Genomic DNA, 67,066 nt, shown 5'->3' with positions numbered 1-67,066 from the left:
ATACCTTTGATCCTTCCATCATGACCGTTATCAAAACAGTAATTTCCTCGAGCCGGCCGCGCCAGCCTCGTTGTTATTCCTCTCACAGGCCGAACCGAAACTGGAGCTCTAATATGACACACACACACTCTGACACACACACACACACACGCACCTGCCACCTTGGAGTTGTAGGCAACTCCCACACCGCAAATGTTGTTGTTGGCGGCCGCAGACACCTCTCCGGCGCAGCGGGTTCCGTGACTGGTGACAGGAAAGAAAGAGGCAGAGGATGTGTTTCTTTATCATTATTATTATTATTATTATTATTATTATTATTATTATTATTATTATTGTTATTGTTATTATTATTATTCTTAAGGTGTGGTGTGGTGAAGGGAAGGATTTGCATGAATTTGCATCAATCTGCAGAAACGTGGGAGTTGAGTTTGAAGATGCTAATCGCATTTCTGACGACTTTGTGCGACACCGCGATGAGGGAATCCACCACTGTAAAAGGCGTGGGATTCACTGCACCAATCCGCATTAACGTTATAATTTCTGTGACCTTAAGAAAGATGAGCAGGTTTTCTTTTTTTTCTTTTCTTTTTAAATCGAGACATTAATCCATCCTCGGTCTGATTGTGCGTTTGCACGTCGGCGTTTTTATTTTTTTCGTTGCGCGCCGCCGTGCGATGTGTATCTACTCCCCCGTCCCCTCCCCCCCCACTCTCCCGCAGGGACACTGCAGAGAGAGAGAGAGTCAACCCCTCTCTCCCAGCATGCTTTGCTACAGCCAGCCGCGGCTATTTATAACATCCAGCTGATTAGCCGTCGAGTTTGTGCCCGACAGTCAGCAACTGCTACACTGGCAAACCCAAACACTCCCTCATCACTCCCACACACACGCACGCACATGCACGCACACGCACACGCACACACACACACACACACGCACGTATGCAGCTGAGGCAGATGGAGACACAGAGCCGGAATAGGAGGGCGGAGGAGGTGCGGACAAAGGATGTGTTCCCTTTTTTTCTGTCTGTCTCTTGGACACGTGTTGCCGTGACAGTGGATCACCCGCTGCGAATCGGTGATGGGGCTCAGATAAGACGCTATCAGACAGAAAGACGCCGCCGCCACTGGCGACAGCCACGAGAGCGGTCCAGCCAGACCTCCCATTGGCTACGAGGCCCCTAAAGTGCGCACGTAATAACAGGCATCATGTTTCCCATCATGTTGTGCAGGACAATAGCCGGGTTGGCGCGGGCGGCCACCGTGCCTGATGTGCATAGAAAATCAATAGTGGCTCCAGGATGTGTAAACAGGCTTGTCGCTGGGTGGGTGAGCTTTTACCTGTTGAACCAGTCGTCTGTGTAGCGCGGAAATGGGTAGGGGTCGTTGCTGCTGAAGTCGTAGCTGGCGTCGGCGTTCTGAAAAGGAGCAAAACAGACGCGTTTCACGAACACAATAACGTCCCCGAAAACAACGGCGACTGGAAGGGTTCGGTTATTGTCACTGGGGGCCACGTCGTTCTTTACGTGGAGATAGGCCGGCTGCAAGGTGAACAGCACGCTGTTGTCTCTGCTTGGTGAAAGCAATTTCATCAATGGCAACAATAACAACAATAGCGAAGACAATTAGCAATTAGCATGCCAATGCAGCTAGTATAAGGCATTGTCAAATAGGAAGCCAACATAATGAGTTGTTACTTCTATGTAATAAGGTTTGACTACGACTAGCATTACTATTAATATTATATTTAAATGATCATAAAATAGTTTGCATGCTAACATGCTAGGCTATGCTGAAACACAGGTGGGTTTGAAACAGAACTAAGAGCTGTATACTGTGTAAAAGCGATACAAATACTCATTGAGTTTGCAATAAACAAGAGAAGAACAACAAGAAGAAGAGGAGGCGTTATCATTTAGTCTTCATTACAAAACCTACATTTGAAACACGGTTCTATCTTCCTTTGTCAGATGTTACACAATTAGCCTGCCTCATCAAATTATCTCTTAAAAAATAACCTCTTCTCATTCCTTTATTACTTTTATAGCAGTGACTAATCTGACTATCAGTGGGTTGCTGACATGAAACCAGGCCAGTTTCGTCCTTGCTTGAATCCACACGGTTGAAACAAACCAACCAGCCGCTGGCTGCGCCGCATCTCTGTCTCTTCCGACGAGAGCTCCAAAACAGGAACGGCTCTCAACCGAAAACATCCGCGAAGGAGAAAAAAAACAAATAAAACAAAACAGTTGTAAATCTGTTTTTGTAGAAGAAAAGAACAGAAGAAAAAAAACAAAAACCGGCTGAACATAAATGTAACTTGCAAATCTCTTTGCCCCGTGGCCTGTGCTAATGTGCAGTACCGGCGGGGGGGTTCGGCGCCGAGAACGTAACGGCCCCCGTCGCCGCCGTCAGAATCTAATTCCACACGGCCGGTAAAGTAAAAGGAGCAGAACAAACAGCAGCGGAAGGAGGAGACGCTGGAGACGCGTCTGCTGGGAGATGGCAGCGCTGTCAACATAATTATCAGAATGGCCGTGTCTGATGGAAACACACACACACACACACGCACGCGCACACGCAGAGGCAGGCAGGCAGCACGATGAACAGACACCCTTGAGATTGTCTGATGTGTTTTCTTTCCGTGCAGCAACACTGTGGAAGGTTATTCACACCATCTGCTCTGACCTCTCTTTCGCCTCTCCGACTTCTTTTCTTTCTTTTCTCCTCTGCTGTCTGCGCTCGATATTGACCGCCGACAGCGCCGGCAGGGGACACGTCTACTGGCCACTGACGACCGGAAAGATCATTGAACTGGATTTCAAGCAATTAATCCCTCAGTTTATCTTTTTTTTTTACGGTTAGGTCATACTGCGAACGCGTCATCTTAACCGTCAAACTTCCCACTTGTTGCACTGAAGGGTTTTCTGATGCTCTCTCGTTTGCTCGCACGTTTTTTGGGTTTTTTTGTTTTTCCCATTCTACATAGAAACCGGAGACAGGAAATCACTTTCCTGTTCCTCCAGCTCATATCTCGATCCATCAATCACACTCTGCGTCGGGTGTCTGCCGGCCAGTAATGGATTGGACCAGTCTGGGCCACCTCAACCTCTCCCCAGCGAACCTCCGTCGGGCTCATCACGATCTGAGTGAACCCTTGAGAGCCGCCACCGCCGCCGCCGCTGCCGCGGTCGAGGCCGAAGCCTCGTTGTCACAGTTAAATATTAAAGGTCTGACATGAATGCAGTGAATTGCCTCAACGAAGAGACCGTGGCAAAGACAGAAATTGCATTTGGTTCTTAAGGGAGCACACGCTACCGATTCTGAAATCACAACATCTTCTGGAATAGGTTTTTTGGAAACTGCAATCTGAATTCAAATTCAAATTCAAAAAAACTTTATTTGTCCCCAGAGGGCAATTAAAAGGCACATAGAGTGGCAGTGTTACACAGGGCAGGATTAGTGCAAAATTTGCAATTTGAATTTCGGTTCCCTTTGTGACATCAAATCGGGTTGATTTTCAGAATTTTTTTCAGTGCGACAGCCTCAAAATATTCGGCACTGCTTGCATTGTGTAACACGTTGAGCAACTTCCGCCTCCTCTCCCAAATTTCATGCTGTGTATGGATTTCTACAGAGAGTGGGACAAAATGCAAAATAACAAATACTTGGTCTTGGTCTGCACATAAACTGTCTGAGACAACAACAACCCATCGGCTGACGTCGCAGCTGCTGAAGCTAAGCAAAGACAATTTGAGCGTTGCGACTGTCGCGTGGAAGTAAATGGACTAATTATGTCACTTTGCAAAATGGTCGTGCAGCTGTAGAAAACGCGTCAACGGGTTGAGAGCGACAGTTCAGGTTCTGTGCATAAATGCGCCGTAAAAAAAAATAGAAAAAAAAAAAAATAGGAGGCGTCACAAAGACTCGACTCACACTCCTCCTCACATGGTATCGAGACACATCTCAGAAGCCGTCCGTCATGACAGGGCTTCACCCTGACACACACGCACAGAGTCCTTGGTTATCTCCATCATTCCAAAGCGTTTCATCCTCTTTGTGCAGGTGATAGCGAACAACGGGAGGGAGGGAGATGGCTGGCGGTGTGGCTCTGCAAAACACCATGACGACTGCAACAAAGCCAGATGCAAGTGTGCGTCCGGGCCGAAAGGGACCGACACGTGTCGTTTCTAATGGGAAATGTTAACCTTCTATGTGGAAAATTCTGATTCAAATTAGTAATTGAGCTAACGCTGCCGCGTGACGGGCAGATTTCTGATGTTGTCGGAGCAGCGATGTGCAGCTCGTGACAAAAGTCCATCTTTTTCTTCTTTCACAAGCTTCAGAAAATGTGTGCTAAAAGTAGAAGGCCTGGGAAATCACCCACTTGTGACATCACCGAGGGCACTGACGCATCACTTGTAAGTTTTTCCACGCTGGTGATGCCTTTTCCACCAGGTAAGACCTGTTTTTATTCACAGTGCAATGAACGAGGTATAATTTTAGCAAAAAAGCTAAAAAGAGATTTTCGCAGGAAGCTGGGTTTTTCTACAAAAAAGTCAGAGATCTGAAAATAGGTAGAAATTGGTCCTTTTAAAAGCCTTTGGGTTTTATTTAAAAAGCAGCATGACTCATGTTCTAAGAATCAAATGAAAAGGATTTATACTTTTCCTTTTCTTGGATCCCCGATTATGACATAACACACGAAACTGGGCTGCCCTGCCAAATTCGGCCTGCTGCATTTTCTGCTCGAGCGCAGCAGCACCTCTCGTCCTTTAGTCGTTTCTCTCTCGCTTTTATCAGCATTCCGGCGACGGAGGGAGCGTCACATTATGCAGCGCCAACTTCCCTGGCATTATCTCCGCCTTGACAGATCGGCCTGCCATTGTGCCCGAGCGGCGCAGTTGTGCATTAACATTAAACAGCTTGGCCGGCCAGCTGCCTGTCTCCGCGTCCTCCAGCGATGCGAAAGGGGACGCGGTGAGCCGCCGCGCTGACTGCGGATGTGGCCGTCGCGGCTGAAGGCCCAAGTTTCAGGTGAGAAACGCTGGTGCGAAAATCCAAAACACGCAGAGGTACTCACATAGTTGGATGCCAGGTCCGGGTGCAGGTAGTCGATGCCTGAAATGGGATGTGAACATAATTCAGGAGGGTTCAAATTAAGCAGTAGCGCACATTAGCATTCAGCACGTAGCCTATTAAGCTCCAAAAGCCTGCGATTACTCGACCAACTTGCAAAATGTTGAGCAAACGTCTGACTGAGGAAATTTGAAGGATCAAAATGCATTCATTCATCCATCTTCTATACCCGCTTATTCCTATTCAGGGTCACGGGGGTCTGCTGGAGCCTCTCCCAGCTGTCTTAGGGCAAAGGCAGGGTGACACCCTGGACAAGTTGCCAGTTCATCGCAGGGCCACATAGAGACAAACAACCATTCACACTCACATGCACACCTACGGACAATTTAGAGTGTTCAATTGACCTCACATGCATGTTTTTGGACTGTGGGAGGAAGCAGGAGAACCCGGAAGGAACCCACGCAGACACAGGGAGAACATGTGTCTGCGTGGGACAGAAAGGTCCCAGGTCCGGGCCCCGGAATCGAACCCACGACCTTCTTGCTGTGAGGCGGCAGCGCTAACCACCGCGCCACCGTGTCGCCCAAGGATCAAAATATTTGGAAATATTCTTCAATGCTTTGTGGGTGACACAAAAGGTTTATCTCGTGATTCATCTAATTCTTTTCTAATTATATTTTAGTGTGAGCTGTCAATTCAGTGTGGCGATTGGACTGGGATCAGCTAGTCAGATAGCCATGCGTAAAAAAATGACAAATCCTGGGTCGTTCCACATAAACTGTCTTTGGAGTACCTGAAGCAAACCAAAGACAACTTGAGTTTCGCAACCGTCATGTTGAAGTAAATTGAATAATTATGTCACTTTGCAAAATGGAAGAGCAGCTGGTGAAAACGTATCCGCGCCTGTGAGCAACGCTTCGGGCTTCATTTGGCACTTGAGTAAAAATGGAATTTAGATGGAAATTACAAGACTCAAAATATCACGGAAATAACATACACATTCTTCAAAGTAACCTTCCCACTGCAGTAAAAAAAAAAAAAAAGAAAAAAAAAAAGAAAGGCCTACAGCTCATCCCAGCGTGAATAATTTATTCCTCTATCGTGTGTTCAGGGGTGTGAAAACACAGCGCTCACCGTCGTCCATGATGGCGATGACGACTCCTCTGCCCGTGTAGCCCAGCTGCCAGGCCTCAGCCACGTTCAGGTCCAGCCCTGGGGTCCCGTCTGCCTGACCCGTGTTTATCTGCTCGGTCACAAAACACGGGACGACGTCACCTCTGAGTCAAAATCGCCCGTTAGAGATAAAAAAAAAAAAACAAGTCGACGGGGACGGAGCGGTTGTGCAAATGGGGGAGGGTTTTTGGAAGGGAAGATTTGAGGACGCTAAATGTCAGCGACACACAAGCTCCTCCCACTGGCGAGGAAAAGTCACGGTCGCCACTCTGGGCGAACAAGCGGGGAGGAAAAACCGGGTGACGCAAAAGCGTCAACGGGCTAATTAGAGACTGAAGAATGCTGCCGACGCACGGCGCCGCTGCGACTGGGGAACCTGGTCGAGTTGCTGAGTAATTAAGGTCGGAGGAATGTGGTGCCGTTGTGGAAAGGTCAGTCCCTGGCGTGCAGACAGCTGCTCGGCTGATTACTCACCAGGTACCACTGCTTGGTGAACAGGGGGTCGCTCATGTTGACCTCGATGTCATTGAGATTCCTGTAGCCGCGCTTCTGGCGGCCGAAACCCTCCTGATCGGAGACGTTCTTCACCTGCGGAGCAAAAGCGAAGAGAAAGCACGCGGTCAGGGCCGACGCCGAGGGAGGGATCGGACCGACGGGATCCAAACAGAAGCCAGTCCTGATGAGTGAGGCTGCAGCTGCTGGCCATAAATTTTACAAACTGGACCTTTAAACCACCACGATGGGATCATAAGTAATGTTGTTGTTGTTGTTGTTGTTGTTGTTGTTGTTGTTGTTCTTGCTTTTCTCCCTGCAAAAGGCCATGTTAGTTACGCTCTCACAACTGGGCCCTGTGTCCCTTTGAATCATCAGCGACACTCCCGAGTGAGTCAGATCACCAGCAAGAACTGCCGCCATAACACTTGTCAGGCAAAATAACATAGGAGGGAGTGCGTAAGTGACAGGGATGGATGTCACGGCTAAAACTCGAGGAGGGTTTTTCATCACGGGGTGGCTGGCGAAAAAAATTACGAGGCATCTTTTCCTGCAGGCGCACCGAGAAAATTACAGAAAATGACCGGACCTGGTATCCCATTGGTCCCTTTCGATATGAGGACACTCGATCTTGAAATCCGTTTCACAAAGGTTGTATCATTTTCTGTCTCTTTTCATCTGTTTTTTTTTTTGTTTGTTTTTTGAAGGTGCTTTTACAATTTCTCCCTTATCCTTCAGTCTCTCTTCTGTCTAATTAGCCAGCTCGCTAGCTTGAGGGAGCAAAAACGATTCAGTAAAGAGATGCGGGAAATCTTGACAGTCATGTCACAGCTACAGATTAATCTGAACCTTGAAGGTGTGTTTTCAGTTTGATTTGTCCTTTATTCTCTAGTCTCTCTTCTGTCCAGTTAGCTAGCTAGCTAGCAGTAGGGACGATTCAGCGAAGAGACGAGGGAAATCTCGACTGTCATATCACAGCTACAGATTAAGCTGAACCTTATATGTCTCCCTGTCATCTTAAAACACCCTTTTTCACACTACAGCAATCTCACTTTCTTGTTAGTTTTTCAACACACTGATGGCAGACTTTTTCTTTCTGTCTTTTTTTTTTTCTTTTTTTTTTTAAAGAGGCTCTCTGTTTATCCCTTTTGGCAAATTCACTCTAGAGCCGGAGGCATTGTCCGGTGTGTTTACCATCACAGATAAGCGAGCAGAGCAAGCACTTAAGATAGCCATTTGAAACGGCCCAACCCCATTCATCCGCATCTTTCTTTTATGGCACACTCTAGGCAATCACAAAGCACACACGCTGTATATCAGCACGTCAACAGGCTGTTGAAATGCAAACTACTCCTTTAAAAAAAAAAAAAGAAGAAGAAGAAGAAGAAGAAGAAAGAAAAGACACCCACACAAGCGACATTTTCGGCTTTCTGTGACGACTTCAGTGCCAAATCGTCTCGTCGTTAAATTCAGGACAGGAGGCTGCCGGGAATTCTCTTCACGATCCCTGCAGCTTTTTTTCATGCTGCCAACCCACCGCCGTGAGTTGGCAGGAGGGCTGGTATTTCCCCGGCGAGACGGCGGGTCACGCTGCCCGGTGCCCACTCACAAGTCACAAAGACAGGAAGCACGCACCGCCGCATCACCGCTCACAACGCTCCAGTTCACTTCGAATCAGAACGCGGCGCCACCAGCATCTCATCACCGCTCCGTCCTGGCTTTCCCCAGGGCACGAATCTTTCGGCGTGGCAGGCTGCTGCTCGGAATCCAGTCGTAATATTAATGTCACAGCTATCTATCTATCGGAAACCTTGTTTAAAGATGCCGAATTTCAGCCTTGCACCTTTATTGATTCCAAAATTAGAAGATAGATTTTCTAAAAAAAAAATGCTATGGTTTAGCAGTGTGTTTTGAGCCTCCAACGCCCAGCGTAGTCTTACCCTGGTTCTCCCGCAGCTGCACCTGATTTTAGCCACTCAGCTCTGATTGGCTCCCTTTCCAGAGTCAGAGTGTGATTCGGCACTGCTGTTAATCACCGAGTACAGCAGGGCCAGGCCTTTTTGCACGATTGAAAACGTTGTCCCTGCTACACGAGTTATTGTCCATGTCGCGCAGCAGTCATTAACTGGAGCAAGTTCACAATGGAGGAAAATGTGAAGAAGTGCACTCCTCACACCATGACGGCGATAAATGCGCTCCGAATGAGCGCCGGGGCCACAATGAATCATCTGATGTTCATTTAGTGCACTGCATTTCGTCAAATGAGTGCATGCAGACGGCGGCTGAGAAGCAGAATGTGGGTCACAAAGTGTGGAAGGAAACCGTCAAACATCTTTTTGCTGAGTAATTTTTTTTTTGTGTGTGTGTGTGTGTGTGTGTGTGTGTGTGTGTTCTAAGACTCTGTGGAGCTCATATCAAGAGAAAAAGGACAAGGAATCCCAGAAGAAGGAGGGCCGGGGGAGGAAAACATGATGGCTGAGTCGGAAGTGGGTCACCGCTAATAGAGCACATAAAGAACCGGACCACCGGTACATTTAGTCCTGCCGCTCAAAGAAAAAAAAAAATCTTCCTCGATCTAACAAAAGTGTAAAGAATCATTGAAAAAAAAAAAAAAAAGAAGACGAGTCCTGAGCAATTTGAAACACTCTTCACCTTCTAAGCCGAGCCTGTTTTGCCATCAATGAACGTCCTGCTGGAACCGAGGGGCGTAGAACTGAGATATGGCGGCGAGCAGCGGCCGAGACCCTTCAGCGTGAAAAACAGGCTGCCATTAAACCGGACCAGCTGACCCCCATCCATTCCAGGGCACCGCAGGAATCAATAACCGGCGCGTTGCATATGAGCACGTCAAGCGTCTGATTAAAACCCCCGGCATCTGGAACAAAGACCCGGCCGTGTCCTTGCTGTCTCATCTCCATTAGCCGCATTAGCTCGGCGAGGTGGCCGCCGTTTATTTTTTCATTAGCACCTCTATCAAACTGCAATTAGACGGCCCGGTTGACTGTCTGCAGCAGGACCTCCAGGTTGTTTTCGTTTGTTCGTTTTGCTGAGCCAGCGCTCAGCAGAAAGAAAGAAAGAAAAAAAAAGTGTTTGTTTGTCTCCATCTTCACGAAGCTCTCGACTCAAGAAAAAAATTAGTATATAAAAAAAGCCCCATCAGGGATATTGATTTTTTAACAACCAGTTTTCAAGTGTTTATAAGTGCATAGTGTGTGAAAAAGATCTGCAAGTGCCTCTTCAGACAATGACATTCCGTCTCTGCAAGATGAGAGAGCAAGCGTTAAGGCATCAGCTGAACAGCATCGCCCTCCTTAATTATATCACTCCCACCCCACCCCACCCCCCCCCCCCCCCCCCACACACACACACACACACACCCACACAATCAAATGTGAAGTCGACGCCGTCTGCGGCTGCTCTTTTGCTGCTGGATACGATAATTGTATCATCGCCGCGCTCCACTACAATAAATTCAATATAACTGCCCATTATATTGACATCATGCTTAATTGTGAAACAGCCTGTCTGTTTTATGAAGTCGTGGGCATGAGTCATTTTTTATTTTTATTTTTTTTGCAATCCCCCGTCGTGCTTTTCCTCTCACCGCAGGTCTTGCCGCCGATTACGGCAGCAGCGGCAGCTCGATCGTTACTGGGCTCCGGCGCGGAACTGCGCTCCCGTTACGAGGTGCACTTGCTCTTACCTACGGTGTGCAACCTGCTGCTTACTATCGGTTGATCCTATTCCATGGGCAGCGGTTGTAACTGGCGGTTAGGTCTGAGCTCCTGCTGCCTTCCTTCCGTTTCCGACCAGTCCGTCAGTGAGAAAATATAGCAACCGGCCTGCTTTGACATGTTCAAAGTCACCTCGACCCCGATACTTCCTTTTGGACTTTTTTTTTTGGACTTGCTTTTGCTGCCATGTGATTTGTTAAATAGATATTCCTCGCGTTAAAAAAAAAGCAATTGCACATTCTATCTAAGACAGTCACCCAAGGAGATAATAATAATAAAATCGCATGAGCTCTTTTCAGATGTACAAATGACAGCTGGTTTAAATATAGATTCTTGGGAAGGTCTCAGCCTGGTGCAACATTCACAGAGTTGTCTCTATTTCCGGGACGTTTCTTTGCTAGCACCTGAAGGCTGTTCGAGCAAACAGAAAGACTTCTCGTCCTTTCGGGCTCAAAGCATCGTCAGGCGCTGCGGCGAAGCCTCCGTGCGGTGGTGTCCTTGCGCGGGGCGGGCGCATCAGATATTCAGGACTTTCCTCGCCCTCAGCCGCAGCCCCCCCCCCCATGGGACTCCTTTCACAGTCGGCGCTGATGCTTTTCTAGCGGCTTTGGAGCGCAAACCTTTTTCCTTCGTGCGGCGTACCAATGGAGGCGCCACATATCACCCCGACGCCACTATCAGGTGAGGCGGCCAACGTAGATGTGGAGCCCTGACAAGGTTTGCCTTTTCTCCCCTTACGGCTTGGCAGTGGAATCACTGGTCATCCTTTTACTCCTCTACACTCAGTTCAGAGCTGCCGTCAGTGTTGACTGAACAAAAACAATCATGCGCCCTCTCTTTTGTTTGGACAGGCCTTGTTAACACCCTTTATTCCATTAACAACAGCGTATTTCTGCTGTACTGCACAATTAAAGGCGGATTCATTCTCACGATCTCGGCGTCATTGCATTGTGCGTTTGTCAATACTCCCTTCGTCGCTTGCGGCTTTCACTTCACAACCGCCCTGTCTGACTCGCATAGTGTTTTGTTCCCCCCCCCCTTTCCCCCGTCTTGCATAACAACTGCTTTGATGTTAACAGACCAGGTGCATCCAGTTCACGTTAACCCACGAGGAGACGACGCTGCCTTTCAACAAGCTCTCGAAAACCCAAGAAAAGCGACAATAAGCAACACGAGCTCTAAAAGCTTAGCATCATCAGGACACCCTAGGGAGGGTTTTTCTATATGTTGACGATGCAATTGTGCAATTGTGTGGGGGGTTGTGCAACGATGCTGTGTTCAACATAAATGCAAGGTTTTTCCGACAACGGTCATCGAGGTCACGTGAAGTCAGCGGCGATCCTCCAAAAAGTCCCCACAGCGGCGTCCACTCACCCTGGCGTCTTTCTGAAGCCGCTGTCTGCCGCGTGCGCTGCGCTTACTCCGCCTCTTTGAAGTGTCCTGAGGATAGAAGTGAAACAGCCCCTCTCCGAAGGGAAGCTGCAGAGAAAGAAAGAAAGAAAGAAAGAAAGAAAGAAAGAAAGAAAGAGAGGGACAAAGAAAGAAGGGCAAAGTGAATCAGGAGCCGGGGAGATAAGGGGTGGACGGCACGGAGGCAAGAATGGAAATGCCAGACGGAATGAGAAAGAAACACAATAGATAATAATGATTGAATGGACGGTGGCTCGTGCTGCAGGTGGGGACAATGGCCGTCGTCTCCACGCTCTGCTTTTCGCTGAGGGTGTTTGTGAAGACGGCCGCTGTGATGAATCGGGAGGGCAGACAGATGAGATGCATCAACCCCGATGGCCCCCCCCCTCCCCCCGCCCTAAACCCCACCACCGTTTGGAGATTAAAGACGCTCCTCTTACGCCTCAGTAGCAGTCAAGGTTCGGCTCGGTCCGCAGAATAAACAACTCTCGGACGCGCCTGTCAGTTCCAGTGTGCAAATGAAATTCTCAGAGACTGTCATTTTTATTCAGAGATTATTCTTATCTCTCGGAGCTGTGCGTTATTCTGTTGTGTTTGTGGTGGGAAATGAAGGGGAGGGGAAACACAAACAGGCTGCACCGTATTGCTTCACACCAGCCGTGTGCTGATTTGAGGCTTTAAGGTTTTATTTTGGACCCCACCCCCCCAACCCCCAACCCCACCCCTCACCCGCCGCCCACCACCTTCCGAGCACGTTGGTCTCCGTCTTCTTAATCAGGATGGAAGACAATTCGTAAGACGCATACATTGTTTAACAGCGCATATCCCCATTTGGACGAATATAGCAGCTGATTACATAACCTGGGAGGCAAGGAGGCAGAAGATGGGGGGGGAGGGGATGGGGGAAAGAGGGGGAGGGGCCGGGGGAAGGAGGAAGGTGGGGGAGCCCACGGTTTCCCTCTCGCAGAGGATAATGAGCAGCTAGCAAAAAAAAAAAAAATTGAGCTTTTGATGAGTTACAGATTGAACTGGCGAGAATTGTGTGTGTGTGTGCGAGTGTGTGTGTGTGTGTGTGTGTGTGTGTGTGTGTGTGTGTGAGAGAGAGATGAAGAGAATCCTCATTCGGAGGCACCTCTCTGCTGCTGCTGCCGCTGCTGCTGCTACGCCTCACTAGCCGAGGCTTCAGCCCATTTCACCCTCACGTTTCCCGTTGACGTGTGACAGCACGCGCGCTCGTGCACGCTCGTGCACGCACACGCAATGAGCAATGCGTGGGAATCGTGTTCCGGCGGCGCTACACCACAAATGTCTCGATAACACCCTTTGACCTTTTGACCACGTCGCCGGGCGCACGGAGGCGAAGAGCCAAACGCCGCGTCTCAGTCCCGCAGGTCACGACCGGCGCCGCCACTCGCTCAACTAACAGGGTTGAGTCGTCGAGTCGGCAATTCAGCCGGAGAACTCCACCAGAAATAGAAGCTGTGTGTGTGTTTTATCCGGCGCCACTTCACGCTCCTCCATCTGGTGTCATTGTACACTTTGAGTGTCTGCGTCTGAGAGAGACTTCAGCCGGCAGCAGAATTACAGAGGAGGTGCTGCTGCACAGGAAACCTGCCTGGGACTGTTATTGTTAGTTTCGGGGGGTGTGGGGGGGGGTTAGTAGAAATGACGTAATCAGTTGAAGGGAAAATGTATCGAAGTCGGACCAAAAAATAAAAAACCATGCAAAGTCTCGCGGGATTTTGGGGGCACTGAACGCAGCGGGTTATACAGTTCAGATTGTGACGGTGAGAGATGCTTTTTTTTTTTTAATGGGTAAAAAAAAAAAAAACAACAACAGACAAATATTTTTGAATAAGCGGAGTAATTCGAGTTGCGTCTCCTTTCGCAAACCGAGGCGGCGATCAGGTGGAGTTGTGACCGGCATGCCGCGTCCGGGCGTCCCCCACCCCGAGCCCTCCTTCCTTACCTTCCGGGCACTCTGGAACCCATGTTGTGTTGCAAGTTGGTGCGCCTCGTCCTGCTGCGCGTCCTCGCGCAACTGCACGAGAAGATGGTCCGTCAGGACTCCGCGCGCAGCCCGCGGAGCGAGCAGCACCGCGCACAGCATCGCTATGAATCCCGCCGCTGTCCCACGTCGGGAAGATCCGTACATCGTGTCCGGCTGGTTGGTGGTCGGTCCGCCCGCCCGCCCGTCGATCTGCGAGGGATGGTTGTGGGTGGGTTGGAAGAAAAAGAAAGGAAGGAAGAAAAGAAAAAAAAATGATAAGCCGTGCGGGATGTGCTCCTCGCTGGAGATGGGCAGGAGGAGGTTGAAGAGGAGGAGGAGGAGGAGGAGGAGGAGGAGGAGCGGAGCCTCAATTCTTTATCGGACGCATCTCCTCGTCCTCAGCCGCTCTGAACCGGTGGAAGTTGGATTTTCGCCGAGGTGTCGCTCAAGTGTGGCGCTCAGATGCTGCGCGGAGGCAAAAAAAAAAAAAAAAAAAAAAAGCTGCATCCTCAGCTTTCTGTCTCTCCTCCTCCTCCTCCTCCTCCTCCTCCTCTCCTCATCCGTAATTCATTTACCTCGCTCGCTCGGATACTTTCCGCGCGTGACGTCGTACCAATGGGGCACGAGCGGGTGTGTCCCGCCGTTTCCCCGACGAGCGGCGGGAGTCACTTTCAGCACCTTGGAGAATTCCTCCGCGTCCTCGCCGCAGTTCAGTGAGATTTTGCTGCCAGCGTGATGCTGCATGAGGATTTATTTCGCCAGAAAATAATACATCAGAATTATGACAAACACACACACACACACACACACACACACACACACACACGCAAGCATGGCCTTTTTGTTCGTTGGTTCCACCTATATCCGTTTTTAGTTGTTTATTTCTCAACCAGAACTTAACGAAAGAATAATGACACTAATATTATTATTATTGTTATTATTAGGGACTGAGGAAGACCAGTTCGAAACGAACTGCGAAAGACCCTATTGTATTTGCTTCGTTTCTTTTTATTTGCTTTCCGCCCCATTTTGACCCCCTTCCCATATGTTAAAAGTCTTGGAAACTTCTGTGCAGGTCAGACCTGCTAAAAAATTTATTAACTTGAAGGACATTTTCAAATCGGCTCAATAGAGCCACCTACATAAGCCAAAACACAAAGACTGTGTCATGAGTTGACAGTGGACTATTGGACATGTTTAAAATTTTCCACAACAAGATAAAATCTGTGAAGGTTCGTAGTCATCCAGGTCATTGTAGCACTCAAAGTTTAAGTTGAGGCAACTGCACTGATTAATCAACTTCATCTTCAAGTATAAGAAGATAACATTCCTGACGGTCCAGTCGTCTTAACTGGACTGTCAGGTCAAGAAAACGTCACAATTGACGCATTATGCAAACGCATATCTATTTCCAAAATCAAATGTACAGATAGCCAATGTGTTGGAAGCGGGTGGATTTAATTTAAAGTTTATTAGACATACAGTTATTTCATTTTTTTTCTCATTAAAATGTGACAATTCTGAATGTTTCTTTAGGATCTTCAGAAGAGGCGTTTAGCGATCCACCCCAATGTTCCTCCAGCACCTACCGGCGTTGGTAACAACTCTCTATGATATGGAGCTCTTGGGTCTGAAATAAAGAAATATATATAGAATTGTAGGCCGCGTCCTTCATAGGATGAAATGTTTAGGGGTTCAAAATAGCGCAAAAAAAATAACATAATAATAATGAGGTTAAACGGAGGATGCGTCCTTGGAAGGATGCGCCCTTCGTAGGATGGGTCCTTCGGAGGATGCGTCCTTCGTACGATGGGTCCTTCATAGGATGCATCCTTCGAAGGGTGCGTCCTTCATAGGATGCATCCTTTGGAATCCACGACCTTCATAGGATGAAATGTTTAGGGATTCAAAATAGCGCAAAAAAAAGAACAGAATAATAATGAGGCGAAACGGAGGATAACAAAGGAATGATACATCCTACAAAGGCAGATGGTCCTTCGGTCAAATGTTTCAATTTCCTCTTCAATTGCTGAAAATTTGGGCCAGTTTCTACCGCCATGCAAAATTTGGTGAGCTTTTGGAGCATGTTCAGAGGGCCAAATTAGCGCTCAATAAAGACTGAATAATATTAAGAAGAAACGGAGGCCGTGTCCTTCGGAGGATGAGTCCTTCATAGGCTGTCTCCTTCACAGGATGTGTCGTTCGTAGGATGGGTCATTCAAAGGATGCGTCATTCGTAGGATGGGTCCTTCGTAGGCCGGGTCCTTAGGTCAGAAGTTGCAATTTTCTCTTCATTTGATGAAAATTTTCAGTTTCTACCGCCTAGGCTAATGCTGCTTGCAGCTTTCATTTGAATGTATTTTTTAATCTCTACTATGGTTTCCCAGTAGCTGTTTCTCAATGTTCGTCACATCCAGCATCTCTACCATACCCGTGGTGATCCCATCTTCGCCCTCGACTGCACAAGTCACCTCTTCACCTCTTCAGGTGACAGCAGCTAATCTCACATCACCACCCCTGCACAGGATTCCAATGCCCAAAACTGAATCCTCCTTGTCTCAGAACCCAGGATGGGAGTTGGGCCTGCTGGCTGCAATTCCCCATTAGCCAGTTAAAGCCGGAGGGTGTTCAGCAGCCTGGTGGAGATCTTTAAAGACTCCACCAGAGAAATGAGTAGGAGAGAACCATCTGCAGGCAGATCAAGGTGAAGGCATGTCCCAAGATTGTGAAGTAGCCATATAACAGATTGTTTTTTTGATCCAACTATTATTTGTCCAAAGACGAGATGATGTTACAGCACTAGAGAAGCAAAGCCTGTTGTCAATGAAAATCCATTATTTGGGACTGAGCCTCAGCAAAGGCCTGCTCTCATCAGAGCAGGTCTTCTTCTTATTCTTCCGCCGCCCTTTTCCGCTCAAATTTGACCCCCTTACCATACAAAATATGTTTTGTGTAACAGCCCTCCAAAGTCAATGCACTTTGAAAATTGACCAAAAATCCCGCCGCAAAAATTAAATTATTCGTCTTGTCAAGCTCTACGTCGTGTATGTTCTAATTTTTTGATACGACGAACAGGAAGTGACATATTTCAAGTTAAAATTGCCAAAATTCGACAGATGTCGGCGGGCATGGGGGGCCTCGGCAGAGGTCGGGGGTCATCAGCATGGGACGGCAGAGGTCGGAGGCTCAGTCCCGCAAACGCTGCTTGCAGCTTTAATCATTATTATTATTATTATTAATATTATTATTATTATTATTATTATTAATAATAATAATAATAATAATAATAATAAGACAAAGAATAATGAGAAAGAATAATAGTTAATGATAAAAGAGAGAAAGTATCAGATAATGTATTTTACCGTATTTAGCGCTTAGTTTACAACCTTCCAAAGACGTTTAGCTTCAGCTTCCTGCTAAAACTTGGACTTTGTTGCACCTTCCACGTGTCTGGAAGGCGACGTAAACAAGGTAGCTGCGTAAAGACAGTGCCTACACCTGTCTGAGGTTGCTGTCATTAAACTGGGAAAGGTATTTGTGATTACCACCTGGTGTGCGCTAGCTAGCATTCTAGGCTAGCGTGTGGTAGCCAACACAGGATCCTTAGCTGTGTAGCCACAGCCAGCTCGGATCCACGACAACACACCAATGGATTTAGGGGAGTTGTTACAATGAATCACTGCCTTTTCATTTCTAGATATCTGTGCTATAGCACATATGCTCACAAGCATCAAGTACAGGAAGTAAAGGATTTCTGGGGAGTTCACTGAAACCGCTTTCAGCAAACACTCCTGAATTGAATTTTGCACTTTGGGGTCAGGAAGATTTGACACACTTTACAACTCAGCGACGACTAGCCTGACCTGCTGTGTGTGATTTCTTCACCCTCTGGATTAACAGGTTGTTAGCAAGAAACGGCTGCTCATTAAAAGACTACCGTGCATTCCTCCTTTTCCCCCGCCGCTGCATTGAAAGAGATCCAGAGTGGATGTCTTTGCAGAAATGTGCAGAGTTGAAAGGAGGAGAGGGAGAGGGAGAGAGAAAGATCCTTGTGACTGGAGTGAGGCGTTGTTGCATCTCTAATAAGGCTGGAGGTTATTGGCTTTGTGTTCTCTTCGCTTTTCGCATTTGTAGATGATTACAAGAACAAACCAAATCTGCACCTCTAACAGGAAGGAATGAGATTTCCAAAAATACCAGATGTGTTCCGGGGTTGTAAGTGCAAATAGTATGGGAAATCGTGTCGTCGGGCTGCTTGAGAGAAGAGAGAAAAATCTTCTTGTGTGTCTTCCTGAGTTGTGGGGCAAGATTTCCACGTTGGCCATGCTGCTCCCATTACACATTTCAATTACATGCAAGTACGCATTGTTGTTTGTCATTTTAAAGGCGTCCTTATCTCCGACACACTCGTGTACGACTTGAGAGGCGAAAGGAGACGAAGAGGAAGAATAACATAGCACCTGGATCAGCTTTCACACATGGAAATAATGGAGGTGGATTTCTTATCAGTGCATTCACTTTATTAATCATCGTTTTCAAGCTTGCTCCGAAAACCACCCACCCAACCACCCCCCCTCACCACTGCAATTATTTATTCTTACTCACCCACTTATTAACAACAGAGAAATAAATAAAAGGGCTATTTAAACTACGGTGGAAAAAGTACAAATATCTATCGAGCGCTACAACAAAATGTCAACGCCAAATTGAGCGTGTGAGTCTAAAGCGTGTGAACATTGTAACATTTGCATGCTTTAACTTGTTACAATTACTGGACTCTGAATGTTCATCTATGCCATGGACTCTTGGGGGGAATTGCTGCCAATTGCAAAAAAGCCTCCATTGTAACAAGAGCTGAGATAAGTCATGATTTGAGCGTGGAGTTGCAGCAGTGGTGGCCAAAGGAGCAGAACACTATACTTATACAAACGATGTCCTTGTCAGGAGTGGATGCATAGGCAAGGCTAAATGTGTGTCTGATATTCGAGACTGATAACTACACAGCTGCATAAAATTATACTTGCCCCAGACGGTCCTAAATTCTCAGCATGTGGGATGCTGTGAAGCAGTATGATCAAACACCCTTCATGTTGTGAAGCTTTTCTACAAACCCCTCCTCCCTTTTGATCAGTCGGATGCGTTCGATAAACACGCAAGGACTTTCGAAAACTTTTCACCCGGCAAACCTGCCACAGCCTGCATCTCAATAGGCACCAGCGGAGCGGCGGGACGGAGCGAGGGGGTGTTTCTGCATCGATCGCAGTCTGAGTTGTTCCCAGAGCTTCCGATGGCTTCATCGCCGCTCTTTGTGCCTCCCTGCTCCTCTCCCCTCCGTAACTTGCCGCCCGCCTCTGGCTCCGCGAGATAAGCAGCTTTCATAGGTGCGGCGATATCAAAAGCTCACAGGCGACCCCCCGGTCTTTATTACGGGGGATCGCTGACAAGTGATGACATATCGTCAGACCCCGCGCGTCTCGATAACAAGCGCAATTTCATCATCCCGCGTGGAGAAACCTGCCACTTTAACATAATTTCTGAGACTTTTTTTTTTTTTTTTTTTTTTGCATTTCATGGTCGCAGGACCGCCAACAAGGCTTTAATTCTCGCTCCTCCATCTTGCCAAATCCAAAGCATTTGATCCCATTACGAGCAACCTTCATTTCGGCTGCGACCAAAGCAGGCGGCAATTTTCTGTGGGCTGCGATGAAGGAACAAAGAAACTACCCCGAAGGCCGTTGCTGAAGGTCGACTTTTTTTTTTTTGCGGAGCACGCGTGGAGACCTTTGTGAGCCTTCAGCGGAGCAGCTGCCGCAATGACACACGGCTTATGTCCTCTTGGAGTCAACTTGGAGTAAAATACTCCAAGTTGTTGCAACCAGACTAAATGGACTCTGAAGGGCTCTTTTTTGTAGTAAGTAATCAAAGACAAAAATATAACAACCATTTTTGACAGCGAACAAACGTAAAGAAACAAAAGCAATTTTCGTAAATCTCGCGGGACGAGACTCTACGAGAATTACGGCTTATGCGCTTCGCACCATTCAGTGGAAACACCTGCAAATCGCAACTGTGCTTTGTCGAAATTTTACAAATATTGCTTTTATTTTATGAAAACTCCTGTGGGAGAAACAGACATAAGACACTTACTAGGCCAAAACATAGCAAATCACAAGGCTTGTCGAGAACATTGTGAGACACAATAACATATACAGAAACAACCTCGCACTGCGGCCATTGTTTGAGTGCAAATTCACAGTGGAAGACATGAAGACTGTGAAAGAGAGGAGATATTGTAAACATGAGAAACACCATGAGCAATCATTTTTCCACTACACACCCCCCCCCCACATCCAGCCACCACGAATGAAATGTAGACTTTGGCTGCTGTTCAAGGACAATGTATGCTGGTGAAGTTGCCCGAGGAAGTGATTGTGCATGTTGGGTTTTATTGCCGCCGCCTGTAACGCTGTTTTGGGCACATGTATTACTTCCGTCAGAGCAGATGGACAAGCAGCTAGCAGGAAGTGCGTCGGACCTGGTGTGCTGTGAGGCATGACAGTGCAGACAGCGAGGCTCAGATGGAGACAGTGGCTTGATTTGTCACGGACCACATGACCTGAAAAGGGTCTGTGTGTGTGTGTGTGTGTGTGTGTGTGTGTGTGTGTGTGTGTGTGTGTGTGCAACTTAAGTAAAGTCAATGCTCGACTTCGATTCGACTTTTTTCCACTTTCCACTTACACAGCATTTCACGTTGCTTTTCTTCTTCTTAACAATGCTGCAATTTGAGAGCTGTTTACGACACCTCCCCTCCCCCACATCCACCTTCCTCAACCCCTCCACCCCGTCCCCGGGTTTGTCAGGTCCAGCACTCCACGGTGATGTTTTGATTTCTATCACCGCGGGGTGCCGGCTAACTTAGACGTTGATATTTCCTGCCTCGCCTCGAGCTCAGAACTGCAAGCACTTCAGGAAATGCATCATGTTGCCTATTTGAAAAGCAAATAAAGGCCTTACAATCTTGTGTTTAAATCTTATATATTTAAAAAAAAAAAAAAAAGAAGCCTCATCCAAATCTTAAACAAATATTCAGACATGCATGTTGTGTGTAATCTTTTTCTTGGCTGTGTTGCTCTTTAATCACCTGATTAGCTTCACCTGCGTGTCGTTGTGCCCAGCTTCAGAGTAACAAGAGTGGGCCAGTTTTAAAGATGCAGGTCAATACTGTGTAGAAAAAAACCCAAATGGAGGAAAAAAGACATCTGACAGATCAAACGATGATGAAAGGCAACCTTGTGAGGACGCCTTTTACAACGCCTAAGTGCACTGACAAACTCTGTGAACAAATCGGCAATAATTATTATTGCTTCACACAATCTTGCGGGCGGCTTCCTTCATTAAATAAACAAACACGACTACACATTAGAAATCATCAATGAGAGAGAAAATATTACATTATTAGTGTCCTTCCTTTAAAAAAAAAAAAAAAAAAAAAAACAGAACAAAACAATCGGCCCTCGCAGCCTGCGGCAGAGCGTCTCTCCCACAGCAGTGGAGGGTGGCGGCGCCGCCGTCTTTGTTATTCAAAGCCCATTCTGAATATAAATTTGCTTTAATTGGCAAAGAAAAACAACTGTGCAGGCGTAGATTATGCATAATCGCAATAATTATTTCCCCCTGTGCATTGCTTATTTCGAGGTGAGAATTCTGCACTGCCTAATGAATGTGCCACCTAGGAGGGGAATGAGGAACATGAAAATTGATGACAAGGATGAATCATGTTCATTGATGGAGAGAGGGTGGCGGTGCAGTGCGGGGTGGGGGGGGGGGGCAGGAGAACAACCTTCATTCTGATTTGATTAATTGTCACGCATTGACCTTTACAGGAGATGGCATCAATCTACTGCCGATCTTCATTATAAAATGGAGATGGAAAAACATTGCCAAGCCACCGCGCTCCGTTTAAAATGAGGAATCCGCACAACCTGCACTAATTCCTTGCTTTTGTTTCATTCTTTAAGAAAATTAATGTTTCTTGCACTTTGCCAAACAGCTTGGATGATTGATTCAAAGGACCACAATCAGCTAAATGGTCTCCAGCCTTGCGTGGCGTCGTGCCAAGCTCCGGTACGAACCTAGAGCAGAGAATTTGCATGCGACTTCATAGCCAGACGGCTTCCGTTCAAGCTGCGACAAAACAAGGTTCTGAAGAAGGAAGAAGCCGAACGTAAACAGGAAGTGGCTTTGAACCTGCCGCTGAAGAGGCTAGCGTAGAACGGCAGTGGTGGCTGACGATGATCCACCTTAATCTGCTGTTATCCAGTGATTTTATCTCTGAAAAATACTTTGTATGAGCTCTTTACCAGACTGATGGGTGAAACAAATCCACAGGATTCAAAAAATGGCACAACCTGCCCCGCCCCTAAAGCATCTCTTTTTTGGTTTCGGGGAGAAAAACGGTTTTCTCTTTTAAATCCGCCATTTAGTCCGAAGTTGTGCAACAGTTGAACCACCGCGAGTGTATCATGGCCCACGACACGCGAGAGCAAGAGGACACACGCGTGCGCGAGTGCTATTAATGGTGTTCGCTGGACTCTTTGGGAAACATTACCGCTAATCAAGCCTCCTGAGCTGGACTTAGTCCCGCTCCGCTCCGTGCCGTGCCAACTTTCCCATTTCCTTTCACACACTCATTAAGTCATTAACAGAGTCAGCCACCTCCAGTCTGATGTCTGGGCAATTATCGGCTTCAGTCAGGCTCTGACGTCTGACAATAGGTGTTGAATATTGCATGACTCTTTGGGAGTCTGATGAGACGGCCTGACCTTTGAGGCACCACCGGGAAATATTTCAGTGTAACAAAGGGCACATTGGAAAAAAATGTAAGTGTAAACAAGTAGTTGCTTAACCTGAGGTGGGTTTAACCTGCGTATGTGTGTGTGTGTAATTTCCTTGTTTGCATTTCAAGTAATTAGTGTAAAAAGGTGAATCCAGCATCAGACATACGGCCGTGCAGACACGGCGTGGCTTCTGAGACACGATTCTGACCTTTAATGATGAGGAGCATCTGCTCGGAAAGTTTTGTCAGAGATCCTGCCTAAAAATTTCCCCGACTGAGAGTTTTTTTTTTTTTTTCGTCTGAGAAGAGAATGAAACACCACTCGCTGGAGATAAAACGCAGCCGGCAGAAAGGTGTGAGGGCTTCCATTAGCACCTGTGTGATGGAGGATGTGTGATGCTTCATGATCTTGGCACCAACCGAGCAACAGAGCACAATCAAGATACTTGCAAGATACAGCAAGATACTAGCGACTACTGAATGATGGAAGTGTCAGAGCCACTACAGGAAATGGACGCATCCGCCTCCTGTCCAATGTAGAGCCTCTGTGTTGACGCACCGGTCCACCCTGCTGCACCTGTGCAAAGCTTGGCTTCCCTGAGAAAAGTGCATCAAAAATGCAAAAAGCCCTCGGCGGATGTACTTTGAGGCACTCGGAAGAGCGTCTGGGGGATAATAATACAAATGTTCCTCCACTGCGCAAGGTCACGCAAGTTTTTTCCGGACCTTTTTCAAGGTCGCGCAATGCCGCGGCTAGCTCTCGGCTGCCGACGTACGGCGGCGTTCTGAGTCAGAGAGTCGGCCTCTCTGCCGTGTCTGCAGGAAGTCGACGTGGACGGGCGGAGCGACCTTGGCTAGCACGTAAACGGCGCGAGCAGCGCAGCGGCTCCTGTGCTGTGCGGGAGTTCCGGTGCTCTTTCCACTTTAAAAGGACATTAGGGCTTAATGGTAATGGAATCTCATGGTTTCCAGGCCTCTCTGCCAGTACAGCCCAAAGAGCAGGGACCATTAAGAAAGCAAACAATGGATATTTTTTCATAGGCCACACACAGGGCATGGGGGTGGTGGATGGGGGAAGGGATGGGGAGGGAGCCACGACTAATTAGTGACGTAAAAAAAATGCTCTTAGTAGTGTAAGCAAAGAGCAAAGTTCCCCCCATTATGATTTAATAGCACAAAAACAGCCACTCAGGGAGCGGCGGTGGGGAGGTGAATCAAAGTGGTAATGTTCCCGAAGCGAATCGCGATAACGAGCCAATGCTTCCATCAATCTGGACATAAAATCATTTGCACAAGCGCTCCACATTTTGAGGTCGGGTTGCCGTGGACAAAGGTCACGACGGGCACCGAGAAGCGCCCGTGAAAACAACCTGTTGCAGGGCGCCAGCATGCGCGCCACGCGTGCGGTGGGGGGGGAGTGTGTGTTTTTTTCCATGCAGGCCCCTCTCACGACTGTGCCCTTTATGTGTCGACGATGACTACACACACACACAAGCACGCGCAGACAGCCTGCAGCAGGCAGTAGTCTTACGAAACACGAACGATGCGACGCCTCAGAATCTTTGCGCCAACGTGTGAGCCTGCGTCATTCGATCCGGCCAGGCTTTAGCCACTGGCCACAGTCTCTTTACACCCTCGGTGGCTGCTCAGCTGACGGCGGCTGAGCGATAAGCTGACAGCTGGCTGTGAAGTCCGCGGCAGCTTATTAGCCGCTGCCTCCTGCGAGCGATTAATTCATTCGGTGCGGCCTCATTTATTCGAACGAATGGAGCTAATTTTGCGGCCTGGGTTTTATTGTCTTCTCCTCCTATTTTTTGGGGGGGGTTTTATGTTTTTAACCGACCACATAAAGCCACTTTGTGCTCGACGTTGATAAAAGCTCTCTTCATTATAACCAGCCGGCAGCGCAGGGCTTCCTTTAAAACCTCCCTCCGTCGTCGGCAGCAGCCGCTCCGGGAGGGTCAATAAAAGCTGCGCGCCGAAACGCGTTCGGTTAAACCTCGATGGGAATCTCATTGTTCATTCCGGCCGTTCGGTTTGCGAGGATACCGTAGCCAATCAATACAGGGACCATTAGGCTTAACAAACCCGACTCGTCCATAAACTGCCCGCAGCCTCCTCCAGGCAACGGTCACGTGTCCGGCGGCAGCCTATCGGAGCCCTGCCAGCCTCGCAGGGCGGCTGGCGTGCAGCAAGGTGGGTGTCATTTTCACCGCAACATGTACACTGTCTCGCGGTGACACTCTGACCAGTGGACTCGGGTTGGGCGGCAGGGGGTTGGGGGGGGGGGGGGCAGCAATCCCTCTGACGCTCGATGCATGTCCGTGTTTTCTGCCGACAGCACACTTTGCGGTGGTTTGGCATTTCGCAAAGTGCAGCGGAGCGTGGCCATTTCCTCCGTGATGGGAGGCTCTATCGCTGGTGTGTTTTTCCGTCTCTCGCTCTCACTCTCTTTAAATATCACTGTCCGTCATGTCATTTCCTCGCTACAAGCTCGGGTCGTGGCTGCAGGGCCTGAGATTTGGAACTTGGAGAGACACAAAGCCTGATGGACGGGCCGAGCAGACACACACATGCACACACGCACACACGCACACACGCGCGCACACACACACAGACACACAGTCAATTATGTTAAAAAGCGCTTATCTGACATTTGTCTTTCAAATGGAAATAGACGCTTAAATTACGTTGGGTGTAGGAGTTATACTGACCAGTATATTGCATGGCATCGAATTGAAGGATGCAGTAACAGTAATGTATGTATTTAGCGTGTCACCGACAGCGGACTAGTCCCACTTGTAATTCTCTTGATCTCTCAAAGTGTGTGTGAAAACGCACATGTTTTGCCCTTTTTGTGATATCACAAAGGGCTGATACACCTCACCTCACTCTCTGTGAACACACCCCCAGCCCGATGCTGGTCCCGCCCCCTGACTCCTCCTCAAAAACCAACAACACTATTAACAGGAAGCTAGTTTCTATATCCTCCAGTACAGGCATAGGCAAACAGCGGCCCGGGACCCACATGCGGCCCGTTAAAGCGTTTGAATGGGGCTGGCTGAACTTGAAGAGATGATATTAGTAGTCAGTCACTCATTAAATAGCTGTATTTCATCCTCGTTTTCAGTGTTTTCAGAGTCATTTCAATGAAGAGCTAAATACCGTAAATGCCTAAATATATTCAAAGACACTGATTTTGTTGCAACTTTGCTTTGGTTCATTTTCAGTTGACATGAAAGCCACGTGATATATTTTCTTCATATCCCTCACACATGTTTGTAGTTCCCCTCTGTCATGTTTAGAACCCATTGTGGCTCCACCAGTCAAAATGTTTGCCCACCCCTGCTCTAGTACCATCTAACGGGTGGTCTCCCCTAATAACTGCCGTTGAAATTACAAATATTCAGCATATACTATTAAAATATAGTACACAGGGAAAAGAAAATTCTGTGTCACACAAGAAAATTCTGTGTCCGGAACTCCACGCAGGAGCGTTCTGCCAATGCGCTTGCATCTTTGCACACAGAGAGAGACGCAGCGAGGAAGACTGCAACGCACAATTTGGTTCTAACACTTAACTGTCTTACTTAGCCTCGCTGCTTTTGTAAAAGGTAATTGGTTGTCATGACAAACACTCTATTCAGTCTATTTATAGACCACAGAGGCTCGCGGCGTTTGAAGTTGGGAAGTGTGTGTGTGTGTGTGGGGGGGGGGGGGTTCTGACGAGGTCTTTTCACGGCACAATATTTCCCTCCAGCTCAAGCACCAACAGTGGAACACAACGTGGTGTCTCTTTCATCCCAAAACTAAATGGCCGGCCTGATGTCTCCCCAAGCCGCGCTTTCATATTGGCTTTGACTGGAGAGTCTGTATTTAGAGAAACCCAATGAAAAAAAGAAGAAAAAGTCAAACACAATCACTGTGTCATACTGATATAATGTGAGCTGATGGCGTCGCCCCCTGCTGGGACGTCTTGTGGCTGTTGTCTTATCGCTACACGTCCGTGTCAGACTAGCAGTGAGCATTCCTCAGCAGCTGCTGCCATGTTTTGCACATACATTATTTATAAAAAATGAGCAGCAGACACAGTGAATAGCCATGACTGGGCAGTCACAATGACTTCAAGATTTGCTCGCAAACATAAAGTGGTGTTTATAAGCACGTTTTTGCCTGATAAAAATACTAATATCCACTAAAAGTAATAAAAGCAGAATCCCAAGGTTTGTCCAGCTGGCCGAGTCACACCCTTGACACTAAACGACTCCGACCAACCTGATTTTTTTTCAAGCCGCGGCGCGACAAGCTCAATCCTCGGTGTGATTGATTCTTGCTGACTGATTGATGGATTTGTTTCAAACGATGAAGTGAGTTGGCATTTTGCGATGCACTCGAGGAAAACATCCACTGTCAACACCAGAACCGGGCCGGCGACGATGCCGGTCACACTTTGAGGTTTTCTCTCGCGATGCATGCATGTACCCTAAATTTATCATTCAAAAACCATTTTGATTCACACATTCCCATATTCTTTGAAGGTCCAGTGTGTAAAATGTGGCTTAATTTATTATTTTTAAATTGGTAAAATCTTAGCACACAGCCTATAATTACATAGATGAAAGTGTTTTCCCACAGTACAATAAAAGTAATTTGGTTTTACAACCCATAGAATGGTTATTATTTATATATATATAGGAATATATATAGGAATATACATAGATCAATGTTCTTGCTCCCAGTTAGCTGAAATTTTACACAGCCATATTTCTAAGGAAGCCAGGGATGGACCATCCAAACCGCCTGACAACGCATTTCTTATCTATAGTTTCATCGTTTACCTTAAATAAACCAGCGAAGAAGGTGGATGAGGTATCCAGGTTTGTGCTCGCGGGCCACCTTAGTTCACTGGCGAGCTCGGGAGGGAGAGGGTGCAGAGTCCGTGAGCGGAAGTGAAAGACGCTGCAAATTAAAATGCAACCACTTGATGTAGCTGTTTCTCAAAAACCCGCTGCTAACATACAGACACAAAAAGAGTCTTTACAGCGAGGCAAGAGATGTTGATTCAACACAAGCAAGGTGGTTGGAGATGCTGGGCTGTGTTACAGGTCAGAGGGTTGTATAAAATCATTTCACGGCTGACTCTGTTGACTTGAGAGAAAATACCTTAAGTCGCTTGAAGCGCAGGTTTCCCTCCCTCGCCGTGCAGGTCAGTGGACCGAGTTGTCATAATAACTCCTGCAGTCGTTGGCTGTGAAGGGACGGCAGTTGCTCAAAGTTAGATGTTGGTTCCGTCTGAGCGCCTTAATTCTCTGTTTGGGCCCTGAGCTCAGCGTGTGTGTATAACGCTCACGCAAACGCTCAAATAATCGGTCGCCGATTGAAAGGGTGGAGAAAAAAAAGGAAGTTGTTGAAATGATGTATTGTGATTAGGGGCCTTTTTGACTGTGCCCATAAAGGTGTGAAACGTCACACTGGCCACGTTAACCACCAGCTGAAGCTTTTGACAACGGAAAGGGGGCGGTGGTGTGAGGAGGTGACGGAGGGGAGGGAGAGGAGTGTGAGGAAGTGGCGGGGTGGGGGGGGGGTGCGGGGGGTCAGTGAGAGTGGGGCGGGGGCGGCTGCTGCCTGCATTTGGCAGCTGCTCCTTTAAACTTCACCACAGAGGGAGCGCTGGTTTGCATGCAAGTCAGGGTCATCTGTCAGTGTGTCCTCGCTGGTCACCGCGGTCACGTCCTCAAACCCAAAGCTGTGAAGAAAGAGGGGCTTTGCGGAAGGCTGAGCGAACTTCTGACCTCTTGCGTCGCGGTGAACAGCTCTCAGATTTTTTTTTTTTTTTTTAAAGGTCCCTTATTGTCCTGTTTTTCAGGTTTGTATTTTTTTTTTTTTTAAATACCATACTGTACCACCTTTATCTATATAGCACATTCAAATACATCAAAGTGCTTTACAATAAACAGACATCACCAATAACCATATACATCATACCACATACACAGTGCCATATAGAGCACACCACGACGGCTCATGCTGTGCTCGGAAAAGCCAAATTGTAAAAATGAGCCTCGACAATCATGTTTCCAGACGACAGCCTATTGCAAAGACTCATCTAAAAGCTGAGGTTTTGCTGTAGTTTCCACATGTTTGGAAAGATGGCGTCAATGTGACATCACAAAGGGGCCGAATTCGCAATGTTTTAGCACATCTGTCCTGTGAAACGCAGCAGCCAGTAGCAGATGGTAAGCTTGTTTACGGGCCCGCGGCACAAAATGATCATTGGAAGCAGCAGGTGATGTGACTTTGGAATGACGCGAGAGACGCGACCTTCAACTGGGTAGGTGGGGAAAGGTCACTTTAGATTTTCCCCTCCTTCCCTGTGTGATTTTCCCGCTGCTGACAAATGCCTCAGGACTGTTTCTGCTGACATTTCGGCGGTAACTTTGTGTCCCCGTTGGAAAACAGGTTTTGTATCGATCCAGGGGAAAGAGGACGGGAGATTGATCACAAGGTTTGACGGCAGCATTCCCCTAAAACTCGTGAGCCGTCCTTTCTGAGAAACCCTCGGGCTCGGACGAGAAAACAAGTGAAGGGCTAATGAAAGGGGGCCTGTTTGTTGTAACCTCGCCAATCAATGGGAGCAGCAGTCATGTCCAGCGTTTAAATGGGAACATTTGATTGAGACGTTTCAAGCCGCACGGTATCTGGGTTTTGGTGCTGTGACGAATGAAGCGGAGACACGGGTGATTCAAAAAGCAATCGAGGAGAGGTCCAAATCATCCCTGGGAAAAGGGCTCTGAACTGTGACAGCATGTGCTTCCATGTGCAGTGGTGATTAATCTCCGGGAGCTGCACGTGCGCGCGTGGGTGTGTGTGGGTGTGTGTGGCTGCGTGGGCGGTCGGCTCGTCGGCCTGTAAGAGAAATAACCAGACTTGGTTCAAAGTGATTCATTTGTGCTCTGATGAAGCTGACGCCTTTTGGATAAATGGCAACAAACGTGATCGAGAAACAACAGTTTGTAGAAAATGACTTCCTACTCCTGGTCGAACACACTTACTTAATCATGATTACATTACAACCGAGGATGGGTGGGGTCACACGACGCTGCAGCAAGCAGCCAGTCGGTCTGAGCTGCAGAGCTTTTCATGACACATCTAATAGGGAACAAAAGATGAAAAATTTAGTGTTTGAAGCAATATAATAATAATTTATGAAAATGAGACAAACTGGCAGTGAATTTGAAGAAACCTGATAAAGAGGTTTTATAAAATTGATTTAGGATGTCATGTTTTATTATCTGGTCTTAGTAGATTAAACAAGGAACCAAACTTGACACTTTCTTTCTTCTCACTGTGTGTTTTTTAAGCAGCGATTTAACACCCTCACCCCCCCCCCCCTCCACCCGCCCCCTAAGCCTTCCTGTTGTCAGGTTGAGTCTCTTTTTCCTGCTGCGACACTTTATATAGCCATAAAGCACCAACAGACTTGTGCTAAAACTCCTCACTATGCAACTCACGAGTAGTTTGTGTTGCGCATGAACAGATAATTTACTACAGAACGGCACTGATGATTCAGTCCAAACCATATTAAGGCTGTAAGTGTGTCTCTTTCCTGAAACAATGGGCTGCTTTGTTTTTTGTTTTGTAAGAGAAGATGCAGGTACGGCCTTCCGTGCTGCCATGGAGTGAGTCATTAGGCACACTGTGCAACTGAGCTTTTTAGTCTGCATAATTGAAAAAAATGTAATAAACAAGATTTGGAAGTCTTCTAAGTGCGATAAAAAACAAAGCGCTGGCTGCATCACAGAAATCAAATGTGAATCATTTATGTATAAAAGGAAAAAAGCTCTGGGATTCAAAGGAGAAATCACATTCACAAGAGGTTCAGTAACAACCTAAAAGAGTCTTTATTAATTTTGTGAAATAATCAACATGCATTGACTGAAAATAGGTTGATTTTGAAAAGTCTCAATTTCCAACAAAGGAAGGAAGTAAGTACTTGCAGACTAAAGCAAAACTGAGAGCCCGGCTCTGTGAGTAAACAGCAGCATTTAAAGGCACTTAGTCTGAAAAGACTTGCAGCTTGTTAAAAAAAAAAAAAAGTTGGGTTGTTGAGTCTTCCACGTCCTAATCGCAGTAGAAGTCTGTCGCCTGACAAAAAAAGAGGTCACAAAGTCAACACTGGGGCATTTTTAAAACTTTGATTCCTTCAGAAAAAGACACAACTCACAGTTGTGCTCATGGTGACGGTGTCTTGCGCAAACTGATGAGTCTCTTTCACCACAGTGGCCGGAAAGTAGCCGATGATGCCCATCTGGTCCACGTATCGCGTGCTGTAAACCTGCCGGAAAATGGAAAACAGCACGGCCTCTATATGAACTGTGGGTGCATTATATTCCATCCTGTGTGAACTCAACCATCGGCATGAAGCTCGATTGAAAGCAAAGCTGTTCCATGTGTTTTAGAGTAGAATATATGTGGAGAGAATTTTTTTTAATTTAAAACGTTTGACGGACACTGTCATGTCTCGTCTGTGTTTGCCTGTGACGATTTCATGCACGTACGCTTCCTGACCAGAAGACTCCGCTGCCCTCCTCTGGTACGAGCTTAGAATACACATAAACCATCTGGCCCTTCCTGATGTTGATGAATCTGCAGTCCGGAGCTATGAAGTCATCCAAGGCTGTGGCCACAGAGAGAACATCTAAGTGAGCAAACAAAACAGGAACAACAATCATGAGGACACGGTGCACATTGTCTGAGCGGCTCTCACACATATCACGCGTTTGATAAGGCATGAAGATTTTGAAGGATTTAGTCTTCACGCTGACATGGCCATTTATTCGTGCACGGACTTACTTGAGCATTCTGCATCCCCGCAAATCTTGTTGTCGGCCAGTTTGTCCATGCGGATGAACCCTGCAGTGTGGTGCAGCAGTCCTGCGCAGAGGAGAAGCAGCAGTGGAGAAATCATGCTGACCACAAGAGAAGGCGAAGGAGAAGTTGTGCGTGTGGATGTCTGTGGAACGTTAATGCTATTTAAAAAAAAAAAAAAAAAAATGAGAAGAAAATCTCCAAATGCTTCTCAGCCAGGGCAGGATGGGCTGAGCCCGGCATCATGAGCTGCCCGACCAATCAGTGCTGACTTGTAGGAATGCCGCACTCTCGAGGACTTTTCATTTCCCACAGGGGAGTTGGCTAAACGCTCTAAATCTCAGCGTTCCCAGGCACAGCCCGGGGAAAACAAGCTGGTGGTAAATCTGTTGAGGTACACCCACTTTGATGTCTGGGGCGAAACAACAGAGATATTGAAATATCAAACATGCTTGTTTCAAATTGAAAACAATGAAATGGAATAGATGTTTTGATTCAATCCTCTGCCAAGGTATGACTCACTGAGGGGCATGCATCGGAAAATATTGCATTACTGTCATTTTTGGGTATGTGAGGTAGGTAGATACTTTATTGCTGTTTGCGTCCATCGCCCTATCTCAGTCATCCATCCATCCATTTCCAATACCCGCTTCTTCCTGAGCGCAGGGTCAGGGTGGTCTGCTGGGGCACCTCCCAGCTGTCATAGGGCGAAGGCAGGGTGACACCCTGGACAAGTCGCCGGTTCATCAGCAGGGCCACATCTAGAGACAAACAACCATTTGCACTCACATTTAGAGACAATTTAGACTTTCACCAGTTTAGAGAATTCACCTTACATGCATGTTTTTTGGACTGCGGGGGAAGCCAGAGAACCCAGGAAGACACAGGGAGAACATGCATGCTGCCCCACTGTGTGGCCCTGGGTTACAGTCAGTTTGATCATATTTTTCGCCCACACAGTTTTTCTGTTCTTTTCTTCACTCGGCCCTGGGTCGTGGAGGGAGCCCGACTTTGATCCCGCATAAAAGCGACTTTCTGTTGGCTCCTCCGCAGTCTATTGACACTCGGGCAGTTTACATTTTCACAGTTCCTCGAGATTTAACGAGGAACTGTCACCTTGTTTGCGTTTTCGCAAAACAAGGTGAGTAGGAACCACTTTGGTTCCTGCACAGCCTCTCCCAGGAGGACCCTGGGGGAGTAAGGAGACAGGCGCTGGAACTTAGGTGACTCAACAATATGCAGTTACAAACACAACACGGTACAAACGTATGCTGGCGTTTGAATCATACATATTTAACAGTATTAATAATTATTTAATTTAACAGGGCGGGGTTTTTTTTAAATTTTTTTTTAGAAATGATGCAATCTGAAGGAAATTCACAAATAAGTTTGAATTGCTTAAGTGTTTGTCTTTAATTCGGATACAGTACATTGCGCCTCTCTAAGTCCTTTCTACTTTGTCAACGGAGTTGACAAGTGTCTTGGTTCAAACTCCATTTAAAAAAAAAAAATAGACTGTCTGCGTTTCTTCCCTCCTTTTTTATCTTATTTTTATTGTCTGTCCGTCGCATTGATTGTGTCTGATGCAAACGCGTTGCAAAGCTTGTATGCGCTTAATCTATTCATCCGGGTAGCTGAGCGGGCGGGGGTTTTAAAGAAGTGCAAACGTTGGCCGGACGCTCTGGCGTTCATCCGGGCTCTAAGGGGTTTTAAATCAAGCGCACTCTTCCCAACGCACAGTGCTGACGTAAGACTGCTGTGGAAACTCAAAACGACTGACTGGGACACAGGGGGCGTTATTGTTTGACAGGAAGAGTTTGGGGGGTTGTTGTGTTTTTTAGGGCAGGTGGAAGTTCATTTAAAAGGACTATATTTCATTATATGTGCGTTAAGTGTATCGCCTTGGCCTGACGTTTTCTCCCCAAAAAAATCTCAATTGTTGTCCAGGTGGCGGAAAAAGCTAAGTTCACCTCGGTTCCCAAAGTAGCTGATGGATGAGCGGGTTTCCGACTTTTTTGGCTCTGAGAATGGACACGGATCAGGATCGCAAGGTGCTTCGGGTCACGCAAAGTCGGGAAATGGCTTTGGGGTTGCCCAGAGAAAGTCTTTTTTGAAGAGCAAGAAATCCAAGACTCGCTTCGCTCGGAACTTGAAGCCCAGCAACAACACCCCGTATCTCCCCCCTGAGGTGAGTGAGGCTGGTGGATTTTTGTGCCAGCGGCTTTTACGTTTCCGCAACTAATGTTATTGTTCGTTGTATTTACGGCTGTTACAGACATGACAAAAAAAGAAAAAAGAAAAGATGAATTGTCTCATAATGATGCGTCCCTGGTTAGCGACCAGACTGCACCGGGGCATGTCAGAACCCTCGGCGGCTGTGACACGTAGCTAGCCCCGGTGTGTAACTTGATGCCACAAATAGTGAATGAGATGTGTCGGCTAACGTTATAGCAGCATCGAAACTCGTTAAAATAAAATCGTATTTTCCCCCTGATAATTGCGATGGTGTGGCTTGTTTTGCTTGGGGTACGACTGCCATTTCAAAAGTCAGTCAAGCCGGTGTAGAGCGTTAGCTTCGTTGGCTAGCTAGCACAAAAGAGGAACAGCTGTGTTTGTAAATATCTTGCGTTGGAGGATGGTTGTATGGGCTGGCGTGTGTGACCGACTGCCGGAGCTCACTCAGCTATTTATGCCACGACACAGCAACAACCGAGTCCGTTTGTTTACGTGCCCTCAGTTGCCATTGACTCGGTTGACGGTTATGTGTGATTTTCGATGGTTTTAATCCGCTACGTAGGTCATTGGGGTCAGGTCCCAACATGTCCACCGGCTCCTCTGTTTAGACTGACAAGCAAATATGAACCATCACTTTTACACACTGGACAGTATGTTGTGTTTTCTGTTAAAAAAAAAAATTAAATAAATAAATAAATACATTTTATTTTGTTTTTGTAGTTACTTTTTTAATTACTAAATTGTATTTGTCTAATATGAAACCTTTTGTGTCTGTGTTGTGGCGGTTGTACTGTTCTGGCCGGCCGCCGCATTCACAGTCGGGCTCTGGCGTTCCTCATTCACTCCGATTGCTTTCTGTTTTGTTTCCAACGTGTCAATAACCTGTTTTACCTGCTGTTGTTCTTCCTCTGGGCCTGTCTGCTTGTCTCTCTCTCTGCTCACCTCTTTTAGGTGGAGGAGGGCAATATAGAGTACAAGGTAAGAACAGATGCTCTGCACCCTTTTTGTGTTCAAGCACACCTTTGCTATAAAAAAAAAAAATGAACTCGACTCATATTGCAATGTATTATTATTATTATTATTATTATTTATTTATTTTTTTTCCCCCTTGTCCGGTCTGGCCATAATGACAAGCAGAAGTGTCTCTGAATGTCTATGATGGCTGACAGATTTTATTCTCAGAGGTAGATCTTGAGAGTGTGAGCCACGTGGGTGGTTTCAGGAGCTACCCCTTCAGTGGTTTTATTATAATGTTCTTGGTGACATTCTGGCCATGACCGGACTGAGGGGGATAGATAGGGGGCATTGCAATGTATTTTTAATCTGTGGCGAATGTGTAAACATGTCATCTTAATATGCAGTATGCCATTTGCCTCACCTAACGCACCCTGGACATCAATACCACTGTAGATTAGCAAGATCTTTTATAGCCTCTGAACAGGTGTCCACCCTGGCCTCCCCCCGGCAACACTCCTTTGCGAGACCAAATATTTACTTTACATGCACGTAGTTTGAATTTGTTATTGACTTCTTCTTTTTTTTCTTCTTTTCACTCAGCTGAAGTTGGTAAATCCCACGCAGTATCGCTTCGAGCACCTGGCCACGCAAATGAAATGGCGCCTACAGGAGGGCCGAGGCGAGGCTGTCTATCAGATAGGCGTCGAGGACAACGGCATGCTGGTGGGGCTGTCTGAGGAGGACATGAGGGCATCACTCAAGACCCTGTACAAGATGGCTGAGAAGTAAGCCAGTTTGTTGTATTTCTTTCATTCTTTGCTTTTGAAGTTCATAGCCAGAGACCTGTGAATAAAGTTCGGTCATTCTCTTAATAAGATCACAAAAAGAGCTGCTACGTATATCACATTAATTTATTGATGAAATGTATTTTCTGTTTATTTTTCTTCTTTTACCTCAGAGTCGGGGCTGACATCACTGTCCTCAGAGAGCAAGAGGTAGACTATGACGCTGACGTGCCACTGAAGATTGCAGAGGTTCTCATCCGTAAGGTGCCGGATGACCAGCAGGTGAGTACATTCCTTGCCAAGACAGGAGGCTTTTCCTTGTTGTCCTCATTGATATTGTATTGTGTTTTTAATTCATTTTTCATTCATGGTTTTCTTTCTCTGTGTGGTTTTTTTCCTGCAGTTCCTGGACCTGCGAGTTGCCGTCCTGGGGAACGTGGACTCGGGCAAGTCGACCTTGTTGGGCGTTCTGACGCAAGGCGAGCTCGACAACGGACGGGGAAGAGCGAGGCTCAACCTCTTCAGGCATTTGCATGAGATTCAGACTGGACGCACGTCAAGCATCAGCTTTGAGATCCTGGGCTTTAACAGCAAAGGAGAGGTGATGAAGGCTCCAGGGTCCTCCAATACAAGGGAATAATAAATGCAGTTCCCTGCTGTCTGATCAGTGGTTTTTAACTGCATTTTTGCTGCCGTTCTCTTTCTAGGTCGTGAATTACAGCGAGTCTCGGACGGCAGAGGAGATTTGCGAGAGTGCCTCTAAAATGATCACGTTCATGGATCTGGCGGGTCACCACAAGTACTTGAAAACCACCATCTTCGGCCTTACCAGCTACTGTCCGGACTTTGCGATGCTGGTCGTCAGCGCAAACACAGGCATCGGTGAGCACTGATTGTTTCATAGCTGCAAAGGTTCAGCCGGGACGTCGTCACGGCTTGGCATGACTCTCGTGCCTCCTGCTATTCTGTCCGTGTATTGTGGACCGGCCTCTGTCAGGGTGACTCAGTCATAGCGACATGCTGGAAACCGACACTCGCAGGGCCAGTCTGAGAGACAGCCTACGTATGTTTGTATACACCACACCTCCATGCTGCATTGCTGAGCGGCCTTGGCTTAGCGCTCCAGCAAACACATGACATCCGAGCTTACGTAAGACCCCCCCCCCGTCTAATAGCCAAAGCTGCCGTGCCCTTCTCCCCTGCCCAGTCTAAAAGTATCCCACATGCCATCCTTTAATGTCCTCTGACCTGCCGCAGGTAGCTCTTTCACTCATAAAGTTTGACTGTATTGACAGGCTTCACTTACTTGCAGGAATTTTTCTCTTCCCCCCGCGGCGTAGAAGCTTTGAAATATTTTGTTTTCTTTCTCTCTGACATTTTCGTGGTTTCACCGAAGAGGCCTTTGAAACCGCAGAACGCGCCTCACTTGTGGCGGAAAAAGTGTTTTGCATTTTTTTTTGTAGCTGTTAAACAAAGTTGCTTTGTGTGCGCGTCATGTGAGGGTGACAGCTCAGTGGCAGGTGGTGGCAGTCAGCGCTCATGTCAGGATGGCCGAGCGGTCTAAGGCGCTGCGTTCAGGTCGCAGTCTCCTCTGGAGGCGTGGGTTCGAATCCCACTTCTGACAACAGTCTTTTTATGTGTTGTGTTGTTTTTTAATTTATACATGTATTTTTTTGATGACTGCTTTTACTTAGACTGTTGGTTATTGTTTTGTTTCTTTTTATTTATTGACACAGAAATTGTTTTTGTCCATGCTAAATATCATTCCAGCTCCCCGTGGGAGTTCAGAAATGAGGCCGGTTGTCCTCTGTCAGAGATAAAGATGTTTCTAGGTGACAGAACAGCTCCAGAGTCCGTGGTGACAAACTAGTGAACAACATTTCTTCCTGCTTGCATCATATGAGATTTATTACTCCATGCGTGTAATGGGGAGTATTGCCAGTGTGCAACGCCCTGCAGTCAAAATATGTTTTTTCTTCCCCTTTGTCTTTTGTCTTTCATCTGTTTGAGATTTGAATGCAACGTGAGTTAGTTTCCACTGCTTTAATCCTGTCAAAACATTGGCGCATTAATCCTCAAGTCAAAAAAAAAAAAAAAAAACTGATGTCAGAAGTGGGATTCGAACCCACGCCTCCAGGGGAGACTGCGACCTGAACGCAGCGCCTTAGACCGCTCGGCCATCCTGACGTGCCTGCTGAGCAGTTTACGTTGAGATATGAGCGGGTGGGGGAGGGGCTCTGGCCACTGAGGAATGGAGTGTGCCCCAGATAAGAACGGGCCACACTGGGGCCCTTTGACGGCAAACTAGATCTTGAATAAAAGAAAGTTCAATCATTTTAGGATGCAGTATTATGGCATTCTAATAAATACTTGTGTCATTTTGTTGATTTGTTGTTTTTTTTAAACAAGACAAATACAAAACTCAAGTCCGAAAAAAAAAACACAAGAAAATAGAAGTCTAAACACAGCAGAACTGTGCTTTAAATTCTGCAGTTTTCTTAAAAAAAAAAAGTTTATATCTGTTTGCTGCGCCGATGTGCTCGTCAGTTCCAAAATAAGACGCGCTGGGCCAAACGGGGTGAGGAACCAGTAACACCACAGCTTGGTTACAGGCAGAAAAGGGGGGACACCGTGTCTGCAACCCAAGGAGCTGCTTAAATTATGAAACAGAGTAATGGATCTGAGTAATGGATACTGTCCCGGTCATAACATCCACGCTGAGCGAGCCGGTCATAATCCTGTCATCTTTAAGCGTGGATTTAAATCTCTCCCAAACATAGTTATTGACGTGTCAAAATAATAATAATTTTCCGTCATCCTTTAATGCTCAGCTGCGGTCTCGTTACACTAAAGGGGACATTAACCTCACACGCACGTTCGCATCTCTGGCCCAAATATAACGCCGAGCTCGCCAAACGACCTGCTGCTCAGCTGAGAGTTTATTTTAAATGTCCGTCAAAGGTCGAGGTCAGTGGCCTTTCCAGTGATGCAAGTTTAGCCCCATATCCAGTTGTAAACGTGTGCAGACTTTGTTTACAAATAAACACCTTTGTTTAGTTGAAGAAAAAAACAACAACTGCATCCTGAGTAGGAAGTTGGACTTGTAAAAGTATATTTTTAATGTGGAAGGCCTCCAGGGGAAGGCCTCATTATGAACACTGATTAAAATACTTTAATTTTTTTTTTTTTTACTTTTAATTTTTAATTTATTTTCCGTGTGATCAACAGTGCTGTGCGTTGCCAGCTTGATTGTGACGTCACAGTAGAACACCGCTAAACTGACCTCCTCGTCCTCCTCTTCCTCCTCCTTCACAGCTGGAACGACGCGCGAGCACCTGGGCATCGCCATGGCCCTCAAGGTGCCCATCTTCATCGTCATCAGCAAGGTGGACCTGTGCACACGGGCCACCGTGGAGCGCACCGTGCGGCAGCTGGAGCGCGTGCTGAAGCAGCCGGGCTGCAACAAGGTGCCCATGGTCATCGGCAGCAAGGACGACGCCGTCACGGCGGCGCAGCAGTTCGCCCAGTCGCCCAAGTGAGTTGCCACGTCAGCCAATGGGAGAGAGAGGGGGAGTTTGTTATCTTCTGAAATGTCAATATTTGACTCTCGTTCTTCTGGTGTCGCGTTGAGTTTCCCCAATTATCGCATCAGTTTTTGTCGCGTGACTGCGAGCTTTGTGTTCTTCCTGGCAGCATCACGCCCATCTTCACCCTGTCCAACGTGTCCGGAGAGAGTCTGGACCTGCTGAAGGTCTTCCTCAACATCATCCCTCCGCTGAGCAACACCAAGGAGCAGGAGGAGTTGATGGAGCAGCTGACCGAGTTTCAGGTAAGGCGAAACGACGCAAACATTTGTCGTCGGTGTATATAAACAACGCGTCCGTGACGTTGACTGACGTCTTTTGTCCACTTCCGAAAGGTGGATGAGATCTACACGGTGCCGGAGGTGGGGACCGTGGTGGGGGGAACCCTGTACAGGTGAGTGCACGCCTCCGCTGCAGCCGCCAGTCACTCGTCAGGGCCGCCTCCCTCTGAGCTCTCCCTCCCTCTCTGCGGCCGGCTGCAGCGGTATTTGTCGCGAGGGCGACGGCTTGGTGGTCGGGCCCACCGACTCGGGCCAGTTCCACCAGCTGACCGTCGGCAGCATCCAGAGGAACCGCTCGGCCTGCAGAGTGCTGAGGGCCGGCCAGGCAGCCACGCTGGCCCTGGGCGACTTCGACAGGTCGCTGCTGCGCAAGGTCAGGACTGTGACTCCTCTCACCGTCTTTCTTTTTTTCCCTCCCTGCAGACAGAGCACATGGTCTTAATGGTCTGTTTCCTCCTCCAAGGGCATGGTGATGGTGAGTCCAGAGATGAACCCCACCATCTGCTGGATGTTTGAGGCCGAGATCGTGCTGCTCTTCCACGCCAAGACCTTTCACAAAGGCTTCCAGGTCACTGTGCACACAGGCAATGTGAGGCAAACCGCCACTGTGGTCGCTGTGTATGGCAAGGTCAGTTCATTCCTACCAAACCTGCCATGGTTCAATGTTGTCCTTTTCTCATTTGCTAATCTCTCTGTTTTTTTTTTGTTTTTTTTATTGATCCGCTGTGTTTCTCAGGACGAGCTGAGGACCGGGGAGAAGGCAGTGGTTCTCTTCAGGTTCATCAAGCACCCCGAGTACCTGAAGGTCGGGGCCAAGGTGCTCTTCAGAGAGGGCCTGTCCAAAGGCATCGGCCACGTCACCAAGCTGCAGCCCATCGCCCAGTACCAGCCATCCTGCAGCCTATGAGGTAGCACCACTTAAGTCCACCATACCCAACAGAAAACGCCGTCCTCACCAAAAAAAACAAAAAACGAAGAAGCTACTGCTGACCCAAAAGTGGCAATAAATCTCTTTTGTATGTTTTTTTTTTTTTTAAACTGATAAATCGCCATCATCATCTGTCAGCCTTCAAATATCCGCTGACGTCTTTGTTCTTCTCGTGGCAACGAGCACTTTTTGCCGAGGAAACTGACACCTCTTTTTAACGTACGCACACCCTGCGCCACCAAAGTGATACTGAACACATCACCGATCACCTCAACGCGCTCGCACGCCGCCAAGCGCCACACGCGCTCAGTTTACACTCAATCCAAACTGACGAGAGATCCTGAGCGACACTCACTCGCACTGAAACATCGACGCCGGCGTCGGATGACCCACCTCAACCCACCTGACTGAACGCCACCCCGGGGTCGCTGCCGCGCCCGGCCGACTCAGACTTGGAGTCTCGAACTCGGCCGCGTGCGAACGCTCTGAAATCGCACGCGCTCCTCGATCGCAGCTCTGAAATACATGACGTGGGTTTTTGTTTTTTTTGTTTTTTTACTAAAGAGATACTGAGGGGGTAGGGGGGGGTGGGGGGTTTGCGGGCACAGTTGTGCTCACGCTATGCAGCCTAAGACCCCGCACTGCCGACTGGGACACTTTACGGGAGGAAAGGACAGCGTCGCGTGCACTTGCAGTGTTTTGATGTCACACTGCCGAAGCAACTCGCCGGCAATCGCTCACCTGGTTTTGTGGTGTAATGTCTTTGAGATTGATGGCTTTTTTTCTTAATATATATTTTATTCACAAATAATGCCTCACGATATGGCAGCATGATGACTGCCTGTCTCTCAAGTGCTTTAGTTACTCAGGTCAGTGTAGATAGATATTAGACTGCATTCCACTCACACATTTTTTTGAAGTTTTTCCCTGTCGTTCACTTTGTGGGGAAAAGGGGGTGGGGGGGGGGGGGGTTGCCTTTTTCCAAAGAGTTGCGTTTATAAATTTGGATGATTTTAAAAGTGCGTTTGTGTATGTGTGAACCTGCCTGTTTTTAAGAGCTCTTGCCTGATGTCGTCACTCAGAATGCAGATGTCACATAAATTTTCCAGGGGTTAAACATTAGTGCCTGGTGGAACTGCTGTCCGGGTGGCTTCCCAGTTCGCCCCCTGCCATAGTTTTGAGAAGGAACCCTGTCAAAGTTGGTGCTACTCAGTCAGACAGCTTTTGATATTTTAACAGACAACTTTTGAAAACGAATGTTCGTTCAACTTGGTTGATGGCTTTTACTGGCCTCGTGTCTTTTATTACCAGATTGTTGGATCTGTTGAGTCCGTGTCTGTGTTTTACTGCTTGATCACACTCAAAGAATGCATCTTCACCAAAATTAAAGGATTAAATTGGGTGCTTTTTTTCATCTAAGTAATGTTTTGTATATATTTGTAAAGGTTCAAGATTTTACAGTTTTTCTTTTTTTTTCACCGGTCCAGTCTTTTTTAATCACAGACACTTTTTGGAGCTCGCATTAAAAGATTTGTTTTTTTTTCCTGTAATCATAATTGTAATATTTAATCATTATCTGGTTGAAACACAATATTTATGTACAGATCCAGTTGTGTATTATGATGTACATAAATAAAACAACTATTGTAACAACCAAGGGTTTTGTTTAATTGCCATAACTTTGTCTACCATCTTCTATAGCAGCTTTCTCCTACACTCAGGGTCACAGCTGTCACAGGGTCAAGGACAAGTCACAAGAGTGTCACAGGGCCACACTGAAACACAAAAAAAAAACCCATTCACACCAATACTTTCAGACAACTTAGACAAAAACATGCCAAGTCCACACAGAAAGGAGTCTGGCCCAAGGTATCAAACCCACAACCTTCTTGCTGTGAAGCGACAGTGCTGACTACTGCACCACCGTGAAGTGCGAACTCTGATTTGATGATATTGCGCAACAACAATACGGTAAAATGCTTGCACATAAATATATTTCTTTAATTTCTTCACATTATTAAAGATACAACAGCGTATAATTTTAACGTGAAAAATTAACTGCGTAAAAATAAATGCGCCGCTTAAGAATTTGTCTTCAGTTCCTCTTGAAAAATGAGTCCAGGGTTCCTGCACCTCCACTGAGGGTGCGAGGCTTTTTGGACTGGGGCCCAGACTGGCCCCTGGATTTAGTCTTGCCCCTGTGGGACTGCGCGATGCTCGCAGAGGGAGAAGGAGAAGGTGTGGAGGAAGAAAGTGATTTCTGGAGGTCCAGCGCAAAGTGGTAGTCGGTGTGTTCAGGCATTTCCCAGACCGGCACCTCCTTCCCACAGCGCTCACATTTTAATAAGTCCTCACTTGTTATAATTGGCAGTTGGTGCTTTTCCTCTGGGTCAAACCCCTCCGGGTCTTCACTCTGGGTCTGATCACCAGCGAGCTCCAACCCTACCGCAGCATCTTCCGGGTCTTCTGCGGCGACGGGTTGGTGTCCCGTGGTGGTTGTTTTCAGCGGCGACGCTGATTCATTAGAGCTTCTTTCCAGGGTTTTCTTGTGGAAGAAGGAAGAAATGCCTGAAGAAGAGCTTGATGGGTTTTTAGAATTGGAGGAAACGGAGCAACTGTTATCATTGGTCGGCGACTGAAACTCGACTCCACTGGTTTTCTGAGACGACGGTGACTCCGCCAGGGGTGCGCCGTCGCCCTCCTCTTTTTTAACCAGCTTTTGCTTCTCAGCCGCCTTTTTAAAGAAGGACTGGATGCTGCCGGCTTGTTTGCTGCTGGACTCGCTCTTCGCCTCCAGTGCTGGCTGGGAGGCGGGCGGCCTTTGGGTCGAGGGCACATCGCTGGACAGAAATCCCGCGATGCTACCTGCTGCCGACGGAGCGTCGTTGAATTTGCTGGCCGACAGGTGCAGCAGGGTCAGGGGCGGAGACCTGAGGGACACGGATGGAGTCACACAGGATTCCCTGCCGACACGCAACTCGAAAGTGCAGCGCGACGTTGTGATTACCATGCCGACTGATGGTCCCCGGCGGTGTTGAGGCTTCTGATGATGGCGAAGCTGTCACTGGACAGTTTGGCGGCCTCGTAGCGCACTAAGGCGCAGCAGCGGGAGAAGCTGCTCGGCCTTTTGTCCCCGAGCTGACGAACGCCAACCATCAGCTGCTTGGCCACTCGGCCGTTCTGCCAGACAGTCAGCAACAACAGGTACGATGAACATAAACCACGATAAAAAAAACGAAAAGCAGAACTGAACTGATTTAATGTAATTTCACTTTTTTTTTAGTGGACTACAGAAATAACTACTTTTTCTCTTTTTTGTGTGCTGAAAAAACTGAACTGAAAATAACTACTGAGGAGTCCTTGGTTGTGTTTTGTGATTTATTTTGTTATTTAAGATTGAAGTATTCCCTGGTTATATCAGTTTAAAAGACTGAAGTCCTCTCTTGGTTGTTTGGGTTCAATATATATTATATAAATCTTGGAGTCAAAGAAATTGTGTTGGTTTTCATTCATTTTTAATCTTGGTTGTTAAGTTTTATGCTTATCATTTGTGGGGTTTGTGAATTATATATTAAGTCTTTTTTTGATTTAAACACCAAACAAAAAACTAGACAACAGAACTAATGGAAAACAAATATTTGTCAGGAACAACCTGACTGGCACCTCAGATAAAAAAATAGTGTTGAATTAAGCAAACAAAATCTCTAAAGCTTAATATAACTAAAATTATAATACGCTACAAAATGTGCAACATTTTTTCTCTCACCGCTTCTCTGTCCTTGGTCAGCCTCTCCTCCAGCTCCAGGGCTAGTTGATGGAGCCAATACTGAACCTTTATCAAGGTTAAAAAAAAATAATAATAAAGGAAAACGGTGAATTTCCTATAGCGAGTGTGATGACTGCATCGCTGTGTTTTAAAGACTTTGGCAAAACAAAATGGAAGCAAAAGCCGAGTGGCTGTACCTGCTCCTTTGTGGCCAGCGACGTTTTTCCAGGAAAGTTCTTACTGCATCCGATGGACTTTGGCAGCTGTCTGGGCTTCACCGCTTCAAATTCGATGCCCCGGCACAGGTCGTGCAGCCACTGGCTGCATGAGGTTGGTACGCAAGAATGATACACGATAGTCACCAAGTCCTAAGACATTCTGACACTATAGAATAAAAGCAAAGAAAAATGAACAGCTGGCTCATCTCATCACCCTGTCTTTTCTCCAAAGTGCTGCTCCAGTTGTGCCTGAGAGAAGCGGGTCAGGTCCCCCATGTTCTCAACTCCCAGGATCTCTGTAATGGAGACGCCCAGCTTGCCCCCGAGGTTACGTCTGCACGGGTGAGTAGTAATACGAGGACAAAGGTTAATGGTTAGTCTGCCGTTAGTCCTCGTCAGGCGGTGCTGCGCATGGTCAATTCTCTCTGAACGTGCTGGGCTCGGAACTCACATCTTGCTGATGGGCAGAGAGTTGAAGAGTTCTGCCACTGAGCCCAATGGCAGGATGGTTTGCCGATTCGGTTTGTTTAAGCCACACGCCAGTTTGGCCAATACCTGATAAAAAAAAATTAAGAGGGTCACCCGTATGATTACAAGGACAGATTCTGCAACACGAGTCATTGATATTTTAATTCTCTCTTGTTATTACCGGCAATACATTATCATTTACTGGTTTGCAAAAACTTGAGGCCGAAATTGTGTCTCTGAGAAAGATGAGTAGATAAGTGTAAATATATAAATATATGGTTTATAATGTAAATATAAACCAAACAAACTCAGAGAAGTTGAATAATCTCTTGTAAAATCACAAATATGTCAGACTTCGTTTAAAAAGGTTTGCATGAAACACTATTTTCATCCTTTTCTGTGTTTTTGCACAGCCAACTTTGATTTTGAAGAGTTCAGAGGGATTTTTTTTCCCCAACCTTATTGTGTGATATCCCGGCTGAACAGCGGAAACCCGTGTGTTTCTCCACGGCAGCTCTCATTTCCTCAACAATAAGAGCCCCCACAGTGAGCTGCAGCTCTGCAGAGCTCTGCTCCTCCAGCGGAGGTACAGGCAACGTTCCCAGCCACTGATGGAGACCCCTGGACCTCACTTCCTCTGAAACACAACATTGCCATTATGGCCTGTTCTGTTATGAAGCCTGAAGAACTTTCAAACTGATTTTTATGCCCGGATGTGAAAGAAGCAGTTGGGTCGTGAGTTTTTCTACAGGTTACCTTTACTGGCAGCGTCGTTCTCTGCGGTCGCTTCGTTGTCGGGGGATCTTTGTGGGAACCCCTGGATGTACGTTGTGCTCAGCATCTGAGAATCCATCTGGCTCTCGCTCATGTTTTTCAGACGCTGCTGGACGGCAGCGGTCAGGTCCATGTAGGCCTCGTCGATGCTGGCTCTTTCGATGACAGCAAAGCGAGACATCACCTCAATCACCTCCACACTGGCTTCCCTGTAACTAAAAAAAAAAAAAGTGGCTTGTTTACATGGCGACTGATAGATGTTTGAAAAAAAAAGAAGGAAAAAAAAGAAAACTTGATGAGGTGGGGAAAGAAAAAAACATTAGCAGCTCTTACAATGTCAGGTCCGCCTTGCCGTGAGCCTCTCGCACTCTCGCCACCTGAAGATCGGGGCACAGTTTCTTTGCATCGTCCACCCACATGTTCCTGCTGACGCCATGGGCCCGGGCCTCGTAGCTCACGGCTATGATGCTAACAGGGGGATGGCATTGAGTTGCAATGCAACATTAGTGTTTACAAACACAAAAACATCAGGCACATCTTTTCACATTTCTAATAATAATTTAAAATAATAATAATAATCAAGCAAAGCTTTTAGGCATACACACAGCTGATAACATGCAGATATTTCTAAATTAATATTAATTGCAAGAAAACTTTTCAGGAAAAAACAAATTAGTTGTGTTTACATAGCATCCAAACACTTGTGTAAATCTTTATGCAGATAGTTCAAAAGGGAGCGGATGAGTTTCCAACACAGAGACAACAACTTAAATGGTCCACGCAACTCGATCAGTGTCTGATCCCTTCTAGCCTCACGCTACAGTCAACCAGTCAGAAGTCAGGGATTCAGAGATCCCACACCTGTCTTAATACCTGAAACCCTGACAGCTGATGTATTAGAATGAATAAGTAAGACAAACAAAAAACTGCATGTCTTTGGTTGTAATAACCATTCAAAGGCTGTTCCGACGTGAAATGCGAACTGCCAGATCTACATATTGATAATGTTTGGCGCTGCTTTTTTTTTGCGGAAGTGAAAGGTGTACAGTCATGCGTACAGTGCACAATTAGCTTAAGACTGCGTGGCTGCGCGGGAAATCAGTGCTTCATCATCTTTCATCATCATTTAATGTGCATCTCAGCGTCAGGAACTCACCCGCCTCCTTTCCACGTCTTGTACTGTGCCACCACACAGGGAGTGTTTTTGAGAGCTGGATTCAGTCTCTGTTCGACCTGGACATAAAAACAGTCCATGTCCACTAGCGCCACCACTCTCTCTTTTCCGTACTCCATCGTCGAAGGACAGAACAGCCTCTGACTCGGCGACAGCACACGAAACGGCGTTTAGGAACCAAGCAGCTCTTCTCAGTCCGTTGTGGGGTTCAGAAAATTAAATCCGGCGCTGAAACATCCTCCCGTCGACGTCGCAGAGTGATTTGCACATTTATTTGGTTATGTAATTACGTCATCAAAAGGCGACCAAGACAAATACTGACGCATGCAGGGGAAATTGTGACATAAGTCGCCCAAATCAATTCACTTAAAAAATAAGAATAGAAACAAAAAATTAATTTGTCGTGGCCGATTAATACTACAGCCTTCAAATACGTTTTTGTGATTCCGAAAAAAAAAATATATATGTTTACATTTGTTCCTCGGAACATTCATTCATTTGCTCATTTTGTGTTCACTTGCAAAATGTTTGCCCTTGTTTCACCAAGTCTTGCATTAGCACTCACCGGTTTTACATAACTTTCTTTTTATTCTAATCTACAAAATATCTACGTTTCTCAAGGTCAATGTGTTGAGTTTTGACCTAGACCAGTGTTTTTCAACCACTGTACCGCTGTGAGTGTAAAGAAGGAAGAAGAGACTGTATTGTCAGTTTTAGGCTAAAAGTGTCATTTTATAATATTTTTGGTGTTGGTGTTCCATGGGATTTTTTTCAACGTAAAAAAATGTAAAAACTGTGGCTCCAAAAAGGTTAAAAAAAAAAAAAAAAAAAAAAAACGCTCACCTAGAACTACAAACCAATGCAGAAGTCTATTTTCATGCATTTTTTTTATTAAAGTTTTTTTTTTTTTAAGAAATAAGATTCACCTCTTCTTATTTCACTATGTCTTATATTTCATACTTAAGTGATTGTCTATACTTTTGATACTTCCGTTATGAGTTGCTTTCATGTTATGTAACTCCATCAAAGTTGAAGTTGCAACACTTGCAAACGTTTTCTAACTGATAACCTTAAGATACTTCCTTTCATAGAGTGTGAAAAAAAAAACCACACCTGCATGAAAACGGGGCCTGGTTTGGCAATGTGACGAACTGTCTTGCTGCATTACAGGCACAAATTTTCTCGAGTGTCTTAACCTCTTGTAAAAGAACCCTCCACATCAGATGTGTCAGCAATACACTGCAGTTGTTACAAGTAGTAATTGATCAGATAGCAACTATTTTTGTACTGGAATAACTTGCTAAAATTTGTCAACTTAAAGTAAAGATTTTTTTTTTTTTTTTGTGCAATTGCAATTGCAAAACAAACAATTGCATCAAGAAAGCTGTGTGTAAAAGCCCTGTGCAAGGTGCTTGACGGACTTGAAACTGTGAACATGGCTGTTGCCCTTTACATTCTTTTCTTGATGTCAGGCCTTCAAGGTAAGTTTTATATTTTTTTATTGTAATTATTATGAGGTGAGAGGAAAAACATAATGAAAGACACAATCCTTAGAATTTGTTGATTTGGCTGAGCGTCAGTCAAATCAACAAATTTAAGAGCTTATAATTGCAAGAATTAAGCTGCGAGTAAAGAAGACTTTAAAAATGCGTTAAGACTTTTTTCATTCTTGTTGCAGGTATTTACAGCATTTCTACAGTCAGTTTACTGTCAGTGAAAGCTGGACGTTCTGTTTCTATCCCATGTCTCTATCAATCAACATACACAAACTATGTGAAATACTTGTGTAAAGGATTTATATGGAACTCCTGCACATATGAGATTAGAACAGACCAACGAAATTCAGCAAGGTATTCAATTTCTGATGACAAAAAACAAAGGATATTTACAGTGACGATAAATGATGTAACAAATCAAGCGGATGCATACTGGTGCATTGTGGAGAGACACAACGCAGTCGATGACGGTGTACAGTTTCAGCTGCAGGTTACCAGTGGTAAGAATCATGTCATGTCAAGAAGAAATCGTTGAGCGGCATCTCGACATCATTAAACTGCCTGCCCTCTTTCCCCTTCCAGGTACTCCTGGTTTTACGGTGACTAATCAGCAGATTGAGGGATTTTATGGCGAGAGGACGAGCATAAATTGTTTCTATCAACACTTTGGAGAAAACAATTGGTGCAAGCTTGGCGGCGTCTGTGTGAGGGGATCCGAGGGATGGATAGATGGATCCAAAGTGACCATTAACAACAGTGGTCTCAATTTCTTCACTGTGACTATGAGTGGACTGACATTCCAGCATACTGGCTGGTATTATTGTGCCAGAGGAAATCTGCAGATGCCGGTGCATCTAACTGTCACAGAAAAACCCACTACAAGTCAGTTGTCTAATTAATTCTCACATTAACCAGTCATTTGCTTGTTATGTATGATAAAATTATGTTTCTTTCCAGAGGAAAATTGCTATTGTGTAAAGCTGCAGTGTTATTTATGCTTATTTCTCAAACCAGCCTCTTTCTACTCTTTTGTTGGTTCAACACAAAAAACATCAACCTCCGTAGTAACTTCTGGTGGTTCAACACAGAAACCATCAACTGCAGGAGAGACAACTCAGAGCAGGTCAGGCAGTTTTGACTTTATTTAAGAAAACTGTCTTCATTTATATCAAAGGACGGCTCTTTAACAGGAAAACTCTATATCTTAATATCTCAGAAGTCCAGTTGACCTTCTTAGCCTTATTGTTTCATTGTCCTTGCTGATCGTCATTGTGCTGGTGGCCGTGCTCATCTGGTTGATATCGAGAAGACGAAGTAAGTACATTTTCTGATTCAAGACATTTTAATTCAATTGTTTTCATAAAGAATATTATGCAAGTAGACTAACTGGTATTTTTGACTCCTAGAGCAGACCAAGGCACAATCATCAGTCACATCAGCAGTAAGACTTTACTTTCCTTTGTCATGATGAAGGCCATAAAAGAGTTGCTCCAAATGATATACACAAACATTTGAGAAAGGCTCACTGAACCTTCTCAAAAGTGGAATTTTGCCTAACATTTTTTGACGAAAATGAAAGGTACATTTGTTTATTTGTGTGTAAAAAAAAAAAAAAAAAAACCCTGTAGCATACAGTACTGTTATGAGGAACACAAGATCTTCAGGGCAGGTATTCTATCTTCTAATCTATGTATTCATCTAAATTCTTTGTGTTGGTTGATAGCCACTGTAGGAAACTTCAACAGTGTTGGCTCGGTGGACGTTTGAAATTTAGTCCCAGTTTATTTTTTTAAAAATAGCAAATTAAATAATACTAATTGTCAGAAATTAAAAGCAGAATTGTAATACATTGGTCTGAAACGTTGTCTTCTTTCTTATGCAGACATGCACGAGAAGTGATGAGGATGTAATTTACAGTGTTTTTGCTCCCATGAGGAGAATGGGTGCAGCAAAGGTAAATGTTAAAATCACATGCAGTTTTCCAACCCATGTGCCCCCTTCACCTCAACCAGTTTAAATACATACTTTTTCTTTTGTTTCAATAGGTTGATACAAATGAACCAGATGTTATCTACAGCGCAGTGGCTCTATAGCTGTAAAATTAATCTTTTTTTTCTTTCTTTTTTAAACTGCTATTTTTTTTTAACATGCTTATGATAGTGATTAGGGGGAAAATCATTAAAAAATGTTTTTTAAAAAAAAAAACCAACAACCTCCCACCCCTGGAGAGACAACAAACGAATATGATGATTTTGTTGCTTTTGTTGTGCTACTAAAATGAAAAAAAAAAAAAAAAAAAATGAATTGTTGGGGTGGGGGGGCTGGGGAGGGATTGATTGTCTTAAAACACTTCATGTCTAATAAAGCTGACTGAATACCCTTACGATTTTGTCATTTATTGGTTTCAGAAATGAAAATGCAAACATTAATAGCACGAGAAGCTCATATGATATTTTAAATTGGAAAAAATATAGATCTAAATAAACTGACAATGTGTAACATTATGACGTATGCCATTTTAATATGACAATTTACACTATAAATAGTTTTTCATTTCCTTTTAGTGTGATTGAGAAAATGTCATTACCTTAAGTATAAGCAAACACGGACAAAGTGATGCAATCTACTATTTTTATTTCAGCGTCACAAAACATTTAAATGTATGTACCATATTTCTCTCACTAACAGAGATCCAATGTGGCCTTTAAAGTATAATTTCATCTAATCAATGAGCAAGTTTTGCTCAATATTATAGGTGGACGGAAGTGCTTTTTAATGGCAATAAAATAAGAATATGAGCGATAAGAGAGTTGCTTCTGGTTGTCGTCATATGTCGCGTCGGAACTAATCCGTTAAGGCTTTCTAGTCAGGCACATCCTTGGTCGTCCCGGGTCCTAAGGTTGGATGTGATAGGTCCGAATTTTATTGCAGTGCAGTCTCCTTCAGCTCGCCCTCCAACCGGTGACGCCTGCTTCGGCCGTGCGGTGTGAGGATCCTTTGGAATAAAGTCACTTTAGCTCACAGCTTGCCCCCTGCTCTACTGGTAAGGAAGCATGTATTCACCCAGGCACATCTAATTGAGCTGACTGTGTAGAAATTATTATTTTTAAAGGTGCCTTTTACACGCAACGTTACTCACTTGTTAGCAAAGTTAGCTTAGCTAGCCGCTCTCGGCATGCTCCCCTCTGACACGTTCTACAACAGCGGGGGAGTTGTGTGGATTTCACTTTTTATGCTGCCGTGGTGTCAGAGTGCGACAAGAAATTACACTTAACTTTTTATTATTGGTCTTGAAATCTTTCCGTTGACCTTTTTTGTGGCCTCGTTGACGACAGTTGGCTAATTTGACAGGTAGCTAATGCCAGTGAAGTAGCTAGTTAACACATTGCGCTAATGGGCACTGGCATGTACCTTGCCACGCCTAGTGCTGGCTGCCAGTTCATGTGGAGGACACTAATTAAACCCAGACATGAAGCAGGGACTCCTGTGCGGCAAAATGGCTCCCTTCTACCAGTCACCTTGTCTACTGCTTGTGGCTCGACTCTCTGCTGCCTGGCCACCTGCAGCACCGTCATGTCGGTGGTGTGTCAATGGTCAGGCAACACTTGATGTGCACCTGTGTTTTCAAGTTAAATATGTTTATGTCACCACTCCTCTGCTTGTTTCTTGGCGATAAGAGTTCCGCCCCCCCCTCTTCAATATCAGAATAGTTGTTGGGTCCAGATGACTGTGCAGCTTGTCCCCATGAGTCTTGGGTTTGACAGGATGGTAGGGAGCTTTTTGCTGTCAATGACATAAAAGATCCAGCTTTCGCCTTAGCAGGTGTAACAGCCAGAACAGTCCATCACAGGAACTCCCAAGCATTTGTTGCAAGAAAATAGACTGCGCTGTATTTTACTCGCCACTCAGAAGTCTGAAATGCTTTGCTCAAGTAATTAAAATGATGCTTCCAATGGTACTTGATTCTGGTGCGAGGTTAGGTGGGTGGTGGAGGTTTGAGGTATGACATATACTGGCCTGGAGCCAAATGCTGCACCGTGTACACTTCATGGACACTTTCCATATGGCAGAGGTTCTTCTGGTTCTATAATTACATTAGGTCTTTCTCTGTCAAGCACTCAATAAGTGATCTGTTTTGCCCTGTTCATCCAGAAAAATGTTGATCTGAAGAGATCATTGATTGATCTGTTTCTCTTGTTGTCTTCCAGAAACAATGGCTGTGCCTCCTTGCTACGCTGACCTGGGCAAATCCGCCAAGGACATCTTCAACAAAGGATATGGTACGGATTCTTGACAGAGTGGAGTTGGAAGTCAAGTTGTTGATGAGTTTTTATATTATTAACAAGTAAATATTCTTTCAGGATTTGGCGTGGTGAAGCTCGACGTCAAGACGAAGTCAGCCAGCGGAGTGGTAAGAGTATTTCTTTGTAGAAGAAGCAGCACCTCAGATTATTCATTTCTTTTGCTTCTTTTCAACGCTACTTTTAGCCATTCATCTGTTTTCAAGACCAGTCTCTCTTTAACAATACCAGCTGATGGCCATTTCTCACATTGACCCTTGCAGGAATTTAAAACTTCCGGTTCCTCCAACACTGACACTAGCAAAGTTGCTGGCACCCTGGAAACCAAGTACAAAAGGTCAGAATATGGCTTGACCTTCACTGAAAAGTGGAACACTGACAACACCTTGGGAACAGAAATCACCATTGAAGATCAGGTGAGAAAGAAGAATTGTCCTCACAGTCACCATGGACACTTGTTGCGTACTTCTTATCATGCCAAATGAACCCCCCCCCCCTCTTCGTTTCTCAGATTGCCAAGGGACTGAAGTTGACTTTCGACACAACTTTCTCACCAAACACTGGGTAAGACCAAAATTATTTAAAATGTTTTATTCATGAAGAAAATAATGCCACAGTGAGTTTTTCCAAGTTCATGGCTCCAACTGCTCCGCTACAAATGTCTGTCTTGCTTGTTACTCCTTCTCATGGGTCATTTTGGCAACCCGATCTGTTCTGAAAGCACGTGACGAGTGTAGTCGTTGGCCATGTGAACCCCCCCCAGTCTTAATATGGAACATGTTTTTTTGAAACCCAATGCTGTAATTTAACCGCGCAAGCAACGCTTAACTTGTTCCTCTGAGGTATCAGCAATCGGCCACTTGACCCAGAGGAAGCGCGTCCTCTTTCATCTAGAGTTTGAAGAGAGCTGCTAAAGTTGGTTCACTCTGAAAACGTCATGAGTCAAAGCACGAATGTTGCAAAGGCTGTCATGTTCCTTTTAGATATACACATAATTTTGTCTTTTGTAAACTGTATGCAAAAACAGTCTTTGTGGCAGTTCTTCTGCCGTTCCTGTATTGTACTTTCACTGCAGTATAAAAATGTCACATCTATTTGCATTAGAAGCATTGTCAAATAATTGACTCAGTTTCACTTAAAACATGAACTTCCAGAAATGTAATTATTCCTCTTTCGAGAGACGGTGTCCATGCCTGTTCCGTCCTCACAAGGTTCGCACTAAACCAAAATCTCTGCTTCCCCAACAGCAAGAAGAGCGGCAAAGTCAAGACCGCCTACAAGCGCGAGTACGTCAACTTGGGCTGTGATGTTGACTTTGACTTTGCCGGTCCAACCATCCACGGAGCCGCCGTCGTCGGCTACGAGGGCTGGCTCGCCGGTTACCAGATGACCTTTGACACCGCCAAGTCCAAGATGTCCCAGAGCAACTTTGCCATCGGCTACAAGACGGGAGACTTCCAGCTGCACACAAATGTGTAAGTTCATCACTCTCACGCTGGTACATGTTGACGTTTACAACTTCTGGAGAGGTCATACAGAGAAGCGCAGATCTTCTGTGAGAAGTTTGATTTATTGTTCCTTGTAGCGTGACATCTCCTATACCTCCTCCACAGCAATGATGGTTCTGAGTTCGGAGGCTCCATCTACCAGAAGGTGAGCGACAAACTGGAGACTTCAGTCAACCTGGCCTGGACTGCTGGCAGCAACAGCACACGCTTTGGCATTGCAGCAAAATACCAGCTGGACAAGGATGCCACCATCAGTGTAAGTCACCACGGGTTTGAGGGGATGCGCCGATGCAAACAGTGTTTCTTGATAGTTGCTGACCATACATCTTGGTTTCCAACCCTTTTAGGCTAAAGTCAACAACAATAGTCTTGTTGGCGTTGGCTACACCCAGACACTCAGACCAGGTAAGTTCATTTTATGTTTGGTTTTGCCATTGGCTTCTGTGTTCTCCTCCCAATTAGTTTAGTCTTCATTTATTTTACTCCAACTACATATGTAGGCTATTTGTGAATGCCAAACCAACATGACTATTCCTGTGTGGATGAAAAACCGAACAGGAAAAGTTTAGTTTTTGCTCTTCACTTAATATTAAAAGTATTTGCACACAGCCCTCATATTTTGACATTGTGGTCTGGTTGGATCAAATGTCCTGTTTGTTGCTGCACTTTTGAGTTTTGTTCGTTCTCCAACATGAAACCTGTTTGAGAAATGAATTTTCACATCAACTCGGTAGTGATTGACGTTGGCTCTTTCTGACCCACAGGTGTGAAACTCACCCTGTCTGGCCTGATTGATGGCAAGAACATCAACGCAGGAGGCCACAAGCTCGGTCTGGGCTTGGAGCTGGAAGCCTAAACCCAGGTCAATGGGCAAGGGACTCGGAAATATCAGAGGAATCTGGCCTTAAATATGTGTCCAACTCAAACCAGCAAGGGGATGGAAATTTTTAAAGAGATGGGTGTAAAGGCTGCGAAAAACAAACTTTAAGTTGAGTACCACAACCTCTTTGTTGCATATTTTACCCTCGTTGCTTTTGACTTTGTAGTTTGCATCAAGATTAAAAAAAAGAAGAAAAGTTGGTGGCATATTATTTATAATTTGTCATTGTTCCTGTCCCGTTTTGCCAAAAATGAAATCCTATCTAATCCCTTTGCTGTCATGTCTGTGTGGCTTCATTGTGATACTCCCAGACACTTTGTCAGAACACTATGGGTTTTACGTGGCTTCTATACCTCTGATTTTCTGCCGTCATCTACACTGTCACTTGCAAACCATGTTGGGCGACGTTTGGCTTTCTCTATTTAAATACTGCGGCACCCCACCTCCTCATGCTAACATGGCTTTGGTAAAACTCGACAGCAGTTTTATTTGCGTTCAACGACTGCACCCTTTAAACTGGGCAGTTTCAGGGTTGCCTAACGTTGAGAAGCCCCTCGCTCTGGGCACGCAGCGGATTTTGTTCATTCTGTACCAATCAAACGCTGAACGGGAAAGTTAATGTTCACTCACGATAATGCCAAACCAAGTCATTGTCCTTAACAAAAAAAGGAAAAAAAGAGGTGGTACCTGTGCACTTGGAAAATTCTTCCCCTGTACTGGACAGAGATGGAGCCAACATGAAGTGACGAAGGTCCTTAATGTGTATGTATGAGTTTTCAATAAAGTCTTTGAACTCCACAAAATGCATTATTTATCTTATTTTATTTTTACATGTACGTAGTTTATCAAAGGCATCTTTAAGGATTTTTCTGAAGTTTTAAAAATTCATTTTTACTAAAATACGCATCCCAAATCCGACCTCCTCAGCATGCAATGTGTTGTGTAGTTCACAAGAATGCACACTAGATGGTGCACATCGCATGCGACTTGAGTTTCAGCCTCGGTCAAACCTCAGAGGACACCTCTATTAGCAGTTCTAGCGCTTAATGGCGATAGTGAGTCCGTCGCCCACTGTGAGCATGCTCTGATCAACCCTCTGGTCCCTGTGGATTTTCTTGTTGAGGGCATCCAGGACCTGGGAGGTGATGTCACTGGGAGCAGGATTTACAACTTTTCCACTCCACAGCACCTGTGCATGACGAAAGAACACGCAGTCTTTCATCATGGCACTCCCCAGTGATAACACACTGTGAAGACCTCAGGATGTTGAGACATCCACTTACATTGTCTATCGCAATAATGCCGCCTTTCCGTATGAGCACGAGGGACTTTTCGTAGTAACCGTCATAGTTGGACTTGTCGGCATCAATGAAGACAAAGTCGTACGTCCCAGCTTCTCCGGCTGCTATCAGCTCATCTGTAGATTGTTAAATAGATAGTTTAAAAAACAAATCTGATATTTTTCTCAGACATAGCGGAATATGAGAGCACTCACCTAGAGTTGTCATAGCGCTTTGATGCCGTATATCTATCACGTTCTCGACCCCAGCCTGTACAAAAGGCAAAGTATAAACTAAGAGTAATGAAGAGGTTTTATTTATTTTTACCCCACCTGTGTTTACTTGTATTTTGCTCATTGTGGTTTCCTTGCAGGTGAGGAGAGAACAATGATTTATTTTATTGCTTTGCTTTGCATCTTTATGTTGTGTTCTCCCCAGAGCAAACACATTTATCTGCAGCCGAGCTGCGGCTGCTTTTCTTAAGACATATTGGCAGAAGAACAGCCAGCTTTCTATTCTGCAAATACGGCAAAAAAAAAAAACAACAACAACAAACAAACAAACCCTAAAACCAAATAAAATAAATCAATCTCAGTAAAAAAAAAAAAAAAGAAGAAGAAGAAAAAAAGCCATAATTAGATGTACCAACCAGTGGCAAGCTGTGCAACAACACAACCTCGACAATGGATTTAGGATCTTTTTTTTTTTATTTATTTATTTTTAAATCCCAATTTCTACAACATCTTCCTGTTGAGTTTAAAAAGTAATAATGCAGTTCAAAGTGACACTATCTTACCTCTCTGAAGAATGGTCTGGCAATGTTGATATAAGTGTCTTCCGTCTCACAAGCCACCACCCGTCCACTCTCTGGCATGGAAAGAGCCATGCTAAGCGCATTGTAGCCTGTATACATTCCTGCAGAGCACAATTACCTCAGTCAACCAGAGAAACTTTCTTTTTTTTTGTTTTTGCTCTTAAAATCCAACTCATTTGCAGCATCTTTGGCCTCCATAGACGTGTCTCATCTCACCAATCTCAATGGCTTTAGTTCCATTTATGAGTTTGATCAGGTTCGCCATCAACTGAGCCTGTTCACTGGCGACCATCATGCGGGACCAGCGGTCTTCCATCGTCCTCTGCAATGGAAAAACACCAGAATTCCTCTCCGTGCATGTCTGACTAAATTACATTTGCCTGTTAACCTTATTGAAAGGTGAAGCCGCCCCCCAGTGGTACTACGTCGCCCCCCAGTGGTAATAAATAAGACTGCTATAAACGTATTTGATTCAAAGAGCATAACTTTAAAGTCAACATTTGAACGGCTCACATTCTAAATTCTTCTCCTCGATTCCACACTCAAAATCTGGAAGTAAAAACTTCAAATCTACAATTGACTTTTTCTGCCCATGAGAAACGAGTTTAAATGCTTTGCTCTATATTATTATTATCTCTCTTCTTCTTCTTCTTCTTCTTCTTCTTCTTCTTCTCCTTCTTCTTTTTCTTTTCTTTTCTTTTCTTTTTTTTTTTACCAGTCTGAGTTTGGTGAGAACTGGGTCCTCCCTCAGTGAGTTATTCACGACATACTGCAGCACAGAGTTGTCCTTCCCTTCACCGTGGCTCTTCCCAATGAAGGCAAAGTCTCCCAGACCTGACCAACAAGAAGCAAGAGGCAGCAGCTATACTGTTACTACAGCTCTGGAAACCACCTGCAAAGTAACGTGCAGAATCTTGTACCTGTAAACAGGACAGCAACTCCAATGCAAAATAGGAACTTAAGGTGTGCAGCCATGGCGTAGAGAGAGGACTTTTTCCTCTTGAAACCAGGGCGAGCAGCTTTAAATACGCTGGATCGGTCCTGGTGGTCCTTCTTTTGTACCGCCTTATCTCTGTTTGCTTTGACGGGCATCCAAGAAGATAGTAGAAAAAAGTAGAGCAGTCAGCTCATTGTTTTGTTTTTTTGGGGGGTTTTTTGGTGCGAAAATGATTTGAAGACCAGATGCACTCTCTGTGGGTGTTCTGGATCTTAAATGTTATTACAAAAAATGTAGACCGTGTAAAAAAAAAAAAAAATCTGAGCCCAGTAAATTATCCCATCAAACCCGTGTCAACAGTTCTATTTGCAGATGGTCCCTCAGTCATTTTGCAATCCAAACAAGGCCTTTGAACAGATGTAACTCTGTACTCTGCTCCCAAACGTGCACTGTTACTTAATAATGCATCTGGTGCATTCCATCAGACAAGTGTGTAAGTGAACACATGATTCATTCTCAGGAAAATGAAATAAAACACTTCTAAACTGTTGCAGGGTGGAGTTTGTTACAGAGAAAAATAAATAAAATGTACTTCAGGTCCACAGTGGGGGAATGAATGATTTCCAGTTAGAACCGGGTCCAACTGGGTCGATGCATCAGCGTTACTTGCTTTTAACGGGTCCCTCATCGATACCTTGCCGCTGCGTACTTTGCAAAACAAAGGCTGATGGTAAAGTGGGGATTGATTTGTCAATAAATAATACCAACAGTGCAGCATTTCATGTCTGCAACCCTCTGAGTTAGTTCGCGCAAAGGGTTTCCGAGGCCGGAAACACGCGGAAGCATTTGTCAGCACCCGTGGCACTTCTGATGTTTAATGCCGTGCTGTGTGTTTGTAGAATTCGTACAGCCATGTGTGTTTCCTGTCGCATTAAATCACGGCAGGTGCCTTTGAATTTTATACATTGGGCCTTTCATCCTGCTTTATTTGCTCAGGATGAATAATAGCTGCGCAACGGTGCCACCTATGAACGCCATGAAATATGTCAACAGTGGCTCCTCAGTAGTGCTCGGCTTTCGCGTGGGCAGATTGCTTTGAATGTTGTCTCGCCTGTCGCCCTGGTCTGTCAGGTCCGTGGGCAAACTTTGGAGTTTTTTTTTAAAGTACAAAAGTATGCACAAAAGTATGGCACATATGTTGTCAACGTTTATTTCCTCCTTTAGCCTAATTGCACGTGGTTGTAAAATTCATCGTGTGACAGAACAGAGAAGAGCTGGGTTTTATTTTGGCACCACTGGAGGATGAAATATAACTTTTACACTACTGTGCCAAAGTTCCAGTTATGAATTGTTGAATTTTTTTGTATAATTTTTTTTTTTTCCTCCTCTGCAGCTCCACGGGACTCAAAAGAAAAGCTTGAAGTAGGGGCCTTATTGCATGACAAGGAAGGGATCAGTGGGATTTTGATACTTAATGTCAATCCTGGTTCCTCATACTGAACACGACGGGCACGGGGACAATATGAGACCTCTGTCCTCCTAAATGTCAACAGCAACGGGTAAAGAAAAAAACAAAACAAAACAACAACAGGGAGTCAGGGAAAGTGGCGACACATGAGAGAGGAGACTGGAGGCGCACGCGGGGAACATGGGAGACTCGTAAAGGAGGAAACCAGTTGTTCCCCATTTGCCGCTATGCGCAGGAGCGGCTGCTTTGCTCTGCCAAAGAAGCAATGTTGAAGGTGTGAAGCCATCTTTGAAGTAGGCAAATTTTAATGAGCAGCGTTCTGAGATGTGACGCTGCCGGTGGTGGCGTTCCCAACGCACACACACACACACACACACACACACACACACACACACACACACACGCGGGAGAGTGGGCTTGACGGTAGCCAGGAATGTTCAAAAAGAAATTTTGGGGCTGTGTGTGTGTGTGTGTGTGTGTGTGTAGAGGGGGCCTCTATCTCTCTCTCTCCAAGGACGCTCCACTTCCTCCGTCGAACTCCCTAATTAAGAATTCACAGATACAAACAAAAAACACGGCGCCGCCGTCGACGAGATGCGCGTCACCCAAATGAGCCGTGACACGCACTGTCTCCGAGAGCGCGCGGGGCGAGCCGGTGACGGGGACAGGAAGGAAGGGGATGTCTCTCGGAGCGTGTGGCAACGGGAGGGTCCTCTCGGTGAAAACGAGACGCCTTGTGGTGTGTCAGAGCCACACGCACGCAGACACACAGACACACACACACACACACACTCTCACTCCCCCAGCACTCTCTCCTCCGCTGCTGCTCCGGGCCTCCTTCCTTTTTGCGTGACGCTAATTGTTTTTGCTACTTATGCCAAGTACCTACTCTTCCCCGGCACATTCTACAGACAGGCCCCTGCTCCCTCAGCTGCTTTTTTTTTTTTTTTTGTGAGTGTGTCTGCGTGCTCAAGGAATGAAGGAGGGGGTATGGGGGGATAAAACAAAAGTGTGCTGCCATCTGCAGCGAGTTCCTCCTCCCGGCCGTGGCTTGTCGGATTGCCACAATGAGACAAATTCACACACTCTCTCGGAGGACAAGTTGGGGGGGGGGCGGCGGTGGCGGTGGGAGAACTATGGTGCCGTAGAAACGAGGACACAAAACTGACAAGAAGAACTGTTAATAATAGGGAGCTGTAGAATTCAAGAGATGATTCCTGTTCTGTGGCAGAGGAACACACTGTGCAACAAAAGCAGAGGGCAGATGTTGTCATTTTACAGGGGGGTGGGGGGGGGGGACATCTAAGCTCATATTTAGAACCTTTAGAGCTTCCATAATTAGCTAAAAACCATAATTAGCTAGTAGCCTTTGTGGCCTACTAGCCCCCCCGCCCCCCCTTACGTGTTACGACCCAACACCTGAACACATTAGGCCACAACAAAATCTCAGCCTTTACCCGGAAGCGTGCAGGTCAATTCTTGTAGTACCCCAAAGCGGCCGGCAAGTGTCAGTGTTGGTAAGGGAATGCGCATTGCCCGCACAAAGCGTGAACTCCACGGCACAAAGAGGAGCGCGGCCTTCGCTCGTCCTGTGGTCTGGTAAGTCATATCACTTTCCCTTTTCTTGTTCAACCGACCTGTGACACCGACACACAGTGTCACACACATACACACATACGCAAATACACACACTCTATGTCGTGTCTTGTAGCGCCGAAAAGCTGGGGCATCATTACTATTAATTTGATTTAAAACGAAACGGCACACGGGAAACACACGCACACACACACACACACACACACACACACACACACACACACACACACACACACACACGCGCAGCTCTCTGGCATCATCTCAGCGTGAATATTAAGTGATGATAATCACAATGGAGAGGCCGACGTCAAGGCGGCTGACAGACATTTCTCGGCATTCAATTGACATCCTCAGACTCGTCTCCCCCTCCGTCTCCCTGACAGCGGCGTCTCCCCGACATGACAAGTCTGTCTAAAGCTTCCGGGAAAGGCGTGCCGTCCGCGCACGCGCGCCATCCAGCTACAGCCGAGCCCCCCCCCCCCACGGAACCAAAATCTCTCGCCGGTTTATGTAGGCCACTGGGAGAGCGGGGGAATGTAGATGAGGTTGGAGGAAAACAGTCTCCGGATTTCTCCCCTCGTGCTTTTTCAATCGTCGGGGGGGATCTGGGTTTATCTTAGCAGGGCGAATGTCGAGGATAAGCCCCCTCCAAATTCGCCATCATCCTCCCTTTGTGCCCTCAGCCCTGCGCGCCCAACAATGACGGATCAGGATCTGCGAGCCCGCAGCGGCTTGAATGGCAGGTGCCGTTGTTTGACTTTCAAATCAGCCCGCAGCATCTCTATGCCATTAACCTGGCGCGTAAATAAATGCTGCGCTGATTCAATTTTCATGGAGTCGCGCCGTAAGTTGACAGGCCCTCAAGGAAGATCAAACAGGCTGCTGCAGGGCACGAGCCGTGCGTGTGAGTGCGTGAGTGTGTGTGTGTGTGTGTGTGTGTGTGTGTGTGTGTGTGTGTGTGTGTGTGCGCGCACCTGAAGTGGGGGCCACAATAAAGAGGCAAATGTCACATCCCCAGAGACAATTAGTGGGTGAGCCACTGGGTTTCCCCTCTAGTGTCGTCGCACGACACCCGTGCCAGAGGTGCTCTTGACTTTATCTCTTTCATAAAAGAACAGAGAGAATTTTTTTTTTTTTTTTTTTATTGCGGGACGGTGGTGCAGCGGTCAGCCTTCAGTGCCGTAAGGTTTGTGTGGTTTCAACTGGCACCTGGAGCCTCAGCGTGTGCAGCTCGCATGTGCTAGGTTAACCGGCAAGATTCAAGACTCGCTATCTTTATTGACGTGATGCAAGCGCAACAAAATTTTGAGGAATCTCTCGGCTTTCACACAAAAGAAAAGACAGAAATATACATGCAAGTTGTTTGATTTTTGTTTAGTCTTTCTATAGAAAAATAGCACATATAAATAAGGGAAAAATATATGTTTGCATGTATATACATATATATATATATACACATATATGTATATATTTATATATATACGTGTGTGTGTGTGTGTGTGTGTGTGTGTGTGTGTGTGTGTGTGTGTGTATCAAATATAAAAGATTTCAAACACTATTCGAGTGTGTGTGAGATGGTAGTTTGTTTTCAGCCGTTTCTGCTATCTGCTAGGCCACTTGTCCTGACTGTAACCCCTCCTGGGACAAATTCCACGACCGACTGGTGCAGGCTGCATGAAGATGGAAAAAAGGATGTAAAATAAGAAAATCATATATTTTTTTTTAACCCGATAAAGATCCGGTGCCTCTGTCTGTCCGCTCTCCCTCCCTGCGAGTCCCGCTCTCATCTGACTGCCGTGCGCCGGCCGTCGTGACGGCACTCCAGGCGCTAATGATGATGTTATAACCCAGACCAATTTGCCGCGGCGATCAGACTCACTTAATTGAGTTGATTATGGGACCCCCACCCCCCAACCCCCACCCCCACTTCCACGCAGACTGCGATGACCCCTGCGGACGGAGAAATAGAGGGAGAGGGAGAGGGAGAGGGAGAGAGAGGGAGGGTGGAGGAGGGGTGTGGATGGATTTCTTCAGGCAGCCACGATCACATGCGATATGACTGTACGGAGCTGCGTGTGTGTGTGTGTGTGTGTGTGTGTGTGTGTGCAAGGCCCCGATGTGTTGGAGATGAAACGTCTGGAGAGCCGGAGCCTCCAGGGCAGGTGTGACAGAGGAGATGGGCGGGACAGTGGCCGGAAGACGTGCACGCGCGGTCTGGCTCAGTGTGCTGGCGGGGGAGGGGAGGGTGGTGGTGGTGGTGGTGGTGGTGGAGTGGGATCGAAAACACAAGCCACCGTAATGGGCGCAGACACGGACCACATCTGAAGTTAATCCAATCAGGACGAGACACACAAACAGAAGGTCAAGAGCGGTTTGCGTTAGCGCTCGCGAAGGCGATGGGGGCGGTGCGGCTTGGTGGAGTGGCCCAGTTAATTGACTTTCAGCACGTTTCAGAGGCAAAGGGAGGCGAGGGCGAGCGGATACCGTCATCTCGTCTGTTTGCGTAGGGCAGCTGGTGAACGTTTCCAAAACCAGAGTTGGTCAGATTCATTTATTCATTCATTTTAGATGAGTTTCTGATTTATTCCTTCTTTTCAGCGCTGTTGTGGACGGTTTTCCAGATTTTAGGCTTAGGTTTAAAATTGGCACATTTCTTGTACTTCACAGGAAAAATCGACTTTTTCTCCTCTTTAGAGAAGCACGAAGTTGCCAAGCTTGGAAGCGAACTCTCATAGAAAGACTTTCTTCAGCTTTCCACCATCACCGAGTGGCACGTCTTGTGTTCAACAGACGAGCCGAGTTTACCTTCTGAGAATTTCGAGTTGTAAAAACATGAACTTTGCCGATCAGAAGACGGTGCTAAGGAAGAAAAAGGGGAGTACAAAAAAATCTGACTGTGTGAAGAAGAGGGTTTTTTTCTGAAATTCCTTGAGAGTCGGCTTGGCTTGCCCTTTGAAAAAGTGGAAAAGGCACAAAATCTGTTTAAGCGCACAGCGACACAGTTCACATTCATGCGAAGATTACATTCTTTATGTACCGGAACAAAAAAAAAAAATGCAGCTTTTAAATCCAAAGTGCGACAATCCATCAATGTCATTTTGACATGGAACGCTCCGGCTCTTCCGGCTCCAGCTAGCACGTAAAATGCTCCAGCGCTCACATCGGAAGAAAAGAAGAAGGAAGTGGTTTTGCATCCAAAATTCTGGAAATGTGTGATGGTGACTGGAACAAAAGCGGTGATTGCGGCGCGTCCGCGTTGAGGCTCGCGCTGTTTTTATTTACAGTACGCGGCGGATGCTAACACGTAGCGGCAGCGGCCGCGTTTTAAAGCGTAGCGGCGGTGGGAAAACGCGCTTTCGAGAGGCGAAAAAAGTGCGGCGGGGTCCCCATTCAGAGGCCACTTGGTTCCGGCCCTGATGGAATTCAACATTCTAAAAGGACTATTTACTCTTTTCATTTCCCCTTGTGTATTACGGACGAGAAAGGAAAAAAAAAAACATATCTTTTTTTTTTTTTTTTAAAGGAGCTCGTGGCCCGCCGTACCAAAACAGGGCCTCGGCCTAATGTTGCGTGAAGACCGTGGTGAATTCATATTGATGGGGAAGCAGCCTCTGAAGCCCGGCAGCCATGATTTTTTCATAAGCCACCGGGAACAAGAAGTCAGTCAGCTGACAGGTGTTAACGCCGCCAATTGTGCTGCGGATAAGAGACGGGACACGGAGAGAGACGAGCGGCGGCGGCGGCGGCAGGCGGGGAGAAGAAGCGAGCGGCTCCGCTCTGTTCTAAGCACTCCTGTGTGCGCGCGCGAGGCGGAAAAAAAGGGAAAGAAAGAAAGAAAGAAGAAGAAGAGTGTGCGCGTTGCTCCCCTCGCCTCGTTTTTTTCACCCCCTCCACTTTTTTTTTCTGTATAGCTGGAGAGGATTTTTTTTTTCTTTTTTCTTTTTTTTTTTTAACGGAGCAGACTGTGTAAACACCAGAATGCATGTCAAATATGATGAGTCTTGATAGCTGTAAAACATACCCAAGGACTGCTCCTCACTTATTATCCGCAGCCACCGGAAGCCCCGCAGCTACGTCTGCATCCCTCTGCCTCCTTCCTCGGCGCGTGTCGCGCCGCCGAGTCCCTCTCTGGAAAGCATTGATTATTTTGGCATGAGCCGGGGAGAGGGGAAAAAGAGAGAGAGGTGCGATTCCCTTTTGTTTTTCCTCAAGAAGGAGAAGAAGAAGAAGGGGAAGGAGGAAGGGTGGGGGGGCGGGGGGGGGGGGGGGGGGGAGAAGTCAGCAAAAATAAATATTTTTGCGAGCGCGGTGCAGCCGCAAGAAAAATACGAGCACGTTGGGGAAGAAATAAAGATGATGGATTTGCTCGCTGACGTGTTCGTTTGCTCCTGAGTGTGTGTGTGTGTGTGTGTGTGTGTGTGTGTGTGTGTGTGTGTGTGCGTGCACACTGTTTTTTGGGGTTTTTTTTTTGGCTGCCACAATTGCGGCATTGTTTCCTCCGCCCGTCGTTTTCAAGTCTGGCGCGCTCCCCTTTGAAGCGTACATGCAGGATAGTATCGGCTGAATGTAATTCTTCCGTCTCGCTGCCGTCTGCAGCAGCAGCAGCAGCAGCAGCAGCAGCAGGAGGGAGTGACCCAACCTGCAAATTTGCGCCCGTAAGCTCCAGAGGGTTGGGTAGGGTAAGGTAGAGAAGGAGGGGGGGGGGGGGAGGAAAAAAAGACCCTGCTGGAAATTGCAGGCAGAGGAGGGACTGATAAGGCGGCCGGCCATTCATCAGGCCAAATGAAGGCAGTAAAGTTGACTGGTGGAGCTCGGAGGGGGACGAGCGGGCGACGCAAACGCACGAGCGGCCGAGGGGATGTGGTGAGGTTGGTGGTGGTGTTGGTGGTGGTGGTGGAATAGATGGCCTGGAAGGGATCTGGGGATCCAGGAGTGAAGCTCTGGAGAGAGCAGCAGCAGCAGCAGCAGCAGCAGCAGCAGCAGCAGCAGCAGGAGGAGGAGGTGTAATAGACCTCCAGGAGCAGAGGCCCAGTCTCCTCGGTGCTCCGCTCCCACAGCCCCAGCCTCCAGTTTGGGGTTCCGCTCTGCTCCCCCCCCGCCCCCGACCCAGGAGGCATCCATCAGGTAGATATTGCTGCGATCCGGAGGTGATGCATTAGCTCGGGTGCGAGGGGGACAGTGTGTGTGTGTGTGTGTGTGTGTGTGTGTGTGTGTGTGTGTGTGTGTGTGTGTGTGTGTGTGTGTGTGTGTGTGAGCTCCCTGCTGCTGTCACATGGGGCCTTTCCAGCGAAAGTGCTACTGCTGCTGCCCTTACTGCTGCTACTACTCCTGCTGCTGCTGCTGCTACTGCTGCTACTCCTGCTGCTCCTGCTCCTCCTGCTGCTGCTCCTGCTACTGCTGCTGCTCCTGCTCCTGCTCCTGCTGCTGCTCCTGCTCCTGCTCCTGCTACTCCTGCTGCTGCTCCTGCTACTCCTGCTGCTGCTCCTGCTACTCCTGCTGCTGCTGCTGCTCCTGCGGCTGCTGTTGCTGCTGCAGCTAGTGCTGCCTCTACTGCTGCTCTCACTACTACTGCTCCTGCTTCTCACCTCAGCTCGGCGTGGCCAACACTTCCTCGCACGAGCGTCTGAATTTATTCCGCCGCCTCGCTCTTTGTACTTTTACCCTTAATCACGCTGCCGGGAGAATGCAAAACATATTTTTTTTGCGGGCGAAGAAAGTGCCACAAAGTTGCACACTTATGAAAGCAATACATTACTTAAGCACTTAGGCCAGGGCGGCGAGGAGAGATGAAGCTACTTTTGGAGCGTCGCCGGTGTGTTTATAAGCCCATATTAGTGTCTCGCCGGTGCTTCCCGCGCCGCCCGCGCCATCAATTTGTGCAAAGACTCTATCTTTGCTTACATAAATCCCTCCTCCAGGTTATTATGAATCTGATTTATTTGCTCCGCTTATGTTTATTATTGTGTTTTATGGTTTATATTCTGTGTTAAACGCCATCAGTGGAGGAGGGGGGCGGCGGCGGGCGTGTTGGGGGTCT

At 46.4% G+C, this 67,066-nt stretch overlaps 7 protein-coding genes and 2 non-coding genes across 13 annotated transcripts in view; 4 read left to right on the top strand and 5 right to left on the bottom strand.

The window, feature by feature from the left end:
• pcsk2 (proprotein convertase subtilisin/kexin type 2) overlaps positions 1-14,431 on the bottom strand; it is a 24,277-nt gene extending 9,846 nt beyond the window's left edge. Inside the window, exons 1-7 of the mRNA XM_076038370.1 lie at positions 13,855-14,431; positions 11,850-11,954; positions 6,724-6,837; positions 6,211-6,319; positions 5,081-5,118; positions 1,339-1,415; positions 155-243 (exon numbers count right to left, since the gene is read on the bottom strand). Coding sequence (XP_075894485.1) covers positions 155-243; positions 1,339-1,415; positions 5,081-5,118; positions 6,211-6,319; positions 6,724-6,837; positions 11,850-11,954; positions 13,855-14,040 — 718 coding nt within the window. The 5' untranslated portion in view covers positions 14,041-14,431. The remainder of the gene's footprint in view (positions 1-154; positions 244-1,338; positions 1,416-5,080; positions 5,119-6,210; positions 6,320-6,723; positions 6,838-11,849; positions 11,955-13,854) is intronic.
• A 16,157-nt stretch (positions 14,432-30,588) lies between these two features.
• LOC142896632 (otoraplin-like) lies at positions 30,589-32,286 on the bottom strand. 3 transcript variants are annotated; one of them, XM_076038421.1, is made up of 5 exons: positions 32,167-32,286; positions 31,565-31,991; positions 31,270-31,409; positions 30,936-31,046; positions 30,589-30,856 (listed from the first exon to the last, which is right to left on the bottom strand). In XM_076038421.1, the coding sequence occupies exons 2-5, from the start codon at positions 31,677-31,679 to the stop codon at positions 30,833-30,835; spliced, it is 390 nt and encodes a 129-aa protein (XP_075894536.1). In that variant the 5' UTR covers positions 31,680-31,991; positions 32,167-32,286; the 3' UTR covers positions 30,589-30,832. The 3 variants fall into 3 exon arrangements, with proteins under 3 accessions (XP_075894536.1, XP_075894534.1, XP_075894535.1); XM_076038419.1 differs by having other exon boundaries at positions 31,565-31,740; positions 32,167-32,268; XM_076038420.1 differs by lacking the exon at positions 32,167-32,286 and having other exon boundaries at positions 31,565-32,117.
• Positions 32,287-33,328: 1,042 nt separating this feature from the next.
• On the top strand, positions 33,329-42,006 carry gtpbp2a (GTP binding protein 2a). Of its 2 annotated transcripts, XM_076038232.1 has the most exons (12): positions 33,331-33,767; positions 34,766-34,792; positions 35,372-35,556; positions 35,730-35,838; positions 35,960-36,157; positions 36,264-36,438; positions 38,872-39,091; positions 39,250-39,385; positions 39,476-39,534; positions 39,623-39,794; positions 39,885-40,049; positions 40,158-42,006. In XM_076038232.1, exons 1-12 carry the CDS (start codon positions 33,570-33,572, stop codon positions 40,326-40,328), a joined length of 1,815 nt encoding a protein of 604 aa, XP_075894347.1. In that variant the 5' UTR covers positions 33,331-33,569; the 3' UTR covers positions 40,329-42,006. The 2 variants fall into 2 exon arrangements, with proteins under 2 accessions (XP_075894348.1, XP_075894347.1); XM_076038233.1 differs by lacking the exon at positions 34,766-34,792 and having other exon boundaries at positions 33,329-33,767.
• trnal-cag (transfer RNA leucine (anticodon CAG)) lies at positions 37,098-37,180 on the top strand. The gene has a single exon. It is a non-coding gene; the product is annotated as a tRNA-Leu (tRNA).
• trnal-cag (transfer RNA leucine (anticodon CAG)) lies at positions 37,661-37,743 on the bottom strand. The gene has a single exon. It is a non-coding gene; the product is annotated as a tRNA-Leu (tRNA).
• A 320-nt stretch (positions 42,007-42,326) lies between the features above and the next one.
• Positions 42,327-47,036, bottom strand: polh (polymerase (DNA directed), eta). Its single transcript, XM_076038231.1, has 10 exons — positions 46,732-47,036; positions 45,909-46,043; positions 45,558-45,790; positions 45,260-45,438; positions 44,785-44,888; positions 44,548-44,667; positions 44,313-44,436; positions 44,116-44,181; positions 43,357-43,529; positions 42,327-43,279 (listed from the first exon to the last, which is right to left on the bottom strand). Exons 1-10 carry the CDS (start codon positions 46,866-46,868, stop codon positions 42,445-42,447), a joined length of 2,106 nt encoding a protein of 701 aa, XP_075894346.1. The 5' UTR covers positions 46,869-47,036; the 3' UTR covers positions 42,327-42,444.
• A 938-nt stretch (positions 47,037-47,974) lies between these two features.
• On the top strand, positions 47,975-49,802 carry LOC142896637 (CMRF35-like molecule 1). 2 transcript variants are annotated; one of them, XM_076038425.1, is made up of 6 exons: positions 47,975-48,230; positions 48,428-48,745; positions 48,828-49,127; positions 49,260-49,368; positions 49,465-49,559; positions 49,652-49,802. In XM_076038425.1, exons 1-6 carry the CDS (start codon positions 48,185-48,187, stop codon positions 49,711-49,713), a joined length of 930 nt encoding a protein of 309 aa, XP_075894540.1. In that variant the 5' UTR covers positions 47,975-48,184; the 3' UTR covers positions 49,714-49,802. The 2 variants fall into 2 exon arrangements, with proteins under 2 accessions (XP_075894540.1, XP_075894541.1); XM_076038426.1 differs by lacking the exon at positions 49,652-49,802 and having other exon boundaries at positions 49,470-49,627.
• A 1,329-nt stretch (positions 49,803-51,131) lies between these two features.
• On the top strand, positions 51,132-55,737 carry LOC142896638 (non-selective voltage-gated ion channel VDAC2). The gene is made up of 9 exons (XM_076038427.1): positions 51,132-51,288; positions 52,454-52,525; positions 52,607-52,656; positions 52,810-52,962; positions 53,058-53,110; positions 53,794-54,021; positions 54,160-54,310; positions 54,402-54,459; positions 54,819-55,737. The coding sequence occupies exons 2-9, from the start codon at positions 52,459-52,461 to the stop codon at positions 54,908-54,910; spliced, it is 852 nt and encodes a 283-aa protein (XP_075894542.1). The 5' UTR covers positions 51,132-51,288; positions 52,454-52,458; the 3' UTR covers positions 54,911-55,737.
• Positions 55,738-55,959: 222 nt separating this feature from the next.
• LOC142896639 (catechol O-methyltransferase domain-containing protein 1-like) lies at positions 55,960-58,105 on the bottom strand. Its single transcript, XM_076038428.1, has 7 exons — positions 57,949-58,105; positions 57,744-57,862; positions 57,245-57,350; positions 57,011-57,129; positions 56,430-56,484; positions 56,218-56,351; positions 55,960-56,123 (listed from the first exon to the last, which is right to left on the bottom strand). Exons 1-7 carry the CDS (start codon positions 58,001-58,003, stop codon positions 55,971-55,973), a joined length of 741 nt encoding a protein of 246 aa, XP_075894543.1. The 5' UTR covers positions 58,004-58,105; the 3' UTR covers positions 55,960-55,970.
• Positions 58,106-67,066: the final 8,961 nt, after the last annotated feature.

Source organism: Nelusetta ayraudi, unplaced genomic scaffold (assembly GCF_046127955.1).
Source record: "Nelusetta ayraudi isolate G7.1 ecotype Tasmania unplaced genomic scaffold, CSIRO-AGI_Nayr_v1 ptg000056l, whole genome shotgun sequence".
NCBI classification, from domain to species: Eukaryota; Metazoa; Chordata; class Actinopteri; order Tetraodontiformes; family Monacanthidae; genus Nelusetta; species Nelusetta ayraudi.
This window is presented reverse-complemented; position numbering and strand designations above follow the sequence as displayed.

Bases quoted from the DNA above. Each gene is read 5' to 3' on its own strand.
- LOC142896637 (XM_076038425.1), top strand. From the start codon at position 48,185: ATGGCTGTTGCCCTTTACATTCTTTTCTTGATGTCAGGCCTTCAAG. The intron at 49,369-49,464 runs GTCAGGCAGTTT...ATATCTCAGAAG, and splicing joins GGAGAGACAACTCAGAGCAG to TCCAGTTGACCTTCTTAGCC. The intron at 49,560-49,651 runs GTAAGTACATTT...TTTGACTCCTAG, and splicing joins GTTGATATCGAGAAGACGAA to AGCAGACCAAGGCACAATCA.
- LOC142896638 (XM_076038427.1), top strand. From the start codon at position 52,459: ATGGCTGTGCCTCCTTGCTACGCTGACCTGGGCAAATCCGCCAAGGAC. The intron at 52,963-53,057 runs GTGAGAAAGAAG...TTCGTTTCTCAG, and splicing joins AAATCACCATTGAAGATCAG to ATTGCCAAGGGACTGAAGTT. The intron at 54,022-54,159 runs GTAAGTTCATCA...CCTCCTCCACAG, and splicing joins TTCCAGCTGCACACAAATGT to CAATGATGGTTCTGAGTTCG.
- gtpbp2a (XM_076038232.1), top strand. From the start codon at position 33,570: ATGGATGAGCGGGTTTCCGACTTTTTTGGCTCTGAGAATGGACACGGA. The intron at 35,839-35,959 runs GTGAGTACATTC...TTTTTCCTGCAG, and splicing joins AGGTGCCGGATGACCAGCAG to TTCCTGGACCTGCGAGTTGC. The intron at 39,092-39,249 runs GTGAGTTGCCAC...TCTTCCTGGCAG, and splicing joins CAGTTCGCCCAGTCGCCCAA to CATCACGCCCATCTTCACCC.
- LOC142896632 (XM_076038419.1), bottom strand. From the start codon at position 32,216: ATGGATGGATGGATGACTGAGATAGGGCGATGGACGCAAACAGCAATA. The intron at 31,047-31,269 runs GTACGTGCATGA...ATTTTCCGGCAG, and splicing joins GAGTCTTCTGGTCAGGAAGC to GTTTACAGCACGCGATACGT. The intron at 30,857-30,935 runs GTGAGTTGTGTC...TTTTTTTGTCAG, and splicing joins CCGTCACCATGAGCACAACT to GCGACAGACTTCTACTGCGA.
- polh (XM_076038231.1), bottom strand. From the start codon at position 46,868: ATGGAGTACGGAAAAGAGAGAGTGGTGGCGCTAGTGGACATGGACTGT. The intron at 45,791-45,908 runs GTAAGAGCTGCT...TTTTTTTTTTAG, and splicing joins GGCAAGGCGGACCTGACATT to TTACAGGGAAGCCAGTGTGG. The intron at 44,668-44,784 runs GTGAGTTCCGAG...TCACCCGTGCAG, and splicing joins TCTCTGCCCATCAGCAAGAT to ACGTAACCTCGGGGGCAAGC.
- LOC142896639 (XM_076038428.1), bottom strand. From the start codon at position 58,003: ATGGCTGCACACCTTAAGTTCCTATTTTGCATTGGAGTTGCTGTCCTG. The intron at 57,130-57,244 runs GTGAGATGAGAC...TGTGCTCTGCAG, and splicing joins AACTAAAGCCATTGAGATTG to GAATGTATACAGGCTACAAT. The intron at 56,485-57,010 runs GTAAGATAGTGT...CCTTTTGTACAG, and splicing joins CCAGACCATTCTTCAGAGAG to GCTGGGGTCGAGAACGTGAT.